The 72,089-nt window shown below is 32.0% G+C and overlaps 2 protein-coding genes across 2 annotated transcripts; both read left to right on the top strand.

The window, feature by feature from the left end:
• Positions 1-20,687: 20,687 nt before the first annotated feature.
• Positions 20,688-25,798, top strand: LOC129317751 (uncharacterized). Its single transcript, XM_054962119.1, has 2 exons — positions 20,688-21,124; positions 25,502-25,798. The coding sequence occupies exons 1-2, from the start codon at positions 20,854-20,856 to the stop codon at positions 25,519-25,521; spliced, it is 291 nt and encodes a 96-aa protein (XP_054818094.1). The 5' UTR covers positions 20,688-20,853; the 3' UTR covers positions 25,522-25,798.
• A 1,888-nt stretch (positions 25,799-27,686) lies between these two features.
• Positions 27,687-33,665, top strand: LOC129317519 (WPP domain-associated protein). The gene is made up of 6 exons (XM_054961833.1): positions 27,687-27,935; positions 28,921-29,248; positions 29,989-31,858; positions 31,960-32,086; positions 32,349-32,450; positions 33,585-33,665. The coding sequence occupies exons 1-6, from the start codon at positions 27,687-27,689 to the stop codon at positions 33,663-33,665; spliced, it is 2,757 nt and encodes a 918-aa protein (XP_054817808.1).
• Positions 33,666-72,089: the final 38,424 nt, after the last annotated feature.

Below are 72,089 nucleotides of genomic sequence, written 5' to 3'. Positions count from 1 at the left end.
CTTTATATAGGAATTGTGCAATGAGTGCTTGGGAGAGGTTCTAGTAATATGTTAGCATGCATATACTTGTGTATCTGATTCAACATGCCTCCATTAGAGGGGTCCAAAGTTGGCTTTTCTTCTAGATATAATCTTTGTTTGAAAATGAGGCAATTAAATGGCATATTCTAAGTGGCATGTGATGTTGTGATATACGTAAGGGTTATATTCTTTGTTTAGAGCATTTGAAGTACCTTTTTTTTTATTTTATACTTTGTACCAATTGTGTAAATATTTTTTAGTTAGGTTGTGTTTGGTTTAATGGTTTTGGGGGGAACCAAAAATTTCCCCTCTCCTCCCTTCCCCTTACTTCATTTTGGTTCCCTCTAAATTGAAATTTTTTGTAGGAGAGCCAAATTTTAACTAATATACCCTCATTAATTGTGTTGTATTCTAGAACTACCCATAGTTGAAAAATAAAAACTCAACTACTCTCACTTTACATTAGTTGACCTCTCAATCTTGCTTGCCTCAAGAGCATATCCTCTCATAATCCATTTTCTCCCTAGCCTTACACATCTCCAAATGCTAACTATCCAATTGATCCAATTGTACATCAAGAGACACATCAAGTTTCTTTTAAAATTGCATTCTTGTCATCTGCTATGTTATAATCGTGGTTGTCCAATTTACAAACCGTTAAATCACCTTCTAAAATAGTGAAGCTCTCAAATGTAACTTAGATATTCTACAACTTGTGATTGAACTTGGTGAAAAAAGCTCATCATTGGCAAGGTATGGTAAAAAACAAGTTGTTTTTTAAGAAAAAATAATATCTTATTAGATATTTTCATAGCTAGTGTCACAAAAATCTCCATTATAGACTTCTCTCCTCTACAATGAGTAAAGTGAAGGTATTTTGATGAAGTTCTAAAAAGATAGCACCTTCCTCTTGTTTGACATTACAAAAATTTATTTATTGTCTAAAGAAAACAAATAAGACAAAAACATTAACATTACTACAATAAGAAGACAATGTTGAGTTGCACAAAAGTAGGAATGATGTTTGGGAATTGAGACAATTTTGTTGAGTTCTTTCTTGTTGACACAAGATATATTATTCCTGAAGAGGTTCTAAGACCTCTGTAGGCTTAGCTTATTGTTATTTCTACTTTCTTGTTTTGTTATGGAATTTCCATATGCATGTATGTGTGTTTTTTTTAATTCATCGATCATATGTATGTGTGTGTGTGTGTGTATTTAGTTCTATTAGTGTATGTATATATATATTTATATGTTTGCTAGTTAGTTTGTGTGTGTGCGTGTGTTAGTTATATATACATATATAAAAGTTAGTACAATTATATATGTTTGTGTTCTAGAAGTTAGGTGCTATTATATACTCACCTTTCTCTGTGTGTGTTATGTATTCTGGAAGCTAAGCAAAATTCAGCTTGTCATTAGTACTATTATATACTTGCCTCTTTAAATGTTATTAGGTGTTTTGGAAATTTGTGTGTGTGTGTGTGTGTGTGTGTGTGTGTGTGTGTTCGTTACTTTGTGTGTGTAGGTTATATGTATAAGTTAGTATGAAAATATATATACACATACAATTCTTTTTGTGATATATATATACATATACTTGTGTTCTAGAAGTTACCATCTATATATATGTTTGTAAATGTTGTTAAGCAAGGAAGAGCAAAATTCAAATTATCATTGGTGCTATTATCTACACATACAATATTTTTTATGCTTATGATATGCATGCTTCTTCTTTATAATCTAAAGTCTCCCTTAGATTGTCCAGCACCATAAGTAAAAGTATTGGAAGCATAAGAATTTCTCTTATCAGGTACCAAAATGAATAGAGATAGAAATGAGCACAATTGAAGGGAAATATCACTTTCATTAAAATGAATGTGTAAAGTTGTAAACTACATCACGATACTATAGTTAACTTTTAGTCTACAATGCACTTTTATATATATCAGATATATCACATTACAACTCTTTAATAACCCTATACTAACATCTACATTGCTTTAGCGACTATTTAATAAAAGTTGTACCTTTTCAAGTTTCTCCAACATAACTTTAGCAACTTTACATTTTTTTCAAAGAGTCCATCAAATTCATTCTTGGAACAAGAGCATGAACCACTAAAATAGCAAACCACATAGATTATTGGAACTTAGGAGAGGAAAATCCAATTGTAGGAAAAGAGAATAATCATTAGCAACCATGACAAACATATACCATTTCTTATTTCTATGCCTTAAAATTCTCTATGTCATAAGCAACCACAAAATATAATCATTGGGACAAGTAAAAGAGCCACCAACAAGACAAAAACAAAATATAAAAGATAAATTAGATTATTTAAGTAGTAAGCAACAAGAGTGTTTAACCTGAACATGCAAAGCTATGGGTGATTTTCTTTCTTCCTCCTTGATGGGACATGACAATAGACTGAGTTGAGAAGTACTATAGTGGTGAGAAGTGTAACCCTTCCCTTATATCATCATCACACACACAAACAAAATCATATTTAAATACTTTATTTGAAAGGTGTGTGCCCAAGTCTAGTTTTAAAAATCATTAAAATTCTTCAAAATAGAGCATAGCACAGCAGAAAATAACATATGCATTCATTAGAGTCCATGGATGCTTTCAAAACAAAGAAATATAGTTAAAGATTGAGCTATGTGCCATGGCATGTGGTATAGAGCCACGAACATCTCTTCTCTATGTCATGCACTGTGGTATAAGCATGACATGCACCACAGTGCATATGACAATTTCTGCAACCATCATTTGACAGTTCACAGAGCAAACTTTTTGTATGCGCCGTTTTTGTATACAACGTCCAATCAAAATGATTCAAGAATCTACACAAGCTTATTCTATAAGCTAGCTAATGAGTTAAGTTTGGATACGATTTAATGGTTCGATCAAAATTTGGACACTCGAGGTGTAAAAAGTTATTTTTTCTAAAAAAATTTAGCGCACCCAAGTGCTCACATTGTCTTATTAGATCATTTTAGGCCTTTAATGAAGTCCAAAGGACCTAATATATCTAATCGACCATATTTTATATCTTATATATGCATAGATCAAGGGCCATGTAATGGTCCATTTGCCCATTTCACAACATTATACCAAACACATGAGTTTGGTCATATTTTCACAATCCCATTACAAATTCAGACATTTCCATATTTCCAACATTACATAACAAGTTTTCAACCAGATCTTAGCCTTTAATTCTCATTTATCGCATGAAGACCCACAAAGGCTAAGATTTATCAAAAGTTCACTACAAATTTCCGCTAATCACAACTTAAATATACATGCAAGTCCTATGGCAACTTGTATTTACAACGTTCACAACTAGTTTGAGTTCATTATACAAAACTCTAAGATGTATGGCTTTATCAACATTAAGCAGGCCTTGAATCTTTGCCCTTACCTTGTTCACTACTCTAACCTATAAAAATGCAATCACAAGGTGAGATAAAAATGTCAATAACAAAATAACTCTCTACTATCGACTATTACATGCAACCATAGCAAGTACAATATAATATACAATAAACATAACATATAGAATAGGTTTCACCTCAAATCACTATATTAATATAATAATTTATCACTTTCATAACTCATGTCACAATTCACTACTAAGATAGCATTTAGCATATAACACATAGCATGATCACTACCATTTGAGCCTCCAAATCACCCTGACTTGAAACCATAGACTCGCCTTAGACTAATATACATGTTTATTGGTCCTAAGCTCACCTTCAGTGGTAGAATCACCTGACTAAATGTGTTCTATCATACTTCCAGACTATGATTTCTTCCATTACACATAATAAGATGTTGTTGGCTCCAACACTATATCGCAGATGTTAAGGTTCCCAAGTCTCCCACATGCACCATAATGGGTACTAAGGAAATATAATTCTCTAACACCGCACCTCGTCAGGCACTAAGGAGAATAATGACATACGGTCTCTCACTACTTCTCCCTAGGGATGAATTCCCACCCCTATGATCATGCTATTATACTAGTCATAGGTTCCCATTCACAACCATTCACATACACACACAAATACACACACACACACACACACATATCACACGATTTCACTTGCTTGTTTAGTCAAAAGTTCATTTTCATGCAACAACCATGTAATGTCGCAAAACATGCTCAATTTAAAACAATTTCATGGACTATATAGCATACTTTCACACAATTATAATAAATAGTCAAACAAAGGAAGTTATTCGGTTACCTTAACCCTTCTATAATAAGAAAGGTTACTCGTAGATTTCAAATACTACTATAGCTCTCTATAAGCTTCCTTTTACAACTTATTGCAGAATATGCCAATTTACATACAATTGGCACTATTAGTTAATTGATCCAAATGCCAATAAAACACTTAATTATCAATTAAGGCTATTACCAGCCATCCATTTCTTTTCACCAAGTCAGTTTAAGTTAATTACCACTTAGTCACCACTTTGTATCACTTATAGCAATCTTGTTTCACTTTTACTTCATTTCCACCTTATTTATCTTTGAATTAGGGCCAAATTTGAGCTTAAATTTTTAAGGTTATATCGTTCAACTTCAAACTAGTTACAAAATTTTAATTTAACTTCTAAGAACCTTTTTATTATTGTAGGGTGAGAAATTGACCCCTTAAATTTTCTCAATTCAATTTCTCTATAACTCATACTAAGAGAAATTATAATAAAATTGGAGGTTAGGGTTATACAAAGCTTACCCGATAAGTTAGGAAAATATTGATGAACTTGATTATTGGAGTTTCATTTTCTCAATAGATTATGGACTTTGTTATTTGCCATGTATTACCATGTTCAAAGTCAATTTGTTGTACTATTTTTTTAGTTTAGACATTGAAATTTGTTGTATTATTACATTGAGTTTTATTGAGGTTTCATTTGCATAATAAATTTCAATATTTTACGATTATATTGGTATATTATAGGGTCACACTGAATAATAATAAAGGACATTAAACTAGACAAAAGTAACAGATGATGCCCTTATTGATGCTTTTATGACTGAATGTGATAAGGGCCTTAAAGTTAAAGATACTTTTATAACTACATCTTATGATAACATAGTTAAACATGTGAGTTCTTTATTAGGTAAATAAATTGACAAGGAAAAGGTGAATTGATGGAAGATTTTAAAGAAAATTTTTTAGATGTATAAGACATTTTCAAAAGTTTGAGTGAGTTTGCTTGAAATCTAGCAAATCAATTGTGGGATGCTAAACCTAAAGTTTGGGATGCATTGATTATATTATTGTTGAGTGTGCTATTAATATATATATATATATGTATGTATATCTATATATATATACATATGTACATATGCATACATTTACATGTATATATGTATATGTATATGTATGTATACATATCTATGCATGCATACATGCATGTATGTATATTACAATTGTTGTAATTCATGTCTTAAATTTATTCTTTATAGAGGATTCATTTTGTGTGTGTTATTTAGTGCTTTGTCTCGATAAGAATCCTCACTTTTTTCAAGGTAAACCTAAAGCAGTACTATAACATCTTCAATTTCTTAATCCAGAGATTAATGGTTAATTGAGGGTAAAGTAGTAATTGTTGTGGCCAATGAGTGTGTTCATTGGTCTAAGGTGAGCCTATAGTTTTAGGTCAATGTGATTCAGAGGTTCGGATGGTATTGGTCATGCTAAACACTATAATAGTAGTGAATTGTGTAATAAGTTTTGAAAGTGGTGAAATTATAGAGTTATTGTATTGATATAACGTTTTAAGATGAAATTGATACTCTATACTATGTTTACTGTATATATTATGTCATGCTTACTTATAGTTGCATGTGATAGTCGATAGTAGAGAGTTATTCTGTTACTAAAATTTTTATCTCATCTCCATAGTTACATTTTACAGGTTAAAGTAGTAATCAAGGCAAAGGAAAAGAGTCAGGATCGGCATAGTAGTACCGTGGCTGTGTAATCCCTGAGCTTTGTGTAATGAACAATACTTTTTTGTATATTATGTATATAAGTTTCCATAAGAAATTGCATGCAGTTTAAAGTTGTAATTTGTTGAAAATTGTAGTGATTTTGTGAAGCTTAGCCCATATATAGAAATATGTTGTGAAATGAGTAATTAGGGCTAAGATTTAGTTGTGAACGTGTTGTGAATATGCTAGTGGTGATTATGAAGTAAATTTGTGGTGATATTATAGTGAAAATGGCTAGAGAAATGTTTTTGTCCGACTTGTGAAAAGTTTGTGTTTGCGAAAATAGGTTGTTGAATAGCTAAATTGTGGTTTATATGTATAAGTGCTATATAAAGTGGAAAATCATGATAAGATCCTTTTGGACTTGGTTCAAGGCTTAAAATAGATTAATGAGACAATGTAAGCAATTTGAGAGCTTGGATGCATGATTTTTTTTTTAAAAAAGTAACTTTTTTCACTCGAGTGTCTAAATTTTAATTAGACCATTAGATTGTATCCAAACCTATCTCATTAATTAGTATATGAGTTGAGCTTGTATGGGTGATTGAATCACTTCGATCAGATGTTGCATGTAAAAATAGTGCATGCCAAAAATTCATCATGTGTGATGTCAAATGACAACAGTAGAAATACGCTAGTGCATCGCAATGCATTGTGTATCGCCCGCGGCGAATGGTAAAGAGAAGATTAAAGCATGTGGTGCATGTCGTGATGCATGCCCTATAATCTGACCTTATTTTCTTGTTTTAAAGGCATGCAAAGATTGATACGAATGCATATGATTTGTTTTTGCTGTGTATGGCTCTAATATGTTAAGATTTTGATATTTTGCAAAATAAATCTTGGCCCAAGCTTTTTACAAAAAAAATATTTGAATGTATAGTTTGGTATGTGGGGAGTGGTGATTGTGTTAATCCTTTCCTATATCTGGTGGATATAGGAGAAGGTTACAATCCTACATGAACTTTATATCTCATATTCAATATATAATAAACTCTTAGATAAGTTCGTAAGCTAATATTGAAACATGGTTATTAAAACTTCACATGCCTCACTTGCAATGATCAATTTTACACATTTCAAAATTGTTATAAATTATGTAATTTAATTAACATCTAAGAGTACAAGAAAGATTTCCCCGATTACCTCAAACCTTTAAGAGGTCAAAGATTTATCCTTTTAAATACACACTTCCAAAACTTCACAAAACTTGAATTGTGCCAAGTAATAATCACTCTACATTTATCCACATGAACAACTTATCAATATCCTCTTTAGGATTATTTCTAACATCTACTCAACACTTGCAACTTTTAAAATCACAACCCCTTCATTTTTAATCACACCCATTAGGTTTACTAAATTCCATTAGGTCAAGTTAACTACATTGAACTCTCAAACAACCATTAATGGAGCCACATTACTCCATCTACCTCATTTATAGAGGATTTTTCATGTATTTATGGCTCCCAACCACCCAAAATAAGTAGAGACATAAATTCTAGGTTTAAATAACCTAGATAACTTTAAGTAACTCTATTTAAATGAATGAGTTTGGACTCATAGCCTCTAAAATAAAAAATCATTTTTTTCAAACAAACCCTAATAGCCTAACTCAAGAAAATGAAAGAGGAAGAAGGATTTAGGCTTAGAAAACTTACCTCTAGTATTAAGGAGCTTTAAAATACTCCAAGTTTTTTAATATTCCAAGCCTTAGCAGAGTTCCTTTGGTCTTCTCCTTCCCTCTTGCTCAAACTCTTTTTTTCTTTAGTTTTTATATCAAACTCATGTTTGATAAATTGAAAATCTAACCATATGCCACGATGCATGTGACACGCATTGTGACATGTGGTATAAAGAGGCTTAAATCTCATTTTGATAACCCATATGCTGCGACATGCCATGCATGCTTCGAGGAATATGACATAGAGCTACTCCTCCTTGTATTTCTTCCATTTCAAGGCCTAAGTGGCTTAACTTTACTTTGGGCTCAATCTTAGGGCTAAAATCACAACCTAAAACAACTATTAGCTTTCTTTATAACAACACCCCACATTAATTTACTTAATTAACCTCATTTAATTAAGCTAATTTGTGTTTAATTTTTCAGGATGTTATAGCTAAGGAGAAGGATAATAATATGAATGAGCTAACAAGAGCAATATTAGCTATGGTTGAGACAATTGAATGGGGAAATATGATAAGAGGATAAGGTTTCAAGAAGGTGCCACAATTGTCAAGTGAAAAACTTTAAAAAGTGCTTGAAGAATGTGGGTATGATGCTAAAAGAATACTTGCTTTCTTATGGATGATAATGATAAGCTTAGGACAACAATTCAATGTCCAATTTCAATGTGGAAGGAAGTGATAATAGGGATGTTCTTTAGTTTTAATCAGATAGTCTTTTAAAAATTTATGATGACTTTATTTTCAAATATGGAACTTGAGCATAACGACTCTTGTATATTTTATTAGATGCTCAAAATATGGTTCTTGAGCTTTATTGATGACTTTTGCATATTTTGTTAGATGATTAAATTATAGCTCTTGAACATTGAATGATGACAACTATTGTTCCTAAAAGTTGTTCCACCACAATCTTTCTACTTTTTTTCTTGTAGCGTGGCATAGATCATGGAGTGTGGGTTAATAACCATTTCATTGCCAACCTCTTGCATATGACAGGACCACACCCCACTTGCTCATTAGCTTAAGGTAGCTAGCCATTAAGTATGATTTTCTTCGTATTGGGGCAAGTGCTTTAAAGTTATGGAATTATAATAAATCTATACATTAAATAACAAATTAATTAATGGCCTTACCTTACTTGTAATGGCATTAGCATACATAACCATGCTATGAGGAAATGGCCATACTTAAGGTTTTTACTTCTAATGCCTTTAAAGCATATGTGATATTATAGTGATTAAATATACCTTCTAAAATTATGGTAGTGTGTGCTTGGTTGACTTTTTAGCTTAGAGAAGACTTATTGCTTTACTGCCTTGCAATGGAACTACATTACTACTGAGGATAATTGTCTTCCTTATTAGGAAACAGCCTTATTGTAACTTGGATACTCTTTACCATCTATGAACTACTCATCATGGCTTGTGGTGATGGCATGATTGAGTAAAAGTTGGCAAGACATAAGTTGCATTGTCATTGTTGTATAGTTTGTTCTTTGATAAAAAAACACTATTGTCTAAAGATTTCCTCTTAAACATCTCAACATACAATAACATGTTTTCCTTTTCATTAATGGGTGGCAAGATTAACCATCAAAAGAATTATGTCAATGGCCCATACACTTTTATGCTAATATCACAGGGTTGGCAATCTTTTGCCTAAAGAAGGAACTAGACCAAGGTGTCTAATCTAATTTTTACAATCAGGTACATCTCATTGCATACTTTATTTTCATGTTTTTATATCTTTTGTTCTAATGTTGATCTTTCTATGATGTAGCAAACACCAAGAAGGGACAAGCATTAAACTAGAACTAGTTGATCAAATAAAAACAGTGCTTGATGAAAGTTAATCAATTTGTACAACAATATAGATTGGCTTCATCAACGCGAAGAGAGGGTCACCATTCAAGTTTGAAAATCTATTTAATAAGTGCAAGATTATACAATGGTCATACTTATAATCTACCTTTGACTTCTGAAGTTACAACATTAATTGTGGGAGATATTGATATGACCTTTCAAACATAGTAGAGGAGTTGTCTGAAGTGCCAAATCATATTGATGAGTTACAACATTCATATCCTCCACTTTATACCCAATCTTATTTCTTAGAAATGAGAATGGCTACAGAGTTAACATTGAACATCGTAAAGAAGCACTTGGTGCAACAAAGAAGAAATAAAATGAAAAAATCACAATCAAAGATCATTGGAGACAATTAATCGTACTATAGAACTAAATGATTTTAATATTACTTTACAAGACCAAATGACTTAAATATAATTAAAATTTGTTGTGAAAAAGAAAAACTACCCCTGATGTTTATTTGTTGTAATGGAGGAATTAATTGTTGTTGAAATGAAAATGAAACTTATTTTTTCTCCAATGGAGACTTGTTCACTAGATTACAACAATTTCTTTCTACCAAGTTAATATTTTGTAGTTGTTAATGAAGGCATTGATTATTGTTAGAATGGTAACGAGACTTGTTTTTTCCTAAATATGGACTTGTTCACCAAATCACAACATTTATTCCTCTCTATTACTAAGTTAATTTTTTGAGGTTGTTAATAAATGAATTAATTATTGTTAAGATGAAAATGGGACTTGGTATTTCCTAAATGAAGACTTATTCACCAAATCACAACACTTATTTCTCTCCATCACCAAATTAATTTTTTGGAGTTATTATTAAGGGAATCAATTGTTGTTAAAATGAAAATAGAACTTTTTTTTAAATGGAGAGTTATTATTAGAAGAGTGTATCTATACACACACACATACGAGATGTTGTTTTGACTTTCCACAATAAATTTTAATTCAGGTCTTTTAGTTCTACAGAGTAATATTAAAATCATTTGGTCCTATAGTGCAATTAATTGTCTCCAGTTATCCTTGATTGTAATTTTTCCAAAAAAAAAGAGTTTGTGTGAGGGAGTGTTTTGCATACAAACTAATGTCAGTGGAAAATAAAGTATCAAATATTCATAAAAAAAAAATATAGTATCAACACTATTCCATGTAAGTATATTGTTACATTAATTTGTTATTAATGGATACACCATGCTTGAATCCTAGAGGCTATTATGGGTGCAAACATACCAAAAAGAACTAAGGGTTGATTTATACAAGGGGTTGATGAATGTATTACTAAGTGGTGAAAGAAGCGCATCATTTATAGGAAAGCACATTATATTATCTTCTCATTTCACGAGAGGGGTACAATATATGTTATAGAGTTACCAGGATGCAATGGTTTTGTGTAGATAGATAGGATACTTAGATATATTTTGTAACACTTGCCCCGAGTGTTATCCAAAAATCACATAATTCAAATAAATTAAGTGTGGTTAAGGAGTTGATCCTCTAACTAACTTAGGAAACAAATCATTTAAATCACAAAACAGATACACTATCACAAAATAAACATTTAAAACCTTTAAAAAAATTTATAGGTTTTACCTATAATGCATGGAAGCAAGCTAGACAAAAGTAGGATAAAAAGATGCTATCATGACAGCATTAAATTGTGGTCATGCAGCCCTCCCGGGCCAACTTTTGGGAGGCTCTGTTCCACCATTCGACCTTATTTTGAAGTGATTTTAAAATTCATACGTCATTTTTAATTATTAATAGTAGTACACCAAATTTTAAAAAGATCTAATAGTCAAATTAAAAATTAGACATGTCACAAATTTGGTCATTTTTGCTGTCATGTCATGACAGCACCTCCAGATTAACTTTTGGAGTGCACCATTTCATCATTTGACCTTCAATTGGAGTGATTCTAAAGCCCACATGTCACTTTTAAAGAGTACTATTCACATACCAAATTTTGAAAAGATCCAACAGACGGATTGAATTTTATGTATGTTGCAATATCATTATTGTTACTGTCATGACAAAACTTTTGCTGTTATGACAGCTCCTCCGGATCAAATTTCAAAGTGCGCCATTTCTTCGTTTGGTGTTTGATCGATGTGATTCTAAAGCCCACACGAAACTTATAAAATGTTTTACTTATGACCCAAATTTTAGAAAAATCCAACGGTCGAATTAAGATTTAGACATCCGGATGTAAAAGTGTAGTTTTTTTTAGTAAAAATCATTTTTAAAATTATCCAAATCTCATCCTAATGGTCACAAACCTGTGGGAATACTTTAGACACATCAAATATGACTAAAAACACCTGATATAACATTTAAATGATAGAAAAACCCTTTATACCAAAATTTAAGTACCCGAGTGCCATTTCTCAAAATGGACTCTAAGTCCCCAAAATTCACAAATCAAATAAGAGTGGTCAAAAATCATTATAAATATCATATACACATGTGAATACATACGCTAAATATTTTTAGTTGGCTAAGAGATCTCTGTGGGGCCCACGCACCCACTCTCTCTATCTAAGGTATATGTTTGCCCATAGCATACCATTTGCAATGCAACCACTTTCCATTTACTTGTAGAATCACATATATATATCAAAATAAATATCTACTTGTAGTAGAAACTTGGTCTACTAAATAAATCCATCAAAATCACACACCATAACTAAGTTTTCAAGCTATAAGTCTACAAGCAAAGAAAAATTCATACACAAGCCATACAATCCACACATAATCACACACATATATACATAATCACATCCTACTGGCACCCTAATCCTAAATACATTACAATAAATTTGCTCAAAAGAAAGGAATTGCAGTTCTTTATAATCCACAAACAACCTCTAGCTCTGCTCCTTTTCCCATCCTCCACTGGTTCCTTTGCCTAGACTTGAAAATATTGAAAAGAAAGGGGTGAGACAACCACAGTCTCATTAACAGAGAAATTGATATTCCTTATTACAAGGAAAGCCATGGTCAAGTAAATGAATAATAGATTCAAAATAACATATAATTAACTAATTAAAATGCTTGAATGCATGAGATCAGTCGATACAGCTTTTCCTGACCAATAAAATGCCCCCTGATACTCTTTAACTTGTAGGTAAACCTTGTACCCACTGTACCTCCACAGGCACAACATATAAACTAAGGTATGACCTGATCTACCGAACTGCCTATGCCTCTTGGACGTAAATCTTGAGCAATCAAACCTAACTTCCCTCCCAAAGCTAGCCCGACTTACTCTCCATGTGAGGGCTACCTTGACCTAGGCACTCAACCTCACATTTCATATGTCAAATTTCCTCTCCCACTGAGAGGTGTCGAACACTCAATCTACTAATCACTTTAGTGTACTAAGCCCACAATATGAAAGGTAACACTGAGTACTAACAGTGAGCCATAGAATATTACAAGACCACATCTCCCCATTGGTGAACTTCCACCGAGATCATGCCTCCTATCCTTTTTCTACTTTTCCTAGTATTAACCACTTCAATACTCAAGGTAGTATAATACTCATAATTCATCCATTAAGCAGTTCCTTAGCCTATTTAAGGTACTAAACCTAGTTGCACTTCTTTAAGTGCAACTTCTTATTTTTTTTTTATGATCACAATGCATGCTAATAATCTTATTTCCATAAGTAACATTATTATTAAATAGATAGTAAACATAGATGCATTATTATTAAAGCAATACCCCATAAACCCTTCTAAAACACATTTTATTTACATTCAATTATTTAAAACATGTAATTCATGCTAGATAATATTATTTACTCAAAAATAGCTAAACAAAGCAATAAGAAATATAAATTCCCCTATCACTTTAACCCTTTGGTACCAAAAGGGTTCCTCTTGTATAAAATAGAACTTGGCTTGTTCCTTAACTTCTCAATAAGTTTCACCAACAATTCCTACAACATATAAGTGATCCATATCACTTATCATGAAAAATAGCATTAATGAACACTATAACTCATACCATACAACTTGGGTCAATGAGTCATAATCCATCCTAATGGTCCATATATTAAACCAACCATTCACATAGTATCACTTAACCACCAAAACCATTTATTAGCCATCACTAGGCTAATTTCCAATTCATATAATTTTTAATCAATTAAAAACCTTCACTTAGTGGCACCAACTTTCACCATTAGCTCTTATAATGAAAACCAAACCTTAATTTAAATCTTATTGGGCTTAAATAGCAAAATTATAACTAAATCAATAGACTTAAACCATTCAGGAGCAAAACTCAACCTCTTGGGGTTTGACTTTTGCCCTAAAACTTCATTTTTTATTCACTTACCTGCTCAAAATATTAGGGCATTATGTAGAAACTCAAACAACCTCCTAAAGACCCAAAGAAACTAAAGCTTATAAAAATAAGGCCTTTTTGATCAAATTTCAAAAATTTCCTTTTCCAAAATTGAAGAAAACAAAGAGGGAGGAAAGAGGATTGGAGTAGAGAGTTTACCTATCGCGTAGCTGAGTTCGCAACGACCGTAAAGCCTCCTAGATTCGACCCTCCCTCCCTCTCTTCCTCCTCTCTTCTTCCTCTCACTTTCTCATCCATTTGTTTCTTTCTTTATTCTATTTTCTGCGTTTCTGTGTTCAGTTTCTCTTTAAAAAGCTGATAAAGACTTTGAAAAAAATTATAAAAAAGGGCCCAACATTTTTTATTATAGAATGAAAGCCCGGGTCAACTTTGATAATTTTTTCATAATTAAAAATAAAATAAAACCTCACTTTTGCTTAGTAAAATTCAAACTCTGGACCTCTATCAAATTATTCTTAATTTTAATTTAATTATAGATATATTATTTTATTTTTTAAAATAAATCTGAGTCTTAAAATTTTGGGATATTACATATTTATTACTTTTCCTTGCAACCCAGCATAGTAGGAGATAACAAGATATTGATAGCATCTATGTAGATTAATAATAAGAAGTGTAATTATTTAAGTAGAAAAAACCAAGCTTGACTTTTTTTAAAAAAAACACCATATTAGAGACTAGATTAATAAAAATGAAACTAATTTAAGGACTAATTTTTTCTCATTTAGCTACATATACATGCAAGTCATCAAAATACTTGACACATTAGATTAATTTGAGAGCAAGTTGTGTTTTATAGTTTAAGGAATTAACATGATAATTTAAAAGAATATGGGAACCCAATCGATAAAAATTAAACTTAAAAGACCAAGTCAATATTTGAGGCAAATTTGACTGACTAAAAGTTTCATTATCGTTAAAATGAACTAAGACTTAAAAGGATTAATTAATATTTAATATATTAAATAGAGTTATATTTATTGACTGACCATATCTCGAACATGATTGACTTTAATAATTGTAAGTAATAAAGAATATATTGTGTATTTTTTAAAAAAATTGCTATTCAGGTATTTGAGCATATTCAGACTAGTCTAAATAGGCTCAAATATTTAAAAATATGTTTTTTTGTTAAATCAGGTTCTAATTTTTTTTAGATATATTTGGGTTGGCTAAAATTATTGACTCTACCTAACCTCAAAATTTAAATTTATCCATATCCTAACATGGTACTAAAAGATTTACCTACCATGGTAAAAAAGGAATAACCTAACTATCATGGTAGAAAAAGAACTATCCTTATCTCTACCATAACATTTGGATTAAGCCTAGTTAACTAACATAAGCCCCTACTATGGTAGAAAATGTTTTCACATAATATTCAAGGCTACTATAGCAGGAAAAGGCTAAAAATATTAGTTCCATAATAAATTTACAATCAATTAATTGCTCACGTCTACTATATTAGGAAAGGAGCAAACTCCTTTGTGCATCCTACCATAGTAGGAAAGGAATAACCCTACACAAATATAACTCAGATAAATGATCAAGGATATGATAAATGGAAACAAAAATAAATAAAAAGATACACTCATGCTTCCAGTCAGATCCCCTCAACTTGGGGCCCAAACTAAAAGAATAATACAGTTTAATACAAAAAATATTAATTTAATAAATAAAATGTTCAAGCTAAGTGGCATTAGGTGTGGCAGTAGGCTTCTTTCTCCAAGGCCATACTTCTCATGAAGTTGGCAATCCCTGAATTCGCTCCTTTCCTTAAGGTTCGCTATTGGTTCCTGTGGCAATTAAGAAAGACATGAGACAATGTCTTAGTAACCTTTTAAAAGTTATGGTGTATCCACAATTGGTAGACGACCTAATCCAGTGGGCTTTCACAAACATTTCACTTTACACAAATAGTCATCATAAAGAAATTCTAAGTATATTTAAATTCAATGCAACAATCCCTACTAACTAGCATGCTTGAAAATGTTTTACCTAATATCTAACTATCCCACAGGTAGCACAAGCATGTTAGAAAAGTTACATTCATATAATACAATAATTTATATAAAAGACATAAAAATCTATCAATCTTATCAAGTAATTCAAGTGTACACTATCCAAAGAATATCAATGATGTCAAACTAATATTATAGTTAAAAAGTATAAACTATTTGAGGGACAATATTAATAGATTAAAATTCCATTTTTATTTCATATTAAGTTCCTCCTTATCTCCTTCTTATTCTCTCAGGTTAAAGCTCAAGGTGAAAGGAGTTGGTGTCTGGCCAAAAGTTCCATTATTCCATATGAAGCCTTAGCTTCCCCCTTAGACTAAAAGGGGTTTCCAAAAAGGTATCAAGCTTATCCTAACCCCAGTTAAAGGAACTGGGTAGCTTAGGCATACAATAAGGCCACTCAGTGCATGCCACACGGGGGCATATGCATGATCACGATCCTACCTTATTTCTTCTATTTTATCCTATAAACCGTAGCCACCTTATGAACAGAACAATTCCAATATATTTCAAAGTTAATCACAACTTTGTTTATCACATAATTATTCAATAATGTTTAATGACTATGAACCATCATCTAGAGTAGTTATATTTGAGTTCTCATATTAGAATCAAATTTTACACCATACATCGCATCTACACCATCATCACAGTTAAATTATACAATCAATCAATATCCTTCCAATTCTAAATTTTCATATAAGAAATACAACACTTCTAAGTGTTTCACTATGCAACATAAATTCTCAATTTTTTTACCATTCACTATACCGAATTTTTGCATAAACATTATAATAGACATGCTTTATTAGATTCAATTCCATATAAGTATTATAAAATTTATAGCTACCTACCAACACATGTACACAAAATAACTTAAAAGTTATTTGGGCTCGAGTTTACTTAAAGAACCTGAGATCTCTTTGTACGAGATCCTCCAACTAACTCAAAAAATCAAAGCAAAATTAAGAAATCCCCTAGGAAACCCCTAATACATCCACAAATAATAATTTAAAGAATTATAATCACATAAAATTTATATGTAATTATTTATTACTCTCTAATTACTCTAAAATATTCACGGAAGCTATATTTAATTTTAGAACTACTCTAGTTAAACTTTACTCATTTTATTTTATATATTTCTAATCTTAGAGCTTCTCAAAGATTTCCCAAAACAATTCTAAATCATTTTAGTCATTAATTTTTAATTTTTAATTTTTTTTGATCATGTTTTATAGGTCCTAAACATTCAATAAGTAAAATTTTCATCTTTAATTTATAAATTACTTCAGAGAGGTTTAAAAATAATCTCTACGGCTTTTAAAATTACTCAAAGTCATCTAGAGTTTGTTTTTAGTTATTTTCTATTATCCCAAAACAGTCATAGAATTACCACTCAACATCTCTGTCCAATTTTTAAATCCACCTAAATCTAAAATTAGTAATATTAGTTAGAATAAAAATTTTAGAATACTTATTCAATTTTAAAAATTCTCAATTTAGTCTAGAAACATCTGACAACGGGCTCTCCAAAATTTCTCCAAACCTGCCACGCTCGCTTTTTCTTCTCTCGCTGCCTCACAATCGCTGCCGCTAGGGAATGGAACATTCGGATAAATGAATAATAGCCTTACCCTAACCCAAAGTGAGCCACGTGCCCGCCGTTGGTTTAAAATCTTATTTCTTTATTTTGTTTTGTTTTGTTTTGTTTTATTTTTTTTTTATATTTTACAATTTAGAACCTCATGTATACTTCATTTACTATCAATCAAGTTCATTTTTAAAAAATAAAAAAATAAATCTTAACTATATTTTGATTCAATTTAATTTAAATAATGTTCAAATAAATATAATTTATTAAATAAATAAAAATTTAAGATCCTATTTATTTAATTCTATTCAATCTTATAAATTATTCCCCAAAAATATGTCTTGTGATTTAATCCTCAAAATTTATTTCATTTTGAGTAAATTCTCCTTACTCAAATAATTAGATAATAAAATCAAATTATCAAGATATAATTTTTTTAATGGTCCGTTTGAATTTTAGTTAAGTATAATTGATTATAAAAAAATTAATAAAGATAATTGATTTTAATTATAATTAATTATGTTATGACACAATCTATTTGAATATTATTTTTTAAATTAATTTTAAAAAAATTAAAGATATTTAAATGATTTAGTCATTATCAATTTTAGATATACAAATTATCATAAAGGACATTACTTTTTAAAATTAAAATATTGATAAAGTTGTGCTCCATCTCTTAAAAAATATAAAGCATTTTTACTGAATTTTACTCCCAATAAAATAGTTACTTATTTTTAAATTAATTTTATTTTTTTATATTTACCCCTATTTTATACTCTAAAAAAATATAAAATGATCTATTTAATAGGGGTGCTTTTGAAAAAAAAATAATGATACGTTACATCTCATTAAAAATATCTTATATTTTTAAATATTTAATTTTTTTAAAAAATACCTTACATTTTTAGAACAGAAGGAGTATATAGTATCATTAAATTTGTTAAAATTTATTTAAAAAGTAACATATATTATTTAACTTATAGATGATATATAGAAATTTAAATTATATTAATATTAATAATTTAATTTACATAAAAAATAACTCAATAGATAACCGAGGCAGCTTATTTCACAAAGAGATAAACCAACTATTGATGGGGAGGGTATGTGTTTTGAATTAAGGGGGTAATATTGGCAGATAAAAACTGTAGTAAATTTTGTAACAGAACAATTAATATGGAGAAGCAATCCCGGGGAGCTTATTTCAAAATGTGGTTATAGCCGTCATAATTGATTATAAGTAAATGAATGTGTTTAGGTAATTTTTTCTAAACCATGGTTTTGTCCAGCATAATCAATTAAGTTTTGTATCCAAACAAGCACCTAATGTTAATTAAGTCCTAAAAATTAAGATTTTATGATTTTTTTTTGAATTAAGGGGGTAATATCGGCGGATGAAAACTTTTGACAGGTAATAAATATTGTAACAATATAATTGATATGGAAAAGAAGAAGGATTGTTGATCTAGTGGTAGTTGTGCTGTCAATTAACTCTTCAGGTTCTCAGTTCGAATCCGTCTTGTACAAAAGAAAAGTTTTATTGCAATGTTATATAGTAGTGAATGCTGGGCTCTAACGGGACAGCAAGAGCATAAAGTTGGAGTAGCAGAGATGAGAATGTTACGATGGATGTGCGGACATACACGTAAAGATAAAATTCGAAATGAGCACATACGTGAAAAAGTGAGGGTGGCACCTATTGAGGAAAAAATGGTAGAAAATCGGTTGAGATAGTTTGGGCATGTACAAAGAAGACCAAGGGAGGCACCAATGAGAAGAGTGGAACATATAACTTTGAGTCCGATTAAGAGAGGTAGAGGAAGGCCTAAGAGAACATTCTTGGAAGTTGTTGAACGTGATCTCTTAATTAATAATATTTCTAAAAGCTTAATAAATGATAGAGCACAATGACGTCTTGCAATCCATGTAGCCGACCCCACCTAGTGGGATAAAGGCTTGTTGTTGTTGTTGTTGTTGTTGTATAATTGATATGGAAAAGCTATCCCGGGGAGCTTATTTTAGAACGTAGTTACAACCCTTACAATTGATTATAAGTAAATGAGGGTGTTTAGGTTTTTTTCCCCCCCTAAACCATGGTTTTGTCCAGTATAATCGGTTAACTTTTGCATCCAAACAGACACCTAATATTAATTAAGTCCTAAAAATAAAGATTTTATGATTGTTTTTTCCTAAGCTCCAAACTGCCTTAAGCTATATTAAATGCGATCTTATCCTATTCTTAAGCCCACAAAATAATTTGAAAGGACTTTTCCAAAAAAAGATGATATTACAAAGGTAGCTAAAAAAGGACCCTGTGAAAAAATTTATAAGAAAAATGCAATTATCAATTTCTATAATTTTAGTATATTTTAATATTTGTTTTAATTTTTTTTATTGCTCAAAGTTCTTATAGTTTTTCTCTTTTATAATGTTAGTTACTCTATTTTTTAAAATATCATAGTGGTGATGATATAACACTAATAATATTAAATTATCTAACATGTAATTAATATCATTTTATTGCTCATCAAACTAAGGTTCAATTTTACTTTATTTGTTTTTACAAACTTTGAACTTTCCTCTTTGCTTTTGCTTTGGTTTCATTCGCAGTACCAAGATATTTTGTTTTATTTTTTTCTTGATTTTAAAACCAATGTTTTTTTTTGTTAATGTTAATGTTAATGTTGAGATTTATTTTGTCTTCGTCAAATTGAGTATGGTTTTTAATTTCTTCCTGTCGCTTTTTGTTACCGTATATTGCTTTGTCTCTTTCTTTTTTTTAGCATTTATCATAAAATTTAACACCATTAGTTATATATTAGATAATTTAACATTGTTTGTGTTGTCATTCCTCTGAATATAGTTAAAAATAAAAGGATTAATATTGTAGATAAAAAAAATACAGGGACTTGACGTATTAAAAAGCAAAGTACAAATATCAATAATAAAATAACATGGACTAGATTAAAAATAGGTAAAACTGCAAGGATGATAGATGAACGATTCGAAAACAAAACAAAAAAAAAAAAAAAGAAAAACAAAACAAAAGAAAAGAAAAGAAAAGAAAAGAACGATTATTTTTTGCAAAAATATCCCAGGATAGCGTGGTAGGCTGGGAGCACTCACCTTCCCCTCAACCCAATGAAACTAACTTCCTGTACGATGCTTTCTTCGTTTCCTTGATCACGGCAAGTTCCAATCCCCAGTTCACTTTCGTTCTATATCTGTGTGACTGTGTGTGGAAGTTCGAGAGAGATGCATATATGGCCGTCATCTAGTATCAGAGACTCGTTCAAGTTTACTTACTTGAACAAGCTCGAATGGAACCTCCAGCGAATGAAACGGGAGAAGCAACAACAGAAGCTTCAACAGTCTTCAATTAATCAGAATTTGTTGGACGAGCAGAATGCTCGCGATTCTGACAAAGCTGACGTTTCCAATTCGAAGCCTGATGGTGGGATTCTTGCGTTTTGCCATGACTTAGGCATAATTCTCTCTTGCTGCTATTGTTGCTTCTGCTGCGGAGGTACCTAACCTGACCCTTCTGATGAAATTTGTGCTTCGTTTATTTGGGTTCTCTGAATTGCATGACAAGTGGATCTTTTTTTGAGTGTAATTTGTGGAAATCTTTGTCTGGGTTTCTTAGTGTCAATTTCTACTAAGCCTTGAGGGGAAGTTCAGATTGTATATGATTAAAATGTTCAATCTTGCCTTGGCAATATGATACTTGGCACGTAGTCTCCGCATTGATTACTTAACAAAGAAGGAGTAGCTCTGATTATACCTTATACTATTATTACGAGTCATTATCATAGACTAAGTGACGGGAAGAAAATTAAAAAGAAAAATAAGTGAAGATATTACAAGGATATTGTAGATTTGAAGATTGAAGATATTTTACTCTCATATTAATTACGTATATTTTGTTTTAATTTGAATTATTGTTATCTTTCAACATTTGTTATTATCTTTTCAGTTATTGTTATCTTTTTATTTAATTTTAGAATATCTATAATTTTCATGCATTTATTTTTAGAGTTGGGTTGAGACCTATAAATAGCACCTCAATTCATTTGATTTGTATGCACATTTGATTGAATAAGAATTACTGTTATCTTGCCTTTTCTCTGAGTTTTCTCTTCTCTCTATTGATCCCTTTCTCTCTTTTGTATATTCTCTCCCCTTTCTCCTTCCCCATTCTGCATCAGCAAGTTATCCTGAAAGCTGCTCTTTCTTGGTTAGGTAATAGCGTGATGATTTGTCTTGTAGCTTCCTGATAAGCAGGAGAGATCGGTGTAGATATAAATGATTCAACAAAATTTGTGGTTAATTTGGGTGGCAAAGCCTCAACGCATGTTATGGAGTATATAGATGATACAAATGGCTATCTGACTAAATATTGGTGACTTTGTAAAAGCTCTAATCTAAATTGTCAATAAAGATAAAATCTAGATAAATTAATTCCTTTGTAAATTTATAATGAGTACACCAAAATATATATAACGAGATTTAGCGATATGCATTCTATGTCAAATATGTTTTCTGAAGCTTCTTTAATGAGATCTGGAGAGACACAATTCTCTTTACTTCTCTGCTTTACTTCTGTCACTCTGTTTACCTGTGACACTCTATAATGAGTTTGTCACCCAGTGTTTACCAGGGTATAAGAATCATTTGGCAATCATAGCATATATGATATTGTAATTGAGAAGTCAGTGATTCAAGTCCAGCAAAAGTAAAATCTTGCAAACTGAAGTTGGTAACAGTGCAGATGGCTCTAATTTAGAGAATGCAACTCATATATGCATCTTTTTTATTATACTTGAATCTTTTGGTGTGGTGTTATAAACAGAATGGTTATTGGCTCACTTGTTTAGACATAAATCTGTTGATCCTATGGATTTCCTTGCCTGCTTCCCATTTTGGCTTAGATTAAAGATACAAAGTTTTGTTGGGCCTTTTTTCCTCTCTTGCTTTTAGAACTTAGAAGGTTGAAGTATAATGCAGATTATGTTCAACCTCTATTTATTTTTTTGGTTCATTTCTTGGAAGCCTTTGAGAGATTAAGGAGATTTATCTGGTGATCTTCTATCCTGGATGGAGAGCGTTGCATCTTACAGACAGAATGGCATTGGTGCAATAGCATATTTATTCCTTGGTCCGAAACCTTTTGATTCCCCCAAGATTACTTTAGCAGCCTCCTTTACACTCTTGGTCATTCCCACCAACTCATTATCACTTCCTCGGAACTCCAAAACACATTCCTCCAATAGTTTCCTCTTGAAAAGCTCTTGTTTCTCACCCTTTAGCTACCACAACTTAAGCTAGGGTTTATGACATGGCTACACTTTGATTTTTGGCCCTTAATATGCACATCAAAAACTAGGACCCTATGTTGCACGGTCACACCATCCCCTAGAATCACTTTGCAATTTTTACATATTCTAGGATTCCTTACCAAAAAGAAGTCAATTTGTGACCTTAATGTTCCGCTCTTATATGTGATTACATGCTCCTCCTGTTTCTTCAAGCAAGTGTTGACAATTTTAAGATTTATCTCATAGAGAAATCAAGAATAAATTGTCCTTCTTCACTAAATTCCCCAAACCAATGCCATTGTCCTCCCTCTTTACTGAATTAGCCATTTAGGTCCATGCCAATGAAAATCTTTTCATCTTGTAGGATGCCTTGAACCAACCCCTCCAAATCTGCCCAAAACATTTCCTTTAGATGTGCTTTTTCTACTCAAGGTGCTTTAGCGCTAATGATGTTTAATAGTATATCACTTGCAACAATCATTCTGAAGGACAAGATTCTGTCTCCAATCCTTTTAATTTCCACCACATTTTCTTCCACTTTTTGTCAACATTAATGACAACCCCATTCCCTGTATTTACCTTCCTTGTGTACCAAAGTTTGAACCTGTAGAGTGAGTTCAGAAGCCTTTTCTCCAATCCATTTAGTCTTCTAAAGGCACAAAATGTTAATTTTTCTCTTCATCATAGCACCCACTACTTCCATCAATTTACCAGTCTTGGTCCCATGTTCCACATACCAAACTTGATCTTGCTCTCATACTAACTTCTTTGCTTGCATCCGACAAGAAAAATATGAGAACCCTTTCTTATTTAACACTAAATTCAAGCATTGTTGCAGTTGCTCTAGATCAATTGACACTGTGCTTGAGCCAGATAGCGCATTGCTTCTAAGCAATGACCTAGCATTAGATCCAGAAATATGTGAGAACCATTGCTCATTTAACATTACATCTAGGTGCTGAAGCAGCAGCTCTAGCTTATTTGACACTATACTTGTGCCATACATTGTGCTGCTTCTAGGCAACAATGTAGCATGAGCGCAACTATGTAATTGATTCATGTCATAAAAAATTCAATGAAGTTTGACGTTGGGCATTGATGGCCTAACACAATCCTCTTTCTTAATCTAGGCTTGAGGCCAGCTATGAATATATTGGCAGAGTTATTCAGTCAAGACTCCTAAAAAAAAAAAAAAATCACTTGTTCAAGAAAGTTCTGCATTATTGACGAATTTGATAACAGACATTTAAGAGCATGATAGGACCCTCTATTCTAATAAGCTTTAAATAAGCATAAACCAGAAAGTACAGTACAAATGGAGGCTGAAAATTACTATTGCTGAATAACACAGTTGGATAACAAGCAAAATAAGGAACTAAAACTTACAGAGTTCAGATAGAAGGAGAACAAAACACACTCCACCGAAAAACAACACAAAATACAAGTCACTCACTCATGAACACACAAGCAGAAGATAAAATGATGAAGAAAGATGATTTCCTCCACCCCCAACCTGGCATTCGAGAGGCCACAACTTTCCTCTCAACATTCAAAAATACTCCACACCTTCCTTCTACACGAACATACAGATTTAAGAGCCAAAAAGTAAATTGCCCCTACCAAAACACTATCTTTACTCCCCCTTCTTTTCTATCTCATCTGGTTGTTACCCACTGTATTTTCTTCTAAACCCATAGTCCCATCTTTTCTGCCCTTTGCTATTCTTTTTATATCTCCTTTTTGTGAGTCTTGATAGTGACAGGAGATGGGGTCTTATCAGAGCACAAATTTGTTCTTAACATAATCACTCTACGGTGTAATGTTACAATGAAGGTGTATTGTTGTGTATTCATATATTTTTTTAAGAATTATTTTTCCTTTGTTTTGCTTGAGATATAAAAACTTCGTATTTGTGGATTTATCAAGTTTTTAGTTCCAAGCATACTTCAATAGCTTGAATCTTCGTTGAACTTTTGGGTAAGACAGACTAGTTCCCATCCTTATCAATAAAAGAGTGTAAAATGCATTTTAATCTTTTGTATGACATTAAGTTTTGTACTAATTACTTATATGCTTGTTGCCTCCAACTGTATTAGACGCTCAAGTCACAAACTTCATCGGCCCTTGGTTTTAACCGAAGCTGCATCATCCACTGAATGTACATCAACAGTATTCGTAATATTTGAGTCAATGTAGTCAAAATCAAACTGCTCATCGAATTGGTGGTGGCATGGCTTAAAAGTTCACATTGGTTTGATAGTAGTTGAATTTATCATAATTAAATTAATGTATTTTTAGTTTTATATACAAAACATTATATAGAAAAACCCACAAGAAAAAAAAAAAAAAAAACCTGATTTTTTATGTTCTTTTTCATCAGTTTTACTTTTAACCAATTTTATCTGTTTTTGATCTGTTTTTAACTGGGCTGATTTTGGAAACATTCCCTATGAGATTAAGGTCTAGTTGCTGATTAAACTTGCTGATCTGATCTAGTTTTGCGAACAATGACTTGAGTAAATCATATGCAGATGCATAAATTTTGGGGCCCTTCTGTCATCTGATGTAAAATTTTCATCTTGCAGCTTGTGTAGGGGATAAGTGAGGAAAATCTTAGCATGGCATCTTCTGTCTTCATTGCTTCTGGTGACAAGATCATTTAGATTTTAGATTAGATTCTGTACAGCTACTTACTGGTCTTCTCATAATGGTCTAGATTGTTATGGCATGGCCATACAGAAATAGTTTTATGTGAATCTCAAATGGGTCGTGCAGATTCACTCTTGATTTTTATATTTCCTGCAAAAATTGTATTTTAATGTTGAAATTGATTTTATGACAATGATGAAATTATAGATATGGTTGTTGTTATCAAGGTACAATGCAGCTTTCTCGACCATTCCCTAGATTTGTAAACCTTCTATAGGCTCCTTGACATGAATGACATTCTGGAAAATTATGTGGGTTCAAGGGAGCAAAAGATGGCAATCAATTTATAAATCTTGCGCCCTAAAGAAGTTAGGGCCTGTTTCGTTTCTGATTTTAAAAAAAGTTTTTCTTTAAAAAAAATTAAAAACTTATTTAGATAAATGTTTTGAATTTAATTATTTCCAAAGCTGTTCTTTTACAAAAAAAAAAACATTTGAAAGCTGTTTTCATTTTATTTTTCTTGTTTTTTTAATGTATTATATTTGATTATTGAAAACTGTAATCACCTTGATCAATAACTATTATAAATTATTACTATTAATTATCAGTAATCATTATCGGCTGATTTTAAAAAAAAAAATTGAAAACGTTTTCCAATTAACAAAATTAAATAATTTTTTAATTTTGTTTTGAAAAACAATTTTAAAAATTGTATTACAAAATAATTTTTAAAAATAAAAAACAAGAACACTAAACAAACGAGCCCTTAATTTTCATAAGTTTTATGTCAGTTATATTTGGATATCTTCTAAATAATTTCTTAACACTTACTACTCTGGTCTTATTTATAAAATATTTCTAACATGTTTTATTAGTATTAAAAAAAATTTTAGAACTTATTAACTTTATCTTAAATTTTAAGAAGTTATCAATTTTGCCCCTATTAAATATTCATACTTTAATAATATATTTTCTATCTTCAACATTCAATAGAGGATAAAATAAAAAATTTATGATGAAAATTTAATAACATGATTTATAAATAGGACAAACAATTTTTTCTCTTTTTGCCCTATAAATAGGATCGGAGGAATTACAACTTTAAGATACTAACCATTTAAATGCACATCTTGATATTACACTAGTTTATTAGGATGAATTATGATTTTTTTTTATTTTCTGCTTGTGTTTACTTTTGAGTTTTGTCAAACTAGTTCAAACGTTTGACAATACATCATTAAAAAAGTTTACCAAATAAAACATAATTAAAAAAGCAGAATTTGATGAGCCACAGAGATACAATGTAATGTTTAAAAATACACTTCCAGATGTCCTCAAGAATGGCTAAATAATAGGGATATGCTTGCCATGTAAAATTGTGAAAGGGTCATTTACACATCATCCACTTTTCGAGGAAAAATTCAGGTCATATTTGGTAAAGTGAAAAGTATTGTAGATAATTGAAAAGAAAATAGAATAGATTGTGGAAATCATATATTATAATTGATATGATATGAACAAAAAATAAAACTACTTTTATTTGCAAATTTGTTAGAGTGAAAATAATGCAGGAACATCGAAGAATTATACAAAATAGCTATATTTTCCCTATTGCACAAAAATAGTTAAATATATTCTTGAATAAAGCAATATAATATTTATTTTAAATACAATTTTTTCATTTTATAATAAAAGAAAATGATAAAACGCATACGATTATTTCTCTATCTAATTATTTAAATTATAAATAGTAAAAAACTGCACAATCAAAGAGTTAGTATAAGCTCTGGAATGATTTACAATGACATTCATTCATTTCAGATTCGGCTTTTAGCTTTATTTCCTTGTATTAAGTAATCTAAGTATGATTTAAATTGCCCAAATTTTATTATTATTATTATTATTATTATTATTATTTAAAACATTTTTCCTAAATTAATAATTAAAAATATGGATATTATTTCTTACTTCATTTAATAAAAATAGCAAGTTCTATACCATTCAGATTAGGCCATTCATGTGTACCAAACATGGCAATAGATCTAAATCTACATTTTCTTTTACCTCCATATGCAGGCTCTTACTGATAATCTAACCCAAATTCTTACACATTGTTGATTCATGGAAGAGATTTTCAGTCATATGGATGGAAAATTTGAAGTGACTCTAACAGATTCCACAATGATGTGGATTGTGCATTGTGCCATGAACAAAGCTCAAGAGAAGATGAAGACCAAAAAGGGAGTGATTGAGCGTTTGAATGAGATCTCCAAATTCTATGAGTTGGCTGTGTTGCAACTTGAAGGCTGTCTTAGTTTTGTCAAGGCAGAGACAGAAAGAAACAGCATTCTTGATAGTAATCACCAACAGGTCAGCTTCTTTCTCATCATTATTGCTTTACTTTATTACTGATCTGATCCGAATCAAATTGATCGTAAACTAAATTAATATATATACATGTATATATATATTTTACTTATTATACTCCCTTCATCTCAATTTATCTATCATTTTTAGAGAATTCTCGATGTCCCATTTTATCCATCCTTACAGAAGGAATTAATTATTTTTTCCAGTTATACCCTCAAACAATTAATAGTTCATATACATTCCCTACTGTGAATTATGAAGAGAAATTGAGCAAAGTTACATCATTCATAAGCTTATTTGTTGTATTCCTTAATCAATGCTTGTGCCAAAACTTTAAACACAGATAAATTGGGATGGAGGGAGTAATATATATGAGTAAAACTTTCCTGTTATATCGTTGTGCTTTTAAATCTATTTGCCTCTTCTTGTTTTTTGTGTTTTTATGTGAGGAGGGTTTGAATATTAAACTGCTGTAAACAACTAATCTTGCCCTTATCATCTAAGCTAGCCACATATGCATATGGTATATCTCCTTTGAACCACAATATAAGGCATTGATAACTATTTTACAGTTCTAAAAAAAAAGTTAGATAAAACCTTAATCTCTTAAAAAAAAAGTTATATCTTTCTAGTTATACCTTCATTAAATATCCTATATAGGTGCCTTAATAATGACAATTGAAATTCCAATGTATCATTTTTCAAAAAAGACTAATAAATGAAGCAAGGGTATAGTTGAAAAAAAATTATAAAAACTACATGATGCCCTATATTTTGAACTAAATAAAGCTCTTAGAAGATGCCTTATATTATGGTCTCAAGGGAGTATGAAACTTGTTTTAACCCTGTGCATTGCACATTGAAAGTACGACTTTTACATGTAGACTCTTGCTGCTTTTTTATATCAGTTTTCATTAATTCTTGATTGATATTTTACTAATTTTTGAATGATTTTGTCAATTTTTGATTGGTTTTAATGATTGAGGTTCTTTCTGACTTGAGAGAAATCAAAGACCGTCTCCAACGGCGGCTTGAAGAATCTGAAATGGCCATTTCTCAGAAGGATAGAGAGTTGACAGAGAGATTAGAGAATGAGTTCAAGCTGAGGCAGCAGCTTCAACAGCAGCCATTAATGGAGCTACAAGAAGAAGAAATGGCTTCTTTAGGTCTTAACATTGACATTGAAAACACAAAATCAAAGATTCATGATAGTGATAGCCATGGTGGTGCTTCTTTTGAGAAGATGAAAACTTGTGCAGATCAACAAATGTTGAATATTAATGAAACAATTGAACCAAATGTCAACATGCTAGGTAACACGTTATAATAACAAGTTGTTATTATTACATTTTACTCTTCCAAATATCCACACAACAAAGATTTTAATGGTAAATGTCCTGTAGGTGTGAGACAAAATAATTTGTTTGAGTAGTTAGATAACTAAATTATAGATGTTTGAGAAAGCTAAGCAAATACTAGGGACACATGTGAAAGACTTCAAATGGGATTCTGCTCTTTGTTTTATTCTGTAGTCGTATAATAATTTAAAGGTAAAAGAGTAATTTGTTCCTTGAACTATAGGCCAAGTAATATCATAGACTCTAAACTTATTTATTATATATTTTATTTCCTCAACTTTTGAATTGTAGAATCTCCCCCCTAATGTTAATTAGAGCTTGTAATTGGATGGAGAGAAGATGACTTGACTAAACTTGTAGGCCCTACCACATTAAAGTAACGGATGTTTGTTGCTAATTAACGTTAGGGAGGGGATTGTTAATTTCAGAAGTTGAGAGAACAAAATGCACAATAAATGAGCTTAATATCTTTGGTGCTACTCAACATATAGTTTAAGGGACAAATTACTCTTACCCTAATTTAAATAAAGAGTTTTAGGCCTATATATATATATATTTTTAATCTTTTTGTTATATAGGCTCATATCCAGTGTATATAGTGTCTTCGTTATGTTTTTTTTGACTATTACTATTTAAAGTTGATTAAGAATTTGGTGATAGTTGTTTGTATTGCTTCTTCCTATTGATGTCACTAGGTGAGGTGCCACATAGTGGTATTGACAGCAAGAAGGTTGAAGAAATGGGATGTGACATAGACATACTGAAGCAGACTTTAGATGTTGCTTTTGAGAAGATTCAGAATGTCATTTTCGTTGGTGAAATGGGTCCAAAAGAGCACCAATGGAAGCTAACAACTGAAGAGGAGGTACAGTCCATCTTAGTGAAAAGTTACATGAGAGAATTCCAAGAGAATATTGAATCAGAAGTGAAAATGCAAGGCATGCAAATTCTGAGAAATTGGTGGGACCATTGGTCACAGTTGATGAATGAGGTCACAAACTTAAGGCATGAACTTGGTCTTTTTCTTAGCCAAAATGAGTTTCATGCTGAGGATTATAGTAACACTTCATTCCTTTTTTCCCAAGAAAATTTTTCTGAGGAAATGATGGGAAAACCTGCATCAGAACAAAGTGGTCATGACAAGTTACTGGAAGATGGAAGAAACTTTGTTGCTAAAATGGCGAAGAAACATCAATCCGTTATTCGCCGAAAGAGCGAAGAACTGAATATAAGTAAGTATGGATTACAAGAAAAGAGAGGTTCACCAACAAAGAAAGAAGAAAAGGAGCTGAGTAGCATAAAAGACAGGATGCAAAATATTGCCGCCAGGTTGGACGTTCTAGTTACATGGAATTCTTCAGTAAGTGAATCGCTTTTCAACCGAAGAGATGCATCTGATCATGAAGAAATGAATGAGCGAACCTTGGAAAGTGCATGGGAGAATATGAAGAGAATCTCTAACGCAAGAAATGAAGAACAAGAAAATAATGGAGCTGTGTTAAACAGAGATAATAGAGAAGACAAGATATCAGAAACCAAGTTCTTTGACCAAGGTGTAGTTGAAGAATATCATAACAAATCCTTCAATTCTGACATAGAGAAGCAAATAGAGGAGGGTTTATTTAAATTCTACTTAGAAGAAACAATCAAAGGCTGGAATGAGTGTATCGAAAGAAATAAAATTGAAAGCCAGATCAGAGAGGAGGTATATTTCAACGTATTATCCGACTCAGCTAAGGATATCATCAGTTCAGCTCAGGAGACTACTAAAGTAGATGAAATAGATAAAACCATAAGTGAGAATATAGGCAAGCTAGTCTACAAAGAAATGATATCAGAATACAACATAGCATTAGAAGATTATAGTGCTTTGATGGAGTATAGAGTAGATAATTTTCTCAATCATTTCCAGCTTGCGAGCATAGAAAATCTTCTGAAGGAAGATATATGCATGGTTGTACTCAGATGCATGCTCATAGAATGGAACACAGAGTTAGAGAATTACTACTTAGAGAACCTTATTAAGGAACAACTACATCAGTTCATAGTGGTTGAAATAATGAAAGAGGCCATCATTTTGCCCTTGGAAGTCAAGTCACAACATGTTCAAGATAAAACCGAAGTTCAAGGTGAAGAGAAGTTGATTAAAATTTTGCTAGAGTCTTTACTGAACTGTTTTGAAGCAGAGGAGATCTTGATGTTAAGTGCAAAATCAGAAATCAAGGAACATAGCAGGCAACTTGACTTGGGCTCGGAACGTGGCGAGTTACACGAGCATGAAATTTTCGAGGATTTGATAATTGGAGAAGAGCAGACTTTCTATTCCTTGACTAACAAGGTAGAGAATGCATTGCAACAACTAGGCATAAGCAAGGCACTTTTAAGTGAGTTGGGAACCACTTTAGGCCTTAGATTATGCAACTCAGAGAAAAATATTGATCAAACAACAGCAACACAGGAAGCTGAGAAATTAATGTCAGATTTATTGCCTTTATTTAATTTCTCACATACATTTACAGAATTTGAAGGCATGGTAAGCCACAAGCTAGAGATAGAGACTGTGAGGTGGGTGTCTGTGTGTATCACACATTCATTCACCAATGTATTTAAATGCCTGCTTCTTGCTTTCCTTTAATATATAAAAATTCTGCAAAATTTCCACACAGGTTAGAGAACATGAACTATTGTTTGGAATTAGTGGCTGAGTCAATTAATTGCTTGAGAAGCAAGGCATCAATTTTCCAGAAAGCCTTCACTAGTAGATGCCAGAATCTCCAAAAAGCTGAACTCGAGGTCAGTAGCATCGACTTGTGTTTTATGCACAAAATCTAATTTCAAACTTAAGAAAAGCAATACTACAGATAAAAGTGAGTGGAATAGGATTGATTGCCTCCAGTAGAAGAATACCTATGAAAAATAAATGATACTGCAGACAAAATAAAAAAAAAAGTATAAAATGATTCCATAGATAAAGTAACAATAATCCAGGAGTTTTACTTTTCTTATAATATATATTGATGCTCAAAGCTAAGTATCAGTATTTGTTAAAATTAAGGTTGATCTTCTTGGTGATCAAGTGGATGTACTTCTAACCTTACTTGAGAAGATATATGTTACTCTTTATCGCCATGCACCAGTTTTGCAGCAACATTTTGAGGTGAGTTTTTATTTTTAATTTTTTTTTAGTGATACATGGCAAATCAAGAGAAAATATTATGGACCCTATTTTTTAAAACAACCAAAACTCATAGAAAACTCTTCAAGATCCAAGTGATGCAAAATTGCATAAGAAACATCAAAAGCTTCCTGCCCTTGATTATTTGCCTTGTGACAAATGTCATTCTTCTCAATTATTTGTTATATGACTATCTAACTGGGTTAGATTTGAGTATTGTTGGGTCCAATTGGGAGTAACTCTTCCAAAGACGTTTTCTGCATTCACATAAACTTGAACTTGAGACCTCGTACTTAAACAGTCATGGCCCATTTCACTAAGGCCAATGCTTATTGGTCATACCCAATGATTTCAAAACTAGATTGGACCAGAAGGTCTACCAACCGGTCACTCCAATGGCTCGATTCAAACCGTTTTGCCGTTTTAGCTATTGGGCTGGATTGGACCGCTCATGAAAAGTGGTTGGACTATGAACTGCTTAAAAACTGTGAATCAGAACAATTGAACCTGGCAGCCCAAATTTCATATTTTTAAGTTATGTAACATTTTCATATTTTTTCTTATATTCATATTGTTATATACATATATAATTTTTTATTTAATTATTATGTTACCGGTTGAACCATACGAACTATGAATTGATGACTTTTCCGATTTAATGTCTAATCCAGTTCTAAAACTCTTGTAAAGGAACAATCAAGAATGCACAATTTGTTTTCTTTGAAGAGAAATATATCCATAAAAATGAAAAAAGGAGCTTAAACTTAAAGGCTCTTCAAATTCTTTGATTATTAAAAACTCAAGTTTTCTCAACAATACATCAGAAAAGTTAATAAATCATTTTTCTGAAAGTCCCTCTAAAGATACATAGGACTTGACATAACAGATAGACTTGGATTTAGGGTTTAGAGTAACAAACATGTTATAAACCTTATTTTGTGTTCATCTTTAAGTCATGGGATTTTTAATTAATTGATCCCTTTCAATAAACCGTATTAGACTTGGATTTAGCATGGTAGGTATTTTCTTATTATTTATTTTAATTGATCCCTCTCAATTTGAATTTTTTTATTTTGATTTTTTATTGATTATATTTATAATTGCAATCTGGTTCAGGTCTATAATATGTTGGAGTTGATAAAGAAAGAACTCTCTAATGAAGCTATACAGGCACTTAATGCAGTGACAATGAGATAAGTTTTGTTGTAAGTTATGTAAATTTATATTAAAATTTTAAATTTAAATGGAAATTAGAGAATATTGTTTTGTTATGTTATACTTTTTGTGACAAAGAATACCATTTAGTCTAGAAAAATTCTGCAATCTTAAAATGTGTCCAAGAATTAACTTGGACAAATCATTTTGTAATGAAAAAAATTAGAGCACTTTTGATTAAGAAAGCAAATTAATAAATTTATATTAAAGAATTTAATAACACGCCCATAACAAACTACATATTATAAGGTATTTTCATACAATGTTAATCACCATTAACTTTTCTTGGTGTTAAAAAAAAACCTTTAATTTGTTCCCCATATGAGATTCTGTAGATGAAAAATAATAATGTTGCACCTGCTTTAAAAGTTAAAAAAAAAAAAAAATCTTGTCGACATTGCATACATCATCTTGTGTAAAATAGTCGTGATTTTCCCCCCAAAACTTTGCAAATTTTGGGCTCCCCCCCCCCCCACCCTAACTATGATGATCTTTTATTTTGAGAGCTTCATATTGATACGTCATCTGATTATTTTTGAGCAAATTTTAGTCTATTTTTGACATTTCGATCCTAAAATCATTTATTAATTTCATAAAAAATAAATTATAAAATTAATCAACTTTCCCTTTTGTTTTTTTTAAGAAATTCCGTTTTATATTTTTGAAAATGACAAGTTTATATACTCCATACTATGAACGGATGCCAAATTATTTGTTCTTGCGTTAAAACATATATATGAGACTTGATATGGACAATTGAATGATAGTTCATAATAATCTGAAATTTCAAATATCAACACTTCTTTGGGAACACCTAATTAAAAGTAATGCATGCATGTCCAAGGATTCATTAATTCACTATCAAAATTAAATATTGAATTCGAGTCAAAGTAAATTTATGAAGATATACGAGTCAAGTAAGAGAGAATGCTAGAAAAGTTTGAATTTCTATTGACCTATAATAAATGAGATATATAGAACCAGTTGAATAATATAAATATATAATATTGTGTTGTAATAAATATTTAGAACTACTTTTGCTTCCAAAGGTCATCATTGTCATTGACCACCGATTGAGTGAGACCTGAAACCTTGCTGAAGCTGAGAGAACTGAATTGATAAAATGATTTGCGGAAAACAATAGATCCAATGGATACATAGCCAATCCAAGGCATTGGTTTGCAAAAAAAGATTTGTCTTGAGTAGGATTAGTCTTTGGTTACTGCATGAGAACTAAGGTAAAGGATCTTAGATCCACAATATCTATGAAAATAACACTTTTAACATGCTTGATATATGTGAGATAGAGTTAGTAATATGAATGAATTAGATTTATTTGAATTAAACTTAAAATTCTCGAATGTATTAAAAAATTTATATAGTTAAATCCAACTTTAATAACTTAGAGTTTCAAGCTCACTCAAATACTTAAATTATTAAATATTATTTTATTCTATTTTATTATTATTTTAGTCAATTTTAATTTTTATCTTAAAAAATTAAAACTTTTCAAGTAATATAACATTGTAGTGCATCTTTTCGGTTTTTCTATACTTATTAAAATGAAATTAAGTATTGAAAGAGTAAAAATGAACATGTATACAATAACATCTTGTATTTATTTTTTAATATTTTAAAAAATATTCAAAACAAACAGTTATTACTTGTTAGAATAAAATTAAAACTATTAGAGTGCAAAATATGCAAATTAAGATTTTAGGAGACAGTTTATGAGTGCTAAGTGAAAACTGAAATGAAGGTTAATTTCCTTTTATTAATAATAAGGTTAAATATACATTTAGTTGTTTAACTTTATACAATATTTTATTTTAGTCCCTTAGCTATATAAAGGAATTTTTTAGTCATTTAATCTTAATGCTATTAGTTTTATGTCAACAAATTTTTACATTGAACTTTTAAATATTAACAAAATATTTTTAAATGTTTACATATTAAATTTAATTTTGTTTAAAATGACAATAATTGACACACAAAAAATAGTCATTTAAAAATAAAAATTTTAGAATTAAAGGATTAAAAAAATACTTTATAAAATAAAAGATTAAATTAAAACTTTATGTAAAATTAAATGAATAAAAGTATACTTTAATCTAATAATAAAAAAAATTTGACACATTCAAGTCAAGCCATTTAAATTGGGCTTGGCCCAGATTTAGTCACTTATTTGGGTGTCTTGAATATATTCGAAGTATAAAATTTTAAGCCTAACTTTAAAATTTTTTTGGGCTAACTCACGAAGCTTGAGCTAAATTATTAGCTTTAGCACGAACTGCGACTCCCATTTCACTCTAACAGAGTTATTGTTTCGTTGAATGAATATGTGCATATTTAATTATTATTTTAGAAAAGCAACGACCGTTTGTTTCTAATCTAACGGTTAACGTTGCATATGTAGGGATGCACTTATATTTTTTTTTTAAATTTTATTTATATAATTTATTTAAGGTTTTGAATTAATAAATAAAAATAACACAATTTATTAACTATCTATATATTCTAAATGATGAAAATGAAGTTTTTAAGATAATACTTCCTTCTTGAAATAGACCTTTATCTGAAGGGTCTATTTTTTTTTTAAACAATATATACATGTTGGATGATAGAAAGTTTTGACTTCTTTGCATGGTTCTGTATTATTTTAATTATACTTGAAAGCTTATTATTATTTTTTAGGTATTTAATCAAAATATTTTATAATTTATATATATATGTGTGTGTGTATTAATAAAATGAAAAAATTTTAATAAAAAAAGTTATGTGAGCGAGGAGCTAATAAATTGTAGGGAAAATTGCTAATTTTAATCTTGACACTTTATTTGAGTTTTATTATAGATCTTTACAATTTTTTATTATTGTTATAGTTTCTTATATTTTTTCAATGTTTGTTCTTATAATTTAAGAGAAACGTTAACGTGACACAAATAATATTAAAATTGTGACATACTAACACTATTAAATTTATGCTTAAGTGCTAATCTGGCACCAATGTGGATTTTTAATCAACCGAAGTTAAAAAAAAAAAAAGCCTGGATCAGATGAAATTAAAAACACTGACATGGATCCTCTTATTTCTTAGGGCACAAGAAAACCAAAAGGGACCCAGAGATCCCACAGCCACAATACTGAAAAAATGTTGGGCGGCGTGGAGAAAGAGCATTCAATGATGCCGGAATAGTCTAAGAGGTCCAAGTTAGCGATTTTAATTTCATCTAAATGAGTTTTTTTTATTGATTAAAAATCCACATTAGTTTAATGGGAGCACAAACTTAATAGTATCAGTGAACATGTCAGCAATTTTAATACTGTTTATATCACGTCTAAAGGAGTTAACGTTGCAAATGAGAAAATTATGAGGACCTATAATATAAATAAATAAAAAAGTGCGGAGATTTATAACAAAACTTAAACAAAGTATGGAGGCTAAAAGTAGTATCTTTCTTAAATTATAACATCAACTTGTTTAGTAATAAATCAGAATAAAAAATTTAAAACATTAAAACAACTTAAATTTAACAAGAATAAATTTGTTCATTTATTATAAACTTTCATCTCTTTATCTCTTCACATATCAAATCAAACAAGTGATTTTTTTTTAGGAAAAGCATGCCTTTTAGTCCCTGCACTTTACTTATATTTTGTTATAAGTTTCTGTACTTTTTTTTAGTATTTTAGGTCCCTACACTTTGTTCATTTTTTTCATTTAGAAACCTAGAACACTAAAAAAATGAAAGTATAAGAAACTCAAAATACAAAAAAAAGGTACATGAATATATAGCAAAACATGAGTAAAGTGTAGGGACAAAAAGGTATGTTTTTCTTTTTTTTTAATATACTCAAATAAGTTATTTTTTTTTGGTCAAATCAAACAAGTTATTGTTAATTCCCCTCTTACCTTCTAATTTGTCTACTCTCCTCTGCTAAATCAAACACCCTTCTAGAGGGCTTTAAAAACAGCAATTCTTGAAAAATCACAGTGCTTGAGCGTTTCTAGACTCAACTTGGTTATGCATAGCCAATTTGAGATGATAGCTTAATGTCACGATTCATGACTTTTCATGAGGTTAAGGAGCTCCAGAACATTCCAAAACCCTTCAGAAGGCTCCCAGATAACCTTAGGAGTGCTAGAGAGTGCAAGAACATTCTAGAGAAGTCTACACAACTCTAGTCTCAATAATTTAATATTTGCCACTAGATATTTCCATGTAAATATCTAGATATTTGTTGTAAATATCTAGGAGAGAATTCTAGATAATCAATTGTAACCGTAGAATTGATTTAATCCCCATCGTCCATTAAGGAGGTGGGAACTTTCTAGATCCAAGGAGGAGTTCTATAAATACCTTACCCCACCTCATTTGTAACTAACCCTCGAGTTCTCAAAGCAATAATGCTCTCACATTCTCCAAGCTCTCTTTCAATTATCTTTTGCCCTTAAGCTTTCCCTTTTCTCAACTTAGCCAAGCATCCTCCTTTCATACAAGTTAGGCTTACTTAGCAACTTCCAGTGAAGATTGTTTAAGTGTCGTATGGGTTGAAAGACTAGCCCCATGACAATTGGTATTAGAGCACGGTTTTAACCTTTGTGCTTGAAGGAAGGTATTGCACAATGGCAACCGAGGAAGGAAACGTTATTGGCATGGAAGCGCAAGAGCAAGCTCGCGTACAAGAGGAGCAAGCTCATACCAAATCCAAGCAAAGCAGGAGTAGGGCACCCACAGGTGAGTCCCTTGAACCTCATGTTGCTAGCTTGGAATCTAATATGGAGGAAGTGAGAACTACTATAGGGGGACTTGACAATCAACTTAGCAATCTCATCCAAGAGAATGCTAAGGTAATGCTCATTGCCAAGTCGATAATTGTAGAACTTGGTCATAATTTGGGGGAGGACATTCATTCCCTTACACATGATCTTGCCGATCTTTACAAATATGTCGAGGATGAGGTACGAGGTCTACACCTTTAAATGGATTAGATTCGTCATTAGTAGGAATCTCATTGCTGTGTAAGCAGCCCTATTAGTGGTAGCACTTCAAACGCCACTTCTTATGGTTTGAAAGTGCCCAAGCCGGTAATTTACAATAGGGCTCGTAGTGCTACAGTTGTGGAGAACTTCCTCTTTAGCCTAGAATAGTACTTCGAGGCCATGGGAGTCTCTGACGACTTAATTAGAATCAACAATGCTTCAACTTTCCTTCGGGATGCAGCCCAACTATGGTGGCGTAGAAAGTATGTCGAGCGAGAGAAGGGCATTTGCACTCTCAACACATGGGAGTTGTTCAAGTCAAAACTCCACAAGCACTTTGTTCCCCACAATGCTGAGACAAAGGCTCGAGGTAAGCTCTGTAGGTTGAGACAAACTGGTAGCATCCCTGATTACATCAAAGAGTTTACTACTATCATGCTCGAGATTGAGGACTTGTCCGACAAGGAGGCTCTTTTCTACTTCATAGACGGACTCAAAGATTGGGCTAGAGTAGAGCTCAACAGGCGCAAGGTGCAAACTCTAGATGAGGCAATTGCGGCTACTGAGTGCCTAATCGACTACTCTACCAAGTCCAAGAAGTCTAATCCTAGTAAGAGTGGGGGAGACAAAGGAGGACAAGAGAAGAACTCTGATCGTAAGAATGCTGGTAAATCCTCTGGTGGAAGTTCTAAACAGGACAAGTCATCCTCAACCAAGCGTGATGCCTCAAAGCCACCGAAGCCATGTTTCATATATGATAGTCCACACTGGACTCATGATTGCCCCAATCGCAAGGCTATGAATGCCTTGGTTGCTGAAATGAAGGAAAAGCGGGATAAGGAGCAACAGGTTGACCTTGGTTTCCTCCAACACTTAAATGTATTGACTGGGCTCCTTTCTCTATCTAAGAAGGAAGAGAAGGGTCTACTTTATGCTGATTTTTCCATCAAAGGCAAGATTACCTCTACTATGCTTGACACAGGAGCATCCTACAACTTTATGGAGGTTAAAGAAGCTGAGAGATTGAGCATCCGACTCAATAAGGGAAAAGGCACCATCAAGGCAGTAAACTTCCCAACAAAACAAGCCCTTGGGATCGCCAAGGATGTGAGGGTCAAGATCGGGGACTGGCAAGGTACGCTGGACTTTACTATTGTCCCTATAGATGATTTTAAAGTTGCGTTGGGACCTGCTTTTTTTTGCAAAGCACATGCCTTCCCTATTCTCGAAGCTACGTCTATGGTGGTCATCAACTCCAACATGATTTGATCCCCTTGAAGCATTTGGAGAAATCTAAACCTATGATTTCTACCTTGCAATTCAAGAGGAGTCTCAAGAACTCAGAAGGATATGTTGCCACCGTATGTTCATTGGCTGAGGAAGAGGATGGCACAACCAATTTACGAGAAACCTTGCCACCTTGTATCTAAGAGGTGCTATGGGAGTATAAGCATGTCATGTCGGATGAGTTACCTAAGAAACTACCTCTCAGAAGAGAGGTAGATCATCAAATCGAGTTGGAGCTTGGTGCCAAACCACTTGCCTTAGTACCTTATTGCATGTCACCTCTAGAACTTGCTGAATTAAGGAGACCCTTCCAAGATCTCCTTGATTCTGGGTACATCCAACCATCCAAGGCCCCATATGGTTCTCCAGTCCTCTTCCAGAAGAAGAAGGATGGATTGCTACAGATGTGTATCAACTACAGGGCCTTGAACAAGATTACAATCAAGAACAAGTACTCGATACCTTTGATCGCTGACTTGTTTGATTAGCTTGGAAAGGCCAGGTACTTCTCTAAGCTTGATCTTCGATCAGGGTACTATCAAGTATGCATTGTCACAGGTGACGAACCAAAGATAACCTGCATGATGAGATATGGAGCATTCAAATTTCTTGTCATGGCCTTTGGACTGACGAATGCCCCAGCAATGTTTTACATACTTATGAACAAGTTGTTCCACCCTTACTTGGACCAGTTCATAGTGATATACTTTAATGACATCATATAGCAATACTCTTGAAGTGCATGCTTAATATTTGAAGAAAGTCTTTCAGGTACTCTTTGATCATGAACTCTACATTAAGTTGGAAAAATGTTCTTATGCCAAACAAGAGGTGGACTTCTTAGGGCATAAGATCAAGGATGGGAAGCTCATGATGGACCTAACTAAGGTTCAAGCCATCTAAGAATGGCAACCTCCCACCAAGGTCCCGGAGCTATAATTGTTCCTTGGTCTGGGGAACTACTATTGGCAGTTCATCAAGAGGTATTTAACAATTGCTACTCCATTAACAGATTTACTCAAGAAGAATAAGTCTTGGCAATGGTCACAAGATTGCCAAGATGCTTTTGAAAAGCTAAAGCAGATGGTTGTGTAAGAGCCTGTTATGTCCTTGCCCAACTACTCCAAGCCGTTTGAGGTATGTAACACCCTCAAATTTACAAACTGATTTTTCGTAAATTATTAATTTAACAACTCATTTTTTTTCATTGAACCCTTATCATACCCTTATCATGGTAGAAAAATTTCTACCATGATACATCCAAGACAATATACCATAGGTCTTAAAATATCTCAAAAAGCAATTAGAACCATGAGGGACAGACATGATCCTCATAGCATGTTATTCAAATCAGGTCATAAATTAAAAGGGACAGACATAATCCTCTTGAACATATAAATGCATTTAATAAAAAGGATTAGAGTTTATATGCTCCACAAAGAAGATATGTCCTAAGTTGGCACAAGATACATTGTATAATCTAAAATAAGATGCAACGTAAAAGATGGTGTCTCATACACCATAATTACACCTCTGGTGCTTTCTCGGCCGGACTCGCTCCTGTAAAAATATTAACCACGAGGAATGAGACTTAAAAGTCCCAGTAACCAAAAATTAATATGTAATGATGCATGTGGATGTAACTAATCATGCAATTGCTAAGTAGGCACACAAAACATTTAATCGAACAATATTTTCAAACAAACCGAACAAGTATTTAATTGCATGACTGCACCTTATATCCTCCTTTCACCATGCTCGGACGCCAAATCACCCGGCTAAAGGTGAGTTGGACCAAGCAACACGCCACTCATTGGGTCCCATGAGGGCTTACCACGTGGTAATAATTAATCGAACAGAAATTCCCATTAACACCATATATTAAAATACCTTGACAACTCATGCATCATTCAAATATCCAAACAGAAATATATCCAAATAATAATAGCTCATTATGATAAACAAAAATAAATTTTTAACCCACTTGGCAATAATTTCAAACAAGTATATACAGTATTTATTTTCAATAATTCATAATTTTTCCAAACAATAAACAACACATAACCATTCACAAACACACCCATCACAACACATTAATAATGGTTACCTTGTGTCTTGAATAACAAGTTCCCCTTCACAACTCCTCTTTCACCACTATCTTTGTCAACACAATCTACATAGTTATTTCATAATGCAATGTATTAGTTTTACATTAAAATACATAACTATAATTTAAAGAGTTAGAAAGTCTTAGATCTATAATCCATGTTAACACTAATTTAAGATTTATGCCTCATTTAACTTCTCAAATTCTTTTCTAAAATTCTCGTACCCTAATAAACTATTTTTAAGCCTCAAATTACTTCTAGTATCACAATTTCATCCTTCTATATTCTAAAAATTCGCCCAAAAATAAATTAAAAATTTTAGAATTATCCTGAAGCCTCAAATCACCTTTCTATAACCTCAAAAATACCTATTCATACTTAAATAAATATTTAATAATCAGAGATTCATCCCTACATCTCAGATTCCACATAAATTCGACCATATAGATCTAGATTTTAACTTAAAAATTTTTAAACATGAGTTTCAACTTGAAGAAAATATTCTATAACATTTATTATATATCTAAGAGTTTTAACCTATATTTTTAATACATCATATCATCAGATTAACTATCCTATAGAAAAATTCTAATCAGAATATTTACTCTATCCTACAAAATAATCATATCACTAGAAAGCTAATATTATTTAGAAAATAACTATAAAATTAATTTTGTAATTAAATAAATTTTTAAATGCTAATCTAAATAGGAAAGTTAGAACGTACCTGAAGAAAAAGAAAATAATCCCCCCTTGCAAGAAAACGCTGGGCAACGTGAGAGGAAGAGAGAAAAATAATATAAAAATGGGATTGTGGGTCCCAAAATTATATTAAAAAAAATTATAGGTATGAATTTAATTATTCAAACCTTTGGGCCATAAGTTGCAATTTCCTTTAAATTGCATCTTAGCCTCTCATGCTTCCTAATGCACACACGCCCTCCTTTTTATACATAAAGGCACCTCTTCTCTTCCCTCATCTAACCAATGTGGGACTTAGAAACAACAACCTTCCACCCCTTTTTTTTTGTTCCTTCTACCTTCTCTTTTTTTTAACACACACATAAAAAAATTATTTATGTATTATATCTTAACTAAATATTGCTTATGTGGTTTTAAATTTAAATTTTTAAATTCATAATTAAATACTTAACCATAATATTATTTCTAAATAATCTCAAATAATATAAATTCCTATTATTATCATTTTTTTTCTCAAAACCTAAATTCTACAATTTTTTTATTATATAAAAATTAAGATGTTACAATTCTCCCCTCCTTTTAGAAATTTTGTCCTCAAAATTTAATAGATAAGCTTAGAAACTATGTACCTAAGCAAATAAATGTGGATAATCTCGCCTCATACTCTCCTCGGTCTCCTAAGTAGCATCACATAGGGCTCCACCCTTCCAAATCACCTTCACGAGTCGGATGGTCTTATTGCGCAGTTGTTTATCCTTAAAGTCCTCAATTTGCTCTGGTTCGGATCTAAAGGTCAAATTCTCCCTCAATTCCACTTCTTCAGGTTCAATAACATGGGAGGGATTCGGGTTGTATTTCTTCAGCTGTGATATGTGGAACACATTATGGATACCTGCAATCTGTGGAGGCAATGCAACTCTATATGCAGTAGATCCAATTCACTCCAAGATCTCATACGGGCCCATAAATCTAGGTGTCAAATTTTTTGCCTTAATGGATCTACCAATGCCTGTAACCGAAGAAACCTTCAAAAATACATGATCTCCTACTTCAAACTCTAACGATCGTCTCCTTTTATCAGCATAGCTCTTCTGTCGACTCTGAGCCGTTAGCAATTTTTGCTTAATCATTGTAATCTTCTGGGTGGTCTGCTCTACAATTTCTAGACCAATGATACTCCTTTCACTTAATTCTGTCCAACATAAAGGCGATCTACACTTCCTTCCATACAAGGCCTCATAAGGCGCCATCCTAATACTAGAATGATAGCTGTTATTATAAGCAAATTCAACTAATGGCAAATGATTATCCCAACTACCTAGTAGTTCAATGGCACATACTCTCAACATGTCCTCCAAAGTCTGGATTGTCCTCTCTATTTGTCCATCTTTTTGGGGGTGGTATGCGGTGCTAAAACTCAGTCTGGTACCCATAGCCTTCTGTAGCGCACCCCAAAAATTTGAAGTGAACCTTGGGTCATGATCTAACACAATTCTAGAGGGTATACCATGAAGTCTAACTATCTCCTTAATGTATATCTCAGCAAATTTCTCTAATGTAGAGGTAAACTTGATTGCTAAAAAGTGACCTAATTTGGTGAGTCGATCTACTATCACCCAAATAGCATCCTTACTCGAGGGTGTTCTTGGCAGTCCAGTGATGAAATCCATGGAAATATCATCCCATTTTCACTTTGGAATATCTAACGGTTGCAGTGTTCCAGTTGGCTTCTGATGTTCTATCTTTATCTTCTGACACGTTAAACATCTAGAAACAAATTCAGTTACATCTTTCTTCATTCCTGGCCACCTCCAACCTCGCTTCAAATCATGGTACATTTTAGTTATACCGGGATGAATTGTATATTTGCTTCTATGAGCTTCTTCTAAAAGGATATTCCTCAATCTTGGATCATTAGGTACACAAACTCTACCTTTATACCTCATCACTGTGTCCTCAGAGATGGTAAAATTTAGGGCCTTACCTGCCACTATCTCCTTCCTTATATTCCTCAAGTAGTCATCACTCTACTGTGAGACTCTAAGATCTTCCCAGAATTTGCTCCCAAAGTTTGCTACCTGGAGTGCGGCCATTTGATGTTCAATCACATCTACTAGAACATCATGAAAACTGTTCCACAAATGATATTTATAAACCATCAAATGTGCAGCATGAATAGTCTTCCTACTTAAGGTGTCAGCTACCACATTAGCCTTACCTAGATGGTAATGTAATTCAAAGTCATAATCCTTTAGAAATTCCATCCATCATCGCTGCCTCATATTAAGCTCTTTCTGATCAAATAAATACTTCAGGCTCTTATGGTCACTGAAGATTTGAAACTTAGATCCATACAAGTAGTGTCTCCATATCTTCAGAGCAAACACAACTACAGCCAACTCCAAATTATGTGTAGGGTAATTTTCCTCGTGTGGCCTCAACTATTTGGAGGAATAGGCAACCACTCGGTCATTTTGCATCAAAACACATCCTAAACCCTTTAAAGAAGCATCAGTGTACAGAGTGTACGGTTCCACAGGGTCAGGAATAGTCAACACTGGAGTAGTGGTTAACCTCTTTTTCAATTCTTGGAAAGCAGCTTCACATTTGTCAGTCCAAATAAACGGGGCATCCTTCTTAGTCAACTTAGTTAAGGGCATCACAATTTGCAAAAATCCCTTAATAAAGCGACGATAATAACCTGCTAAACCTAGAAAGCTTCGTATCTCTGTCACAGATTTTAGCTGTTCCCACTTCATCACTGCATCAATCTTGCTAGGATCCACCGCAACTCCGTCTCTGGACACAACATGGCCCAAAAACTTTACTTCTTGGAGCCAAAATTAACACTTATTTAATTTAGCATAAAGCTTATGTTCCCTCAAAACTTGTAAGATGATTCTTAAATGCTCGCCATGAGCCTCCTCATCCTTTGAATAAATAAGAATGTCATCAATAAACACTACTACAAACTTATCTAAATAGGGTCGAAAGATCCTATTCATGTAATCCATGAATACCGCAGGAGCATTTGTAAGTCCAAACGGCATCACCATGAATTCATAATGCCCATATCTCGTTTGAAATGCTATCTTAAGTATATCCTCCGCTCTTACTCTCAATTGGTGATACCCTGACCTTAAGTCAATCTTTGAGAAAACTGCTGATCCTACAAGCTGATCTAGCAAATCATCAATTCTCGAAAGTGGATATTTGTTCTTGATGGTTACTTTGTCCAATTGTCTATAATCAATGAACAATCGAAGGCTTCCATCCTTCTTCTTTACAAAAAGAACTGGAGATCCCCAAGGTGAAACACTTAGTCTGATGAAACCCTTCTCAAGTAGCTCTTCAATTTGCTTTTTCAGTTCTACTAACTCTGAGGGGGACATTCGATAAGGAGCCTTAGAAATTGGCCCTGTACCAGGTACCAATTCAATTGAGAACTCTACCTCGCGCTTTGGGGGTAAACCGGAGACTTCGTCTGGAAATACATCTGCAAATTCTTTGACAATAGGGATATTCTTCACGCCTTCATCAATCTCAGCTTGGATAGAGAAGAAAACCATGTAGGCCTGGCAACCCTTCTTCATATATCTATCAACTTGCACCGCTGATAAGAAAACATGATCTTGAGTCTCGACTAGAGTCACCGAAAAAAAAGATAAAGACACACACCTCTCTCTACAATCTAGGATAGTACCATTTGCACCCATCCAATTCATTCCCATAATTACATCCATACCTCTCAGTGGTAAGATAATTAAGTCCATAGTTGTTTTCCTATTTTTAAACTCGACCACTAGGTTAAGGCATGCCTTAGCGGTCCTCACAGATTCTCCTGCAAGAGTAGACACATTCATATCAAAAGGTAAAATACACACAGGCAAATCAAGGTTCTTTACACAAGTTTTAGAAATAAAAGAGTGTGTAGCACCTGAATCAAACAGTGCAACAATATCATGATGAAGGATTTTGATGTTACCTCTAATGGCATCTGGGGAATTCATCGTGTCCTGAGTAAGGGAAAACACATGGCCAGATACAGTAGGATGCTGGGAAGGGTTCTTCGTATTTGAGTCCTGATTGTCCCTATAAAACTTTACAATGTGACCGGGTTTCCCACAAATGTAACAAACCCAGCACTGTCTGAAATGACGGCACCCGCATTTAGTGCACTGCTGAGAGCTCACTGTACTCGGAGCAGGGGTAGATATTGTTGGGCCCCTCTATGATTCGTGATAACCACTATGATAGCTCCTCTGTCCTTGACCCTTTTGAAATGGACCCTTCTGCCTTCCCTGGTTCCATGAGCTACTCGAACCTTGATGGTTCTTCTTCATAATGCCTCCTGTGGGTTGAGGATAGGTTGGGGGTCTACTATATGAATACCCCCTCTTCTCTCTCTCAACTTCCCTCTTACTGTGAGCTATTACTTGTAATTTTATGCACATTTCATCATAGTCTCGGATCAATTGCTCCCTCAATTCTAGTCTAGCCTTCTCCAATAAGCGTTTGGCCTTCCATTCAGAATCATCCCTATACTACAAGTATGTGGAGTATCTAGATAACTCCTGAAACTTAGCAATAAATGTGTCCTCATATAGGTTTCCTTGCTTAAGCATGGAACTCAGCTTCCTTCTCAGACCTTAACTTTGATGAAAAGTAATGCCTGAACAATTTTTTTTCCCTTAAACTCCTCTCATGTGAGTGTCGAATCATCCTTAAGTTCCACTGTCTCCCACCAATCTCTTGCTTCCTTCACTAGGAGCACTAATGCTACTTGCACCTTCTAATTATTGGTGCATGTGACTACTCGAAAGATGGACTCGAATCTTTTCACCTATTCCTTTACCACAGATGGTTTAAGGTTACCATCAAATGTGGGAGGGTTAAACTTCCTAACAGTTTCCCACACATCAATAATGGTCAGTGGGGCTCTCTGTTCCTCTTACCTAGTCTCCTCCCTTCTAAGCTCATAATCCCTTAGAATGGTAGGATGTGAGGAACTGCCTTCCCCTACATGACTCTCAACATGAGCCCTATCTCCATTCTCAGCGAACTTTGTCTTTTTAGCTCCGTCAACTCTCGTTCATATTTTTGAACCTTGTCTGTTAACGTCTTTACAAGCACTCTCAATTCCGCCAAATCAGGCTCTTCATTTGGCGGTGGAGGTGGTGGGTGCTCATGTTGGGATCCTAAGTTATTGCGAGTAACATGCATTTTCTCTCCCCTCCTAAAGGATACAAGATATAAATAATAAAATTAGCCTAGCTATATAATGGCCATACAATGAGAAGCACCATAACAATGTATATTGCCAACCGACTATATGCAATGCACCACACATAATAAATACATATTAAATTCACACGAGTAATAGTTTCAAACAAAAGTTTAAATAAGTATTACTAAAATAGAGGCTTGACACATGATGCTCTGATACCAATATGTAACACCCTCAAATTTACAAACCGATTTTTCGTAAATTATTAATTCAACAACTCATTTTTTTTCATTAAACCCTTATCATACCCTTATCACGGTAGAAAAATTTCTACCATGATACATCCAAGACAATATACCATAGGTCTTAAAATATCTCAAAAAGCAATTAGAACCATGAGGGACAGACATGATCCTCATAGCATGTTATTCAAATCAGGTCATAAATTAAAAGGGACAGACATAATTCTCTTGAACATATAAATGCATTTAATAAAAAGGATTAGAGTTTACATGCTCCACAAAGAAGATATGTCCTAAGTTGACACAAGATACATTGTATAATCCAAAATAAGAGGCAACGTAAAAGATGGTGTCTCATACACCATAATTATACCTCTGGTGCTTTCTCGGCCGGACTCGCTCCTGTAAAAATATTAACCACGGGGAATGAGACTTAAAAGTCCCAGTAACTAAAAATTAATATGTAATGATGCATGCGGATGTAACTAATCATGCAATTGCTAAGTAGGCACACAAAACATTTAACCGAACAATATTTTCAAACAAACCGAACAAGTATTTAATTGCATGACTGCACCTTATATCCTCCTTTCGCCACGCTCGGACGCCAAATCACTTGGCCAAAGGTGAGTTGGACCAAGCGACACGCCACTTATTGGGTCTAATGAGGGCTTACCACGTGGTAATAATTAACCGAACAGAAATTTCCATTAACATCATATATTAAAATACCCTGACAAGTCATGCATCATTCAAATATCCAAATAGAAATATATCCGAACAATAATAGCTCATCATGATAAACAAAAATAAATTTTTAACCCACTTGGCAATAATTTCAAACAAGTATATGCAGTATTTATTTTCAATAATTTATAATTTTTCCAAACAATAAAACAACACATAATCATTCACAAACACACCCATCACAACACATTAATAATGGTTACCTTGTGTCTTGAATAACAAGTTCCCCTTCACAAATCCTCTTTCACCACTATCTTTGTCAACACAATCTACATAGTTATTTCATAATGCAATGTATTAATTTTACATTAAAAATACATAACTCTAATTTAAAGAGTTAGAAAGTCTTAGATCTATAATCCATATTAACACTAATTTAAGATTTATGCCTCATTTAACTTCTCAAATTCTTTTCTAAAATTCTCATACCCTAATAAACTATTTTTAAGCCTCAAATTACTTCTAGTATCATAATTTCATCCTTCTATATTCTAAAAATTCACCCAAAAATAAATTAAAAATTTTAGAATTATCCTGAAGCCTCAAATCACCTTTCTATAACCTCAAAAATACCTATTCATACTTAAATAAATATTTAATAATCAGAGATTCATCCCTACATCTCAGATTCCATATAAATTCGACCATATAGATTTAGATTTTAACTCAAAAATTCTTAAACATGAGTTTCAACCTGAAGAAAATATTCTATAACATTTATTATATATCTAAGAGTTTTAACCTATATTTTTAATACATCATATCATCAGATTAACTATCCTATAAAAAAATTCTAATCAGAATATTTACTCTATCCTACAAAATAATCATATCACTAGAAAGCTAATATTATTTAGAAAATAACTATAAAATTAATTTTTTAATTAAATAAATTTTTAAATGCTAATCTAAATAGGAAAGTTAGAACATACCTGAAGAAAAAGAAAATAATCCCCCCTTGCAAGAAAACGCTGAGCAACGTGAGAGGAAGAGAGAAAAATAATATAAAAATGGGATTGTGGGTCCCAAAATTATATTAAAAAAAATTATAGGTCTGAATTTAATTATTCAAACCTTTGGGCCATAAGTTGCAATTTCCTCTAAATTGCATCTTAGCCTCTCATGCTTCCTAATGCACACACCCTCTCCTTTTTATACATGAAGGTACCTCTTCTCTTCCCTCATCTAACCAATGTGGGACTTAGAAACAACAACCTTCCACCCCTTTTTTTTTGTTCCTTCTACCTTCTCTGTTTTTTTTAACACACACATAAAAAAATTATTTATGTATTATATCTTAACTAAATATTGCTTATGTGGTTTTAAATTTAAATTTTTAAATTCATAATTAAATATCTAACCATTATATTATTTCTAAATAACCTCAAATAATATAAATTCCTATTATTATCATTTTTTTCTCAAAACCTAAATTCCATAATTTTTTTATTATATAAAAATCAGGATGTTACAAGGTACACATCGATGCCTCAAACTTTGCAATAGGGGGTGTGTTGATGCAAGAAAGACACCCCATTGTGTATAAGATCTATAAGGTAAATGAGACAGAGAGGTGCTACACGGTACAAGAAAAAGAGATGTCTGCCATCATCCATTGTCTTTGAACCTGGTGTCATTACTTACTTGGAAGTAAGTTCACTATAATGATGAACAACGTTGTTACGAGCTACTTCCAAACATAAAAGAAGCTCAACCCGAAACAAGCTCATTGGTAAGACTTTCTTGCTGAGTTTGATTATCGGTTAGAGTACAAGCCAGGCAAAGCAAATTTGGTGGCGAACGTATTGAGTAAAAAAGCTGAGCTAGTTAGTCTCACAGCAAGCATGCCCCAGAATGACTTCCTTAAATGAATCAAGGAAGGTATGTCTCAAGACTCTACTGCAAGTGACTTAGTAAACCTTGCTACAGAAGGCAAGACTTAAAGATTCTGGGTGAATAATGAAATACTCTACACCATTGGGAACCGAGTCTATGTGCCAAAATGGGGCAACCTTCGAAGGGATGTCCTGAAAGAGTACCATGATTTGATGTGGGTTGGACATCCAGGTATGACCTAAATACTTACTCTCGTACAAAATCACTTTTACTGGCCACATATGCAAGATGATGTTGAAGCATATGTGAGGACTTACTTAGTATGCCAGCAAGATAAGGTTGAATAACAACATCTTGTTGGTCTACTCGAACCTCTACCTGTGGTTGAAAGACTATGGGAGACTGTCTTAATGGATTTCATAGTTGCTCTCCTTAAGTCTGAGGAATGTGGGAGTATCATGGTGGTAATTGATAGATTCAGCAAATATGCCCTAGTAGATTGTAAAGTTGATGAAGCGGCATGCTTGTTTTTCAAGCATGTCATAAAATTATGGGGGATTCCTTGAAGCATCATCAGTGATCGAGATCCCCAATTCATCGGGAAATTCTAGTGAGAACTTTTCAAGCTCATGGGGACAGACTTGAAATTCTTAACAAGCTTTCATCCTCAGAGCGACGGATAAACGGAGCAAATCAATGCTTTGTTAGAGCTCTACCTTCAACACTACATGAGTGCTCATCAATGAGATTAGGTGTAATTACTTAAAAAAATTAAATTAAATAATTATTATAATATATAAATATATATATATATATATGTATATAATGTAAAGGCAAGGTAATTGGATCTTTTATTATATTAAATATAAAATATAAATTTTTATACTAATGGTGCAACGAAGAGCATTTGATAGCAAGTGGAATGTATTTAAACTATTATTTTAATGATTGATGTTTTAATCAAGATAAAGCAAAAAGGAAAGTTCTAATTTTCTATAATAATTATTACTTTACCAAAACACCACTCTTCCGTATCTTTGAGCATGGGTTTTTTGGTCATTTAAATTCCCATTGGATATTTTCATCATGATCGAGGAAGGAAAGGGAGGAAATGCTCTATAATGTTTTGGAATTCTTTGCGCTAGAAAGTGTGCGAGCATTGGGATTTTGTTTTGCCGTCACTCTCCCTTTTCATTATCGGTTTTGGGTGCTTGCTGGTTTGCCTTGGCTCATCTTTAAGTGTTTGCTGTTCTAAATCATCAAATCATCCATCACTTTCCTCCTCTGTTCGGCATTGCTGGGGGTTCTCTTCTTTATCATCCTTTGCTCCATATTGCTGAAGTTTATTCTTCCTTATTCGTTCATATAGCTGTGCGTGCATCGAGATTCCTTCTCTTCCCTTGTTTTTCACCATGAACTTCTTCTCTCCTCCTCTGTTTGAGCTGCTGTGGCTTAGAGCATCAGGTTTTTTCCTCTTCTCCTTTTAGTTCTGATGCGTTATATCTCTTCTCTATTTGCATTCTAGCATGGAATTTCGACATTCCTCTCCTTTTGCTTCTCTACTGTGTTGTTTCTGCTAAGATGAGGAACCATGATTTTTTTCCTTTCCTTGAAAAATCTGTGTCTGTGAGTATAAGATGTGATGGGGTTGAAGTTGCAATTCTTCTCTTGAACTTCTACTGCTGTTCGTGATTTTTGAAGGAAAAAAAACAGAGAATTTAAGCTAAAATTTTATGTGCTGAAAGTATAACTATGATATGTATGGGTTAGAATTTTTAAGTGAAATTATTTTTGTTTAGATTGGTTGATATTGAAGAATTGGTTAGGATGAGATTTAGATAAAAGAACTTGGACATGAAATTTGTAAATTGGTGCCTATAAAATGTTTGATAGAATGCTTGTTAGGGGGAGTTACTTGATTGTGAATCTCCTAGGAAAAGAAAATTCATTAAATTTCTTGTAAGACATAAATGGGTTGGATGTTATTATCAATTGAATTGAGTTTGGTATTGAATAAAAATTTAAATATAAATATAATGGAGTTAGTTAAATTTTTTGAAGTAATGCTATTGTTAAGAAATTGTTAGACAAGACATGTGAATGTTAAAAAAAAAAAACTTTATAAAGGGATTTGAAATTGCTGTACATTTGGTGTTTCAATAAAAAGTTTGTGTTAGGTAATTTATAGACATGGAAGACACTTATTTTCTACAATGAAAGAGTTGGGATTTGAGATTTTTTTTATAAAGGTATTTGGTTGGTGAATCAAAAGTCAAATTGTTATTTATATATATATATATATGTATGTATGTATGTATGTATGTATGTATGTATGTATGTATGTATTCATCTTTGGAATATTTGTGAAGTATTTGAGGTGATGTTTGAGAAGGTTTGAAGTTAAGATTTTTATCTTCTATTTAAATTTTTTTAGTAGAGATTTTGAATGATAAAGCATATGAGAGAAAATGACAATGATATTAATTGGATAGTAGGAACTCAGAGATCAAGCATTCACATAAGAGTGCCAATTAGAAGTAAATTTTATGTTCGAAAATATGACAGGTAAGTGAATAGTGTCCCAATTGATATTTCATTAAAATCTCTTTTATTCAAATATTATATTTTTATGTAAATTCTTTTTACGACAACAATGCGATTATTGGATATTTGTGGATTAACATTGCTTTATTTTGTGAAATTAGCTTTACTAAATTTGAAATATTATTTGATCAATTAAATCAAGTTTGGAATTTGATTATGAGATTTTTATTTTATCAAACATTGGATTGATACAGAGAATGATTTTTGTGAATTTGACTTTGAAAATTTTTGATTATTCAATAAATGCAAGCATGAGCATTGTATATGAAGTTTTATTCTGGCAAGTTTTAATGCTTAAAAGCATTCATGCAAGTTTGATTTTGAGAATGAGAACTATATCTTGAAAGTGATGATTTTCTTGCATGTTTGAAAATAGTTTTAAAAAAGGGACTTTATACAGAACACTGGTTGCTAACAACAGTTTTGTTAGCCCTTGACGCGCCATGGTACATGTAACATCCTAAAAATTTTAAGACTCGGATTTATTTTAAAAATAAAATAAAATATCTATAATTAAATTAAAATTTAGAATAATTTGATAGAGGCCCATAGTTTGAATTTTACTAAGCAAAAGTTTGGTTTTATTTGATTTTTAACTATGAGAAAAATTACCAAAGTTGATCCTGGCTTTTTTACAATAATTAAAAATGTTGGGCCATTTCTTGTAATTTTCCCCAAACTTTCAAGTATCCTTTGCCCTCAAGCTTTTTCTTTCCTCAACTTAGCCAAGCATCCCTCTTTCATACAAGTTAGGCTTACTTAGCAACTTTCAGTGAAGATTATCTAAGTGCAGCATGGGTTAAAAGACTAGCCCCATGACATTAAGCTAATAGTTTCCTTTTTGGGGGGTAAAAAAAAGCTGGCACTTTCCTTTAAATTTTTAGTACAAAAATATGTTTATGTAAAAAAGAATCACATAAACATGTGAACAATTATATTCTGTTATAGAAAAAAAATTTAATTATATAGAAGTCTTTATGTGATTGATATCATTAATAGAAACCAAGCAAAAATAGTAATTGAGAATAGGCCATTGTCTAATTTATACAAAAACAAAATTGAATTACTAATTTGGAACTCTTTTTCACAAAGATGAACAAAATATTAAGAAAAATAAATTTACATTATCACTTTTACCAATTTTACATATAAGAATAGAACTAAAGAAATGAAGATAGCCCCAAGACAATGCATATCAAAACAAGCTTGAAAAAAAAATCTTTTGGTTAACTATATCAATTCTATGCTAACCTCAATCAAGATGATTACTCTTGATGATATTCTTTCCATAACTAAAATATGTTAGTTTCATGCCTAGCAATATTTTTGTGTTGATATCGGTTTTCTACACTCAAATCAAATTTTGGGCAACTTCTACAAGCCTCTTCAAAAGCTTTGAATATTACTATCCATGAGACAAAATTTCAACACGTAAGTTTTTAGTTAACTCATTTATTTCAATTTTATCCAAAATGTAATGCATGATGTATCAACAGTATTGGTAGCTGCTAAAAAATGTGTATTTTGCTCCTTGGAACTTCTACAAAATATTAAGAATACTAAAAGAAATATTTAATGAATGCATTGGATTCTTTACATAAAGCAATACTTTTTTTTTCATGTTTTTCAAGTTTTTTAAATGAAACTCATTATACTATTTTTTACAAAGAATAATAATAATACTAGTAGGGTTTTTATGACTAACTTCAAAACCAAAACTACACTGGCTAACGAAATTACCTTATAGTCAATACTCGAGCCTAAATTCACTACATATTGTAACAAATGTTTTACATTAACTACATTTATTGTGCTTCTCTCAATTTCACTAAAACAAGAAGTATTTTTAAAGATAGTTGGGCTAACTAATGGCACATGGATAGTAAGGGACCCATAAGGATCTGAGTCTTTAAGCCTGATTTCTTATTTTTCATCCCTTATCTAATGCCTAATCCTCATTTGAAGGGCTTAGGGTTGGGCCCGTAAGCCCTGTTATGAAAAAATAAAAAAAATAAGCACTACAAATTAATTAAAATATTTTGAACTTAAAAAAAGGGAAAATGGCATTAAGGGCCCTAAAAAAGAGTTTATTTCACTTAGGGCCTAAATAAATCTGAAATTGCTCTGCAGGCCTTGAGACCTTAAGTACAATATTTCTTCAGAGCAAAAATACTATTTTACCCTTAATAGATAGAAATCAAATTGAACGCGGAGAAAGAATGACAAATACTCGAGAATGGGTATTCAACTAGAGAATGGGCAGGTTTCTAATCTCTAATAGGGAGGAGTAACTTTCGAGATGCATAAATTTCAAAATCTCTCTATCTTAAATGGTGCTTTAATGATTTCAAGATCTCAGCTGGAGGATTTCAGGTTTCTCATGTTCTTGCTGTAGAAATGAGCCGAGGTTTTTATTGTTCTTACTGTAGAAATGAGAGGCATCTGTTGTTGCTGCATAAATCACTTAAGGGTAGAAATAATTTAAGGTTTGTCATTGCTGCATGTCAGTTACTGATGAAAGTAGCAACAGTTATGATCTTCACTCATTTAGTATATAGTAATTCATTTAATGGAAGCATTTAATAAGGTTTTACATGAGGCAGTAGGATGCATATGAGATGGACTTTTTGTCATATAAAGTTAAATGTGATATTATTGAAATTGAAATTTTATTTGTGATTCTATTGCTGATATGAGGCAAAGGTTGCTAAATCATTTTGGCTATGAAAATTTTAGAGTGAATTAGTTGTTGCACAATAATGATGGTTGACTTGTTTATATTGGAGTTTTACATGTGAATTAAATAAAATATGATCCAATATGAAGAAAATCTTCTATCAAAAATGTTGGAGCATTTATTATGCAAAAATAAACTTTGAGTTGTTTTTGTTGAACGTTGAGATGCGCATTATGTTAAGCCTAGCCTAATGATAAATTGGAATCACATGACTTTAGGTAAGAATATATGAACCTCGTGTTGTGCATAGTGGATATTATGTTGTGTCATGTTCGCCTACCTTAAGCATTCCTTTTGTTTAGCCTAGCCTAATAATAAATTGGAATAACATGGACTTTTAGGTGAGAATATATGAACCTTATATTGTGCATAATGGATATTGTATTATACATTATTTGCCTACTTGTGCAATTTGTTGAGGAAGCCTAACCTACTGATATAAGCTGAAGGTTGCTAAACCATTAAATTGGTTTAAGTGAGAATATATGAACTTTGTGTTGTGCATAGTGGATATTATGTTGTACCATATTTGCCTAACTTGAGCATTCTATTTGTTAAGTCTAGCCTAATGATAAACTAGAATAACATGAACTTTCAGGAGAGAATATATGAACCTTGTGTTGTCCATAATGGATATTTTGTTATACATTATTTTCCTACTTGTGCTATTTGTCAAGGAAGCCTAACTTACTGATAAAAGCTGAAGGTTGTTGAATAAAATATTCATTCATATCTCACTTTATTACCTTTATTATGTAGTGATGATTGTGGAATTTATCTCATTACATAGCTCAAATTCTGGAACAATACCATCAATGTTGACCATCCTCAGTTTACCATGCCTAGATATACAACACAAGAACTATTGGCCATCAGGTGTGACATATTATGCTAGCTGGTGGAGCATCCTAACAATATCATCCGTGAATGTCCACTTGCACTTATAGGAACAGGAAAATGAGAAGAAAAATTATAAGATTGTAGAATTACGTTCTCCTACTTGAATTATGTACATATTTTAATATGTTTTTTTGTAATTTAAAAGTAGTTTTTATTTGTACTTGGAATTATGTATGTATTTGCATGAAAAGAAAATGAAATCTACAAGTCTCAGCCTTTTTATTATGTACAAGACAACATCCATTATGCATGAAAAGTCCATAAATATTAAGTAATTTAGTAGCCTTGGGTTTTAACTGAAATGGCTACGCAGACCATGTATGACAGAACACCCACTATGCATAAGACGATATTCACGCATGCACAATGAAAAGTTCATGCATTTTCAGTATTTCCCTAGCCTAGCTTGGAGAAAATGACTAGGCAAACCATGCATGACAGAACATTCACTATGCACAAGATGATGTCCACACATGCATAACGAAAAAGTCCATGCATTTCTAGTATTTCACTAGCCTAGCCTGAAGAAAATGACAAGTTAGGCAGATCATGCATAATAGAATATCTACTATACGCAAGACAATATCCACGCATGCATAATGAAAAGTCCATGCATTCCTAGTATTTCACTAGTCTAGCCTGGAGAAAATGACAAGTTGGGCAGACCATGCACGACATAATACCCATTATACACAAGACAATGTCTACACATGCACAATAAAAGTCCATGCATTTCCAATAATAATAAGGACAATTACATCAAATAAGAATTTCATGTTGGTACTAGCCTAAGTACTAAAACAAGTACCCACATGAAATTTGACACCATATTTCAAGTCTGATATATACAAAAAGTTACCCACTGTATCCAAAATATTTAATAGTTGTTTCTCTATATACAAATAAAAAATATCTATCATTCCCAATTGCCTAAAAAAATATTAATTGGGAATGCTTCTATATACATAATTATAGTTGCCTATGTACACCAAATAAGTATAATGTGACTACTTCTCATGCTAGGTTAGTATTCTTATATGTATTGCGACTATGTTCAGCCTTCCCACATCTTGAACATGATAAATCTTCTTATCTTGGAATTAAGATCTAAAACTACTTTCCATATCTTATATTAACCTGTAATGAACAAATTAATCTAGGTAAATGTTCACATACAGAAGTCCAATTTTTATTTTACACAATACAAAGTTCAACATAAACAACTCAAAGTTTATTTTTGTATAGCACATACTCTAACATCTTTGATGGCAGATTTTCTTCACATTAGGAGTCATATTGTATTTAATTCACATGTCAAAATTCAATATCAACAAGTCAACTATATATATTGTACAACAACTAATTCACTCTAAAACTTTCACAACCAACTTAATGATTCAACAACCTTTATCTTCTATTAGTAGGTTAGGCTTTCTTAACAAATTGCACAAGTAAGCAAATAATGTATAATACAATATCCACTATGGACAACATAAGATTTATATATTCTCACCTAAAAGTTCATGTTATTTCAGTTTATCATTAAGCTAGGCTTAACAAATGGAATGCTCAAGTTAGGCAAATATGGCATAACATAATATCCACTATGCACAACACAAAGTTCATATATTCTTACTTAAACCAATTTAATGGTTTAGCAACCTTCAGCTTATATCAGTAGGTTAGGCTTCCTCAACAAATTGCACAAGTAGGCAAATAATGTATAATACAATATCCATTATGCATAATATAAGGTTCATATATTCTCACCTGAAAGTCCATGTTATTCCAATTTATTATTAGGCTAGGCTAAACAAAAGGAATGCTTAAGGTAGGTGAACATGACATAACATAATATCCACTATGCACAACACGAAGTTCATATATTCTTACCTAAATGTCATGTGATTCCAATTTATCATTAGGCTAGGCTTTACATAATGCGCATCTCAACGTTCAACAAAAACAACTCAAAGTTTATTTTTGCATAACAAAAAGTCCATCTCATATGTACCATACTACCTCATGTAAAACCTCATTAAATGCTTCCATTAAATGAACTACTATATACTAAATGAGTGAAGATCATCTCTGTCACTACTTCATCAGCAACTGACATGCAGCAATGACAAACCTTAAATTATTTCTACCCTTAAATGATTTATGCAGCAATAATGGATGCCTCTCATTTCTACAGCAAGAACAGTAAAAATCTCAGCTCATTTCTACAGCAAGAATGTGAAAAACTTGAAAACCTCCAGCTGAGATCTTGAAATCATCAAAGCACTGTTTAAGATGGAGAGATTTTAAAATCTCCCACCTCAAAACCTTCCTATTCTCCAGTTGAATACCTATTCTCTAGCGTTTGTCATTCTTTCTCTGTGTTCAATTTCATTTCTGTCCATTAAGGGCAAAATTATATTTTTACTTTGAAGAAATATTACACTTAGGGCCTCAAGACCTGAGAGCAATTTTAGATTCATTTAGGCCCTAAGTGAAATAAACTCTATTTTTAAGGCCCTTAATGCCATTTCCCCTTAAAAAAATAAAATCCTTATAATCTTTTAGAAATTAAACAACACACATCTAGAAGTCTAGTAATAAAATTTAAATCTTGGTTAAAAAATAGTTTATTTTTTATAAATACACAAACATAATAATTATAAAAAATAAAAAATATCAGAAATTTCATACTATACACTGATATTTATTAAATTATATTAAATTAATTTTAGAATAAATTAAAATTAATAATAATATAATGGTTGTAGGATCAAGGCTTCAAGGAATAGGTCCTTCTTGGCTTTAAACTTGTGTTTCACTAAAGAAAAAATTAGTAATAACATAACAAGGCTTAAAGGGCCGCTCGAGCCTGAGCCTTTTTTTACAAGGCTCATCAAGGCCAGGCACTCAAGCCCGGTTACTTTAAAAAATTTAATTTTAAGGCCCAAATCCTTATTTAAACAAGGCCTCTAAGCCCAACCCACTAGGTCCAGCCCTTATTCTCGACTTTAGCAAGGATACAGGGGCTTAAGGTTTTAAACGATTAAGGGGCATTTGCAAACCATGATTAAACAAGTTTAATGGCAAAAGTAACCTTAAATCTAAGATATTTTCTAGTTAATACACCATGTCAAGCTTTAAAAAATGAAGTGTTCTTAGCCTTGTAAGTCTAATGGATTATTGAATCTTCTTATCCAACTTAAACACATTGCAACCAATTATTAAAAAAAAAATAACTTATTTAATGTTGTGTTATTATTTTGTCTCAATTCTACACATTTCAAGAGAAAAGGAAGTGGTATCAGAGCCTAACGTAGAAATTAAAAAGTCATCAAGGATATTAAAATAAAAACTATATCCACCAAGGAAACTCACACTTTCTTTTTATTCAAGATCTCATTGCAATGCATGATGCATCACTATCATTGTTAGTTTCTAAATTATGTATAATTTATTACATAATGTAATACATTTATCATATCATTCATGTCTACTTTGTTCCTTTCAATATCAACAAGGAAAAAGGGATTCATTTTTAAAAAATTCAATAGATATGTTTGTTAATTAAACTATGGAAAACGATATGTTCTCAACTTTATGAGTTTAATGGTTTGTTGGTGTAACATCCTGATTTTTATATAATAAAGAAATTATGGAATTTAGGTTTTGAGGAAAAATAATAATAATAATAGGAATTTATATTATTTGAGGTTATTTAGAAATGATATTATGGTTAGGTATTTAATTATAAATTTAAAAATTTAAATTTAAAATTACATAATCAATATTTAGTTAAGATATAATACATAAATAATTTTTTTATTGTGTGTTAAAAAAAAAGAAGGTGGAAGGAACAAAAAAAAGGGGGGTGGAAGGTTGTTGTTTCTAAGTCCCACATTGGTTAGATGAGGGAAGAGAAGAGGTGCCTTTATGTATAAAAAGGAGGGGGTGTGTGCATTAGGAAGCATGAGAGGCTAAGATGCAATTTAGAGGAAATTGCAACTTTTGGCCCAAAAGTTTGAATAATTAAATTCGAACCTATAGTTTTTTTTTAATATAATTTTGGGACCACAATCCCATTTTTATATTATTTTTCTCTCTTCCTCTCACATTGCTCGGCGTTTTTCTCGCAAGGGGGGATTATTTTCTTTTTCTTCAGGTATGTTCTAACTTTCCTGTTTAGATTAGCATTTAAAAATTTATTTAATTAAAAAATTAATTTTATAGTTATTTTCTAAATAATATTAGCTTTCTAGTGATATGATTATTTTATAGGATAGAGTAAATATTCTGATTAGGATTTTTTTTCTATAGGATAGTTAATCTGATGATATGATGGATTAAAAATATAGGTTAAAACTCTTAGGGATATAATAAATATTATAGAATACTTTCCTGAGGTTGAAACTCATGTTTAAGAATTTTTGAGTTAAAATCTAGATCTATATAGTCGAATTTATGTGGAATTTGAGATGTAGGGATAAACCTCTGATTATTAAATATTTATTTAAGTATGAATAGGTATTTTTGAGGTTATAGAAAGGTGATTTGAGGCTTCATGATAATTTTAAAATTTTTAATTTATTTTTGGATGAATTTTTAGAATATAGAAGGATGAAATTGTGATACTAGAAGTGATTTGAGGATAAAAAAAGTTTATTAGGGTACGAGAATTTTAAAAAAGAATTTGGAAAGTTAAATGAGGCATAAATCTTAAATTAGTGTTAATATGAATTATAGATCTAAGACTTTCTAACTCTTTAAATTAGAGTTATTTATTTTAATGTAAAATTAATATATAGTATTATGAAATAACTATGTAGATTGTGTTGATAAAGATAGTGGTGAAAGAGGAGTTGTGAAGGGGAACTTGTTATTCAAGACACAAGGTAACCATTATTAATGTATTGTGATGAGTGTGTTTGTGAATGGTTATGTGTTATTTTGTTGTTTGAAAAAATTATGAATTATTGAAAATAAATACTGTATATACTTGTTTGAAATTATTGCCAAGTGGGTTAAAAATTTATTTTTGTTTATCATGATGAGATATTATTGTTCGGATATATTCCTGTTTGGATATTTGAATGATGCATGACTTGTCAGGGTATTTTAATGTATGGTGTTAATGGGAATTTCTGTTCGGTTAATTATTACCACGTGGTAAGCCCTCATTGGACCCAATGAGTGGCGTGTCGCTTGGTCCAACTCACCTTTGGCCGGGTGATTTGGCGTCCAAGCATGGTGAAAGGAGGATATAAGGTGCAGTCATGCAATTAAATACTTGTTCGGTTTGTTTGAAAATATTGTTCGGTTAAATGTTTTGTGTGCCCACTTAGCAATCGCATGATTAGTTACATCCGCATGCATCATTACATATTAATTTTTGGTTACTGGGACTTTTAAGTCTCATTCCCAGTGGTTAATATTTTTACAGGAGCGAATCCGACCGAGAAAGCACCAGAGGTGTAATTATGGTGTATGAGACACCATCTTTTACGTTGCCTCTTATTTTGGATTATACAATGTATCTTGTGCCAACTTAGGACATATCTTGTCTATGGAGCATGTAAACTCTAATCCTTTTTATTAAATGCATTTATATGTCCAAGAGGATTATGTCTGTCCCTTTTGATTCACGACCTAATTTGAATAACATGCTATGAGGATCATGTCTGTCCCTCATGGTTCTAATTGCTTTTTGAGATATTTTAAGACCTGTGGTATATTGTCTTGGATGTATCATGGTAGAAATTTTTCTACCATGATAAGGGTATGATAAGGGTTCAATGAAAAAAATAAAAAAATGAAAAAAAATAATTTGTTGAATTAATAATTTGCGAAAAATCGGTTTGTAAATTTGAGGGTGTTACATATACTTGCCTCAATGGTACCAGACTTTGCCTCAACTTCGTTAAGGTGGTAGAGGTTGGAGGTTCGAGTCTGGGGAGGTTTCAAAAGACCCCCGTGAGGGTGGGGTGAGGAATACGCTCAGTACCACCTGGGCTAAAGCCGGCAATCATGTGGTGACATGTGTGTTGTCCAGCGCCTGGGAAAAGACCCTGAAGAGGCAGTGGTGACCCAGGAGGGCTGTTACAGTTGGATCTTTCTACCTCACTTATAAACATTGCATCATATTACATAAGCCAATTCAGCCACAAATAAGGAACAATTATCCTTTCTCAACTCAGTTACATGCATGCATCCATTAAAGTAAAAAGAGATTCATCTCGATTGAATTGTCCATTTGTAATTGTAAAAATTATGTCTTTGATATTGTTACTCTTTAAAGTCAAGCTTGGTTGAGAAGTTAAATCACTAATTGAATCTTGAAATTTGACATGAATGAGTTTATGATTGTCATTAAGTTTAATTTCAACTAAATCAAGATTAAGTTTGGCAATCTATCCATAATAGCTATCTTTCCTGCATGAAACAAAAAAAAAAGGAGAAACTTTAAAATTTGACTTTTTATAAACAAAAGAAACAAATAAAACATGTTACTCACATTTTGTGGTAAAATATCACATATTTAGAACTTGAACCCAATGAAAGAAGATTTTCATATATAATTTTTATAACATTATCGCAGATATCAAACATATAATATTTCACTTTCTTTTTATACTCATCGATTCTCTTCATGTTAAGAGGATTCCCTACAGCATCTTTCTTTTTTATTTCTTTTTAATAAATCTAAGACCACATTCCACATCCTCTTATCTTGGAACTCACCTTATACTCTCATGCAATTGAAAGAAGCTCTTACTCTTCATTTGTTAAGCCAACATTAAGATTTGCAAGATTCTTTATTGTGATAGCCATATCTAACAATGAAATAAATAAAATATGATATAAATCTCATTATAAAAAAATCAAAGGAAGAAAAAAAAATGACAATCCAATAATAAAACAACACAAACAAGCTTGACCAAAAATTTATCACATACAAAGTTAGTCATGATAAAAAAGATTACTTTAAGAAACTGAACAAATGAATTGTACAACAAACCATTGTCTCATTACCTTCATAACATTTAGCTTCTCTAGCAACTTTAGCAATATTTACCTGTATTTTATGTTCATCAGGATCATAAGTCATTTCTTGGTACTTCCTCTCTTAAGTGTAATAATAATATGTTAATTAATATTAATTAATTTTCTAATCACAACTAAAAGGTTCCAATTTAATATTAATTAATTTATAGTCAAGCTCTAATTGATAATCCTTCATATGTATTATAATATGTTAATATGTTTCACAAAATATGAAAATAGTATTAATAAATTAATAAAGTCATCACAAACACATTGCAAGTAAAAGAAAAAAAGCTATATATTTTCATAACCTTAAAACAATAAAGAAGCACATGAAATCATTTTAGATACAAATTATAATTGGAGGATTAAGAAGAAAAAATTATAAAAATTATTCTTTCTCTCATCACAATTGTAAAAACCGCCTAAATAGTCAAATGAGGAATTTTGTTATCAACCATAAATAATATTGCGTTCAAAGCAACAAAGGAATCATGGATAAAAAAATCAACAAACAGAGTGATAATTGATAAAAGCTCAATACAATGAATTATTATTTTTATCATTTACCTTTTGGCAATGTTGTAGAAGTATCTAATGACCTCCTAAATTCCTTTTGTCAATTATAGAGCAATAGTGTAACTTTTGTAGTATTGAAATTATAAAATAGTAGCTACTTGGGATCATATTCCTCTTTTGCTAAGAGAGCAAGACCAGCTGTTTGTGCTATTACTTCTATCAAGACTAAGTGAAGAGATGTTGATTTGGCTTAACCATAGCTCTTTGAGACTGGTTACTAATTCTTATATGTCTCACTGACTACAAATAGAGCAAAGGAAAAGTTACACAGTGAAACAATCTTTCTTCTCACTATCAGAGAATGCGGGAGGGAAATAACAAGAAACATTTATTCATACTAGGAGTTTTGCGCTTAGAGAGACTAGTAAGCTAATATTTGATATTCATTAGTATCAATAGCCATTTCTAAGTACTTTCTCTCTTGAGTGTGAGTTTTTATAGCGCTCATTTCAATGTAACAATGCAAATTGAATATTTGACCTAAATAAATTCTATAAAAAAGTCAACTATGATAGAAAAAAGACAAGAATGTTAAATTGGATAACAATTTATAGTCTTATTACAAATTACTCCATGAGATTATCAAAAAATACCTTCATAACATTTAGCTTCACAAATAGCATTAGCAATATGGACTAATATTTGATATTTGTTAGTATTAAAAGCTATTTCTCAATACTTTTTTCTTAAGTGTTAACCTTTCTAACATTTTTAACAATGTGGACTAATCTTTGATGTTCATCGACATCAAAAACCATTTCTTAATTCTTTTTCTATTAAGTGTGACAATGCAAATTGAATCTTTATTTTAAATAAATTGCACATAGCCAACCATAATAGAAAATGATAACATTAAATTATACAATAAATCATCATTTCATTACAAATTATTCAATAAGATTATCTCGAAATATTTTCATGACATTTAGTCTTTTTAATAGATTTAGTAATATAGAGTAATCTTTAATATTCATCGGTATCAAAAATTATTTTTCAATACTTTCTTAAATGTGAGTTTTCTTTGAAACTTTAATAATATAGACTAATCTTTCTTAAAAAGTGATTTCTCAATACTTTCTCTCTTAAGTATGATAACGCAAATTGAATCTCTCCCTAAATAAATTATGCAGAGTCAATTATAATAGAAAAGTATAATAATATTAAATTATATTGGATAGGCTGGCATCCAAGAATGGGTAAATTAAATGACAGTAAAAATTTCTTGAAAGCTTAAAGAATGAATAGACTTGAGCAAGAATGAAAGAATAATACACACGAGATTTATTCTCATTCAACCCAAACTTAGCCTACATCTAGTCCTCAAAATCACACTTGAAATTTCCAACTAAAAATTACAAGTTTCAATAGGTGATTGCCACCACAGTGCAACTTATAAGACTAAAACTGTCTTGATTCAACAACAATCCTTGCTATAATCCAGCAAGTTGTTACAAACACTTGAAAAACACCTTTTCAAGATTTAGATGAATTATAAGAACTTTCACAAAAAAAAAAACTCTCTTAAAGAGTAGATAGATTACAAATGAAAGCTTATAAACCTATGAGAGTTTTTTCACAAACATTTTCAAGAATGATAAATGAATGCTAAATGATTATGCACAATTTGAAAGCTTTTTAGAATGCTCAAATAATGAATAGTTTACTCAAAGATCAAAATCCTTCTTCTAGGCTTAAATTGTATCACATATATAGTTTTGGTGGTTGACAGACCATTAGAATAATGTTACTAGTCATTGGTGACATTTCTTTCGTTCAACTAGACATATCACATATGAAATGGGGCTATCCAAGTTCCATTCATGCATATGTGATAATTCAAGTGTGAACCTCAAGGAGTCTTATGCTTGTTTTAGAGGATAAGAATATAAAACTTATTCTATGTGATAAAACTTATGTGTGACCTTCATGTTTTCACATGTGATTTGGCTAGAAAAATGCCAAAGCCAATTTTGTGTTACAAAACTCACGTGGAACCAACAGACTATTATGCATGGAATTACCTGTTTTAAATCCAAACTATTTAGGAAGGCAAATCATGCATGGGACACTATAATACTCATGCATGAAATGGCAAGACTCAAAACTTAAACTATTCTGTAAGTCATATCACGTATGGGACCATCATGTACTCAAGTAAGGAATACATGATCAAGAGATTTAGAACAATAGATGACAGATCATGCAAGTGTACAATGTTGAACCAGGCTTGAAATGGCTAAAGACCCAATTGAGCAACATGTGTTCAAAAAGACAGATGACAAATCACACGTGGTTATCTTCTATTTCATGCATGAAATAGCACTTAACAAAATGCAATGGAACACAAGATGAAAATTCAAGCATGCATACCCAAGGGTTGCTTGCATGGTAAGGAGCACAAAAGTAATGTCAAGGTATCACAAAAACACAATTGACAAATCACACATGGATCACTCCTAATTTAGGTGTGAAACGTTGGTTGGTGTGCCTAACATGACAAATCACGCATGCGACCATACTAAATCACATGTGATTCTTCAAACAATGAAAACTCAACTTTTATGAACCATTACAAGCTAAAATGATATAACTCACAAGCTTGAATGTACTAAGATGAGTCTTAAGATGCATAATTGAGACTCATAAGCTAGAGATAATGCATTCATTTTAATGATAATGATATGTCATTAAGCTATCAAAGTTTTCACATTGAATTTAAAAGAATTGAATAACTTATCTTATAAATATTCATCTTCTCTTGATTCTTCATGCTCTTGAGGTTTTTTTTTTCATCCATGATTCTTTATTTATCTACACACATAATAAATACCTCTTATTTTTATTTTGTAATCATCAAAAGACATGATCCAATATTCTGTCCCTTTTTGATAATGACAAAACCTTAAGATCAAGGGTCTTAATTTTGTTTAGTATAATACTCCCCCTTAATCAAACATGGGAGTTTAAAAGGAAAGATAAACTTTAAATTTAAAGATTAAAGAGACATGAATGAATAACTAAAATATTTCATTAATAAATGATAGAGTACAAGAAATGTCACAACAATTTATCAATAAATTATACAAAACTTGTACAAATTCTTTTCCCTAAGTCTATGTTTTACTATAGCTCCCCCTTAAGTCTAGCTTATCTCTCTAGTATCTCTTCTCTCCCTATGGAATCATCAAAAAGATGTAGGCCTTCCTAAGAGAGAGTGAACTCATACCTGAGTTAGGCTTTCAAGACTTCTTTATTAGTTAGAGAATTTAGGTTTTAAAGGGTTGAATAGTAAGAACCATAGCCTAGGTGGAAGAATCATTGGGATCTATAGGAGGAATGGGATCCAATGCAGTCTCTGAGCTATTAATAGCTCAAGTAGAATCAGGTAGAAGCTTTGGAACTTGTTCTTCAATTTGACCTTCAGTAATCAAAGGTTCTTGAATCCACTAAGGCTAGCCTTCATTCCCTTAGTCTTTGGGTTCTTCAAGAATTGTTTCCTCAATAACCATGTAGTCTTGGCAAAGTGAAGGATTGGTATGTTTATGTTTAAGAATGGATTTTTTCCTTTAAAAGGTTTTGGTCACATATTGAGTAGATGAAAGGGTGAGCGAAGGCATAGCCATAGGGATGAAAGAGGGAGTGGCTAGCTCTCTAACATTTTGGGTGAGTTTACTAACAAGTTTAGTAACACTCATATCAGCTATATCCTCATATAGCTCTTCAAATGTTGGAGTTTCAGTAGATTTAGGTGTGTCAGTGGATTTTAGTAAAGATAGGAGCTAAGGACTTGGTATGCCATCAAAAAGGTGAATTGGCTTGGAGGTGTCTTAATGGCTCTAGGATTTAGTTTAGGATTTAGTGTGTTAAGCTAAATCTTATGGTTGTGTTTTTGGTTGAAGGTGAATGGAAGATCCTTAGTTATGGTTGAAGGTTTTCTTGTTCTTAGGAGGAAGGGTCATATGGGGAAGCATATGGATAGGTGAAGGTAGTGAGATAAATTTTGTTTTAGATGTTGAGAATGAATCAATTATATAAATAGAACCCTCACTGAATTTAGAGGGACCAGCTTTATCCTTTTACCTTCTTATACATCCTATTTAAGCCTCAGATATGCCAAGGTGATCTATGATTCTATCTAATTTTCCATTTACATACAGCATTATGTCACCGAGGCCCTTTATATCATTCTTCAGATGTACCACTACTTGATCAAGCTTGCCTTCAATTCCATTAAGAATCTTGTACAGGAAGGCAGTTGACATGTTACTAGGTGGAGTAGGTATTTATGGCATAAGTTGAGAAGTTGAGGCTCCAGTAGCTTCTACTTCCTTATTCAATTTCCTCCTTTTTCTTGCTACAGCAAGTTCATCTTCTTGTCTTGGGACAAAGCCATTGCCAACTAGCTTGAACTTTATCTTGAAGAGAAAAGTATCTTTAAATTCTTCTGGCTCCACTACTACTCCTTCAATGTGATTGACTCAAAATAGCTTAGTTAACATTGGGGAAGTAGAGATTGTTATCCTTCTTCTCCTTCTTCTTAGAATCTAGCTTGGATACATAGAGCATCTTGGGCAATATGTAATGACACATATTGATCTTCTGCTTCTTTATCAGCCTTGTCAACAACTTCGATTCGAATTTAGTGTAGGTGTTGAATGTGGTCCTTTTATTGATAAAGAATCTCCCTACAACATAAGCTAACATTTTATGCTTGAAGGAAAAATTGGTTGGTCTAAATATGAATCTAGGGTTAAGTACTTCTTTTGGCATATCTTCTATCATCATGATGGCCTTGTATTTTTCTTCCATCGAGTAAAACCTTGAAGCATTTTTTTGAGTTACTCTGTCATATTCTTACAACTTTAAACCTCTTACTTCAATGCCTAGTATGTGCCCCAAACTTTTAGCAGTAAATTCTATGGGACAACCTCTAACTTGAGCTTTATATGTTTTCTTGTTCTTTTCCTAGCCAAAGTTCACATAAAATGCCTTGATGACTTCTGTTGAGTAGTTGATATTGAGCTCTAGCAATCCTTTGTAGTCACTCAAGTATTCATCTATATCAAAGTTGTGTGCTTTGATAAAAGAATCATACTTGGTGCAGTGTCTAGTCACTACCACTCTGAAAGAGAAGTACTGAGTGTAGCGTGACTGATGCTCAATACTAAGTAGCTTCCCTTCTTGAATACTCGCTTTAGAGATATCACTAGGAGGCACATTGCTACCATCTTGAGATTACTCTCTTCCTAGCCTAGTCAGTGCATCCTCTTACTGACTAATTGATGCTAGTTCAGAAATGTCATAAGCTCCCTTGTAGTTCTTGGAGTTCTAGTCTATTTGGATGATTAACTAGGAGATTTATTGCCTTCTATAATCAAGGCTTCAGAAAACTTTCTCTTCTTGGTCACCTCTGTGCTTGGTTTCTTTCCAGTATCCTTATTACAGGCCATCTCACAATATTAGGAAGGAAAGATTAGGTTAAGTATCAAGAAGAATTTGGATGAATCTAAAGGGTGAAATTGTGTTTAAGAAGGATGAGTAATAGAATTCGAACACTATAATGACCAGAGAAGAATTAAGAAAGTAGTTAAGAAAGATTTAGAAAGAGTAACAGTTAGTTTTTAAAATGTTAGGTCACAAGTGAAATGAGGAAATTGACATGAGATATATATATATATATATAGCCACGAACGGATCATGCATGGTGAAGGGTGTGCTTCATGCATGATTTGTCAATTCATCAATTTATATAGATATTTCTTGCTTGTAACACAGCATGTTTCACACATGATTTGACCTCATAGTGCAAGCTTAAAACTTAACATATTAGCTTCAACTGATTCATGCATGATATGTCCAGTATAAAAGAATAAGGCTCTCAAGAGTACATTTCACGTAAGGAAAGCTTCAACTTCACGATTGATTTGTCATGTCTTAGAGAGAAACTTCTTTGTAAGATGAATCACACTTGAGACACAGGTGTACAAACGTGTGATTTGTCATGACTCAAGTAGGTTGGCTTTCTATGTGACATTTCACATAAGCGACCAATTGGGTCTCACATGTGATATGCGATGCCTCATAAAAGCAATAACAATATAATGCGTTTCACACATGATTTAGCATGAAATCACAGTTGAAACGTCCTAGAATATAGAAAAACAACTCTCTTAAAAAGATAATACCTGATCTTCTATATTTCTCTTTTAAGTATCATTCCAATGCAATCTAGAAAGCCAAGATTTATAAAGTGAGCCTTGAAAAAAAAAATTATGACCACTCCAAAGCTTAAGTTAGTAAAAGATTGAAATATTAAAGAATTAATATGAAAATTTATCATAACTCATTGGGATTTACCATTCTCAATTCCTTTCTTATGAAAGTAAACTATTCTTCAGCTAGAGGCTTGGTGAATATATCAGCCAATTGCCTAGTGATTGGAACAAATTCTAGCACAATATCCTTTTTTTTTTCATATAATCCCTTAGAAAATGATGCCTTATATTAGTGTGCTTAGTTATCGAGTGTTGATAGGATCCTTAACCAAATTTATAGTGCTTTTATTGTCGCATCTAATTGGAATCTCTTTGAGATGAACTCTTATATCTTCCAATTGTTGTTTCAGCCATAAGATCTATGCACATCAACTTCCAGCAGCCAAATATTTTGCTCCACATGAAGATAGCGTCACACTATTTTGTTTCTTGATAAACCATAAAATTAGTAAGCCTCTTAAGAACTGACAAGTTCTACATGTACTCTTTCTATCTGTCTTGTACCCACCATGATCAACATCTGAATAGATGATCAACTCAAGCTTTCCTCCTTTAAGAAACCAAAGTCCTAACTGTGGTATTCCAATTAAATACTTGAAGATCTTCTTTGCAGCCTTTAGATGAGATTCTCTTGGATCTGATTGGAATCTTGCACATACAAACACTGAACATTATATCATGTCTGCTGGTAGTGAGGTACAACAATTATCCAATCATTTTCCTAAATTTAGCTTGATCCTCCTTCTTTCCTTTTTCATCCTTGTCCATCTTGATTGAAGCACTCATAGGAATATTGCTTGGATGAAAATTCTCAAACCTAAACTTTTTTAGCAGCTCATGAGTGTATTTGGCTTAGTTTATGAAGATCCCATTTGCTAGATTTGCAACTTGAGAAAGAAATTTAGCTCCTCATCATGGACATCTCAAATTCACCTTACATAATCTTAGCAAATTTCTTACAAAGTACTTCTTTAGTGGCTCTAAAAATAATATCATCAACATATATTTGAATTACTAAAATATCACTACCTTCAGTTTGACAGAATAGAGTTTTATCCACCATTCCTCTTTTGAAGTTATTACCAAGTAAGAAGGTACTTAACTTGTCATACCAAGCTCTTAGGGCTTGTTTGAATC

The sequence above is a fragment of the Prosopis cineraria genome, unplaced genomic scaffold, assembly GCF_029017545.1.
Source record: "Prosopis cineraria cultivar Desert tree isolate PC_DT_omini unplaced genomic scaffold, ASM2901754v1 PC8, whole genome shotgun sequence".
NCBI classification, from domain to species: Eukaryota; Viridiplantae; Streptophyta; class Magnoliopsida; order Fabales; family Fabaceae; genus Prosopis; species Prosopis cineraria.
The sequence above is the reverse complement of the archived record's forward strand: the minus strand, read 5'-3'. Positions and strand labels throughout refer to the sequence as shown.

Excerpts from the sequence above, each read along its gene's own strand:
- LOC129317751 (XM_054962119.1), top strand. The coding sequence starts at position 20,854 with ATGCATATATGGCCGTCATCTAGTATCAGAGACTCGTTCAAGTTTACT. Across the intron at positions 21,125-25,501 it reads TTGTTGCTTCTGCTGCGGAG|CTTGTGTAGGGGATAAGTGA; the intron begins GTACCTAACCTG and ends TTCATCTTGCAG.
- LOC129317519 (XM_054961833.1), top strand. The coding sequence starts at position 27,687 with ATGGAAGAGATTTTCAGTCATATGGATGGAAAATTTGAAGTGACTCTA. Across the intron at positions 29,249-29,988 it reads ACCAAATGTCAACATGCTAG|GTGAGGTGCCACATAGTGGT; the intron begins GTAACACGTTAT and ends TGATGTCACTAG. Across the intron at positions 32,451-33,584 it reads TTTTGCAGCAACATTTTGAG|GTCTATAATATGTTGGAGTT; the intron begins GTGAGTTTTTAT and ends AATCTGGTTCAG.